We start from the raw sequence: 72,089 nt of genomic DNA on the forward strand, positions 1-72,089 counted from the left end.
TCGCGCCTCGTTGATGCAAATGCCCTGGCTTCTGGCTAAGGCAGATTTCACACAGCATAGCGACACAAGTTAGCTGAATTATGATTGGCTAAAAACTCCAATTTAAAACTACAACACTAGAAGGAGCATAACCAAATGGATATAATATGACATGAAAAGAACAGAACATGGAGAATAATTTTATAAATAAAAAAGATATATAATATATATATTTTGTAAAAAAAAAGGTATTTTAATAATTATAGTTTATTATGATAATGATGTCAGGGTATGTTGCCAGCCCTGACGGCCCACCACTGGGACAATGTGTCTGTGGGACAGAAAGGTATACAACACGTGTTTATTTGTTTTTCTTTTTTGGCTGCATGGCTACTTGTGCGGTGTTTGCATGGAGTGTAGCAGTCGTAAGAACATGTTCAACACTGATTGGCTATCACTGATGATTCTGATGGACTGAGCTGGTCTGAAACACTGACGGCAGCTGACTAGCAGATTGATGAGACCTACTTCTGCTAGTAGAGACACATAGAACAGAGCTGTATTTGGGAATTTTGACTTAACTTCCCCTTTGACCAAAGGTGGCTTAAAGGTCAGGAGATTTGACGTTCTGAAAAGGCCATTTGTCATGAGTTGTTTTGTTCTTGAATTGCACTGATAGTGGAGTGGTTCATGCAGATGGTGGCGATCTGATTCCTGGCAAATGCCCCCAAATCTAGCAAATGAAACATCCAATTTGATCTTAGTTTCATATTTATATGTGGTCACTCCTGACTATAATGACATTGATTATTTTTCTGTCGCTTATGTAGGTTATATCCATGAAGATAGATAAATTGTAAACAATAAAAAATGTTTACACACAAACAATAAGTTAAGGTGTGGTGATTTTGATAGCCTCCATAAATATTATGTTTATATTTCTTTTCAGACTCAACCATTAACATCAGCTCCTGTTTCAAAGTTTCTCTGTCAGAGATAGCCTCAGCTAAGCAGTCAGAGTCCTGCCCAAACCTTTTGTGATAGCATCACTGTGTTTTAAAGAAGTACTCCCATTAGATGTTCAGTTAGATAAATCGACTATAATAGGTTGTTGGGGTGAATTTGCTCATTTGGCCGGATGCTCCCATCAGACGTGATCTCAGAGTCGTCATCATGCATCAGGCAGTGCTGTGACATCATTGGTCATCCTGACAGCCGAACAAAGCCCAGCAACTGGAAAGGGACAGATACTGCTAATGGACCCAGATTAGAATGGGTGTGCTTTGAAAATGATGCCAGCACAACTATAGCAATTCTCTGGAATGTGTGGGGTCAAAGAACACTTGCGATGCTTGGGCTAAGTGAAGTAAAAGACTAACAGCATCATGACATTCCCAGTTATCTCCATTTTGCTGTATATTTTGATTCTTTGTAAGTCATTGTTTATGTGGGTCTTGTGTGTGTGTGCATGTATGTGTGTGTGTGTGTATGTGTGTGTGTTCACATACGTCTATGTGTATGTGAATATGTATGTGTGTTTCTGTGCACACATGCGCGTGTGCTGAGCCTGGTGTTGCAGTAGCGGTGGCCTGATAAGAGGCAGATAGAGCTTTAATGGCTAATGGGTTCCACTAATGAGAAAACTGCCTGTGATTATGACAAATGTGGAGAGCAGTAGGCTAAGAAGCAGTACACAGCAGACATAATTAGGCAGCTACAACTCAGAATTTCCTTCATGATCAAAACCTTTAAAAAAATGTGGATGTTCACACATTTAATATTAATTTGGCGAAGATTTAGATTTAGACAAACAATTGGATGGACACCGAGAAGTTACACATTTTGATGACGTAAGAATGTGATGGGCCAACTTGCAAAAATACCATGATAAAAACATCACAATAATCCAAGCTACAGCGGCTTTGTACAGCCCTCGCGAAGCCTTGGGTCATGATGGAATACTGGCACATTGGGGTACTTCTGCTGAGTTGGAATTTTTGTGAAAATGGCATAATTTGGCCCTTATTATCCAAAACATGTTTTGTTTTGTCAGAATTAATATGTGTACATAGTTTATTAAACTCTCATGCATGTTTAGACTTTTCTTTTTTTCCACTGCGTGTCCCTCGCTTTCACGGCAATGCTCGTCTGCCAAAAAACCCCAAAAAGTTTCAATGTGCAATCAAGTGGCCAATACCGTGCTAAATACTGTACTGTCAGTGTTTCACTATCGTTAGCTTAGCACAGTAACCACGTTTCAACAGCTGTTATAAAAAGGAAGCAAACGCTGCACGTACCAGTTGTCCCACAAACTCCCTTCCGCCTTTCTACGAGCCAGGTGAGTGCGCTTGCTTGGCTCCGTTTTGTCTTGAAAGCTCAGCTGGCCGTGTTGGATAACTCCCGGTGACTGCAAAGCAGACGCCATGATTCGTTCCTGGACCCTGCTTGAGACGTTGAACGTTCCCAAAGCTGATTGGCTGACACGACGCGACATGCGTCAAAAGTTCAATGTATGGCTCCCAAAGATGTTTTCCCTGTTATTTGGGCTGTTTTACATACTTGACTTTACATACTGGACGAGGACAGAAAAGCCGGAGTTGCTGGAATGCTACTATATATGCAATCCCAGAGAGAGGGGATACATGCAGCGAATTCTGGTTGATAGAACAGTTGCCCGAGATTATAAGAAGAGAAAGACCAACCTGTGCACTGCCTGAATTGACTACAAGATAGCCTATGACTCATTGCTGCACACATAGGTACTGGAATGTCTGGAACTGTATAAGATCAACAGGAACCGAAGGACCTTCATCTAGAACCCAATGAAAATGTGGAAGACAACTCTAGAAGCCAGTTCAAAGCTCATTGCCCAAATCAACATGAAGTGCGGCATATACCAAGGTGAGGCGCTATCACCACTGCTTTTCTGCATAGGCCTGAACTCCCTCAGGCAGATCATTACGAAAAGCAGGTATGGGGACCGATTCCGTAGTGTGGCAACGATCAACCACCTTCTGTACATGGATGACATGAAGCTGTATGCCAGGAATGAGGAGAAATAGACTCACTGATCCACACCACCAGGATCTACAGCAATGACATAGAGATGCCATTTGGATTGGATAAGTGTGGCAGAATGGTCTCAGTGAGGCAAGATGATCCAGACTGAAGGGATTGATCTACCAGAGGGCAACATAAGTGATATACAAGACAGCTACAAGTACTTTGGCATCCCACAGGCTAGTGGAAACCATGAAGACGCCACAAGGAAGTCAACCACAGCCAAATCCCTCCAGAGAGTAAAGCAGGTCCTGAAAAGCCCGTTGAATGGTAAGACGTCCAACCCATAAATATGTACGCACTACCAGTCATCAGATACCCAGCTGGCATCATTAGCTGGCCAAAGGGGGAGATAGAAACCACAGATATCAAGTCTAGAAAGCTCCTCCCCATGCATGAAGGTTTCCACCCCAAGTCCAGCATCCTGAGACTATACAGGGTGTTCCAACATGTTTGACCCCATTTCGTAGGTCAATAATATCAAGAATTTTCATTGGAATTACCTCAAATTTTCACAGCATGTATAGTAATGTTTACTGTCTTTCTCTGGAACGTTTGACTGTTCTATGTTTTCAGGTTAAGAAATGCCGTTCACTTTAAAAGAAAAGTTTTGGATGTTAGAGTATGCTCAGACTCAGTCACAGAAGACAGTGCAGCGTGCCCTCTTTACAAATTTTGCAAAGAAGGCACCAACTACAAAACAAATAAGGACATGACACCATACATTTCAAGAAAAGGACTGCTTTTGCATACCTAAATTGCCAGGACGGGCATCAACGTCAGCAGAGACAGTGGAGCATTGTGCAGAGTCACAGGTGGCATTGAACATTTATGAAAATCTGTCAAATATTTGTACTTTTCTTTGTAAATTTAACCAATGAAACTTATGACCTTCAACATTAAGTGTATTTAGTTTCATTAAGATCCATCAGGTAAATTCCGAGATATGGGCATTTAGAATGGGGTCAACCATTTTGGATACCCTGTGCACTAAGCGGAAAGAGGGAGGCCGAGGACTAGTGAGCGTCAATGCCATGATCCGGGATGAGACATCGCAAATACAAGACTACAAAAATGACATCAGAAAGATGACCCTGCAGGATGAACTGCTAAGCGAATGTCTCAGGCAGCAGAACACTGAGGAGAGTGAAGAGGAGGAACATACAATCAGGAGGGACAAACCCCTACATGGCATGAACCACCATCACATAGAGGAAGTGGCTATCAAGAAATCCTATCAGGGGCTTTATAATGCAGGACTGACAAACAGCACAGAGGCACAAATCATGGCAGCACAAGAACAGTCCATAAGCCGTTGAGGCTCTACCAGAATCTACCAGAGTAGACCAGATCCAAGATGCAGACTATGTAAAGAAGCCCGAGACAGTCCAGCACATAGTAGCAAGGTGTCACAATTTATCAGTCTTTTCAATGCCTCACAATTTTTCTTTACCTCTTTATGGTCTTCTTTCTCTTCACACTGACAAGTCTCCCCCAAAGTTTTTCAAAGCACTGTAGCGCGTGTGTACAGCTGTGCTTTGGTGACTCGTTGCTGCCTTGGTTAAACAATTGAAGTTTGCAAATCCAGTGTAGCTCCAAACACCAAATCGATCCTTTGCAAACAAAAGGCACTGCCAGCAGAACTAACCAGTTTTAGCTCACACCCCTGGTAACACAAAAATGGCAAAGTCAGGACAGGTTAGCTAATAGCTAGGCTACGCCTCTCACACAATCAGCCAAAGGACACACAGCGTAGCTTGGTTGTTCGGCATTGCACTGCTTTTCTGCAGTGACTATACCATCCACTCAGGTCACATTCAACGTGAGCCCTCTAGATGGTGATCTTATGACTTGATTGGCTATTGCATCAGTCTATTAAGCATACGAGCTGCTCACATACCCATCTGCGCTTGTGCAGAATCCCATAACTGTTGAAGCGAATGCCCTAGCGTCTCCAGGAGCAGGCAGATTCCATACAGCCTGGCGACACAATTTAGCTGAATTCTTATTGGCTAAAAACTCCAAATTAAAAGCTGATGCACCTCCGAGTCCATGCCATAGAGCTGGAAAGAACATCATGAGTATCCACCTCTTTAAGTATGATCCTCCCATTACTTCATCTGACCAGTTCAATGTGAGCAGAGATGTTGCCTTGCTACCCACATTCAGAGAATCAGAGGTTGATTCTTACTTCAGCGCATTTTAACACGTTGCGGCAGCTCTCCTCGCCTGAGGTGTGGAGTTTGTTGCTGCAATACAAGAGGCATGTGTGTATTCATCCCTCGAACAAAGTCTTACTGGTGCTCGAAGTATATCGTTAAAAATTTCACTCTCTTCAAAAGTTGTCGAACCAAACACACATGGAATTTGGTGAGCGAATTTGGTGGGCGAATTTTTCCCGGCGTGTCCTACAATTGATTGGCAAGCAGTTTGGGGTGTCCCCTGCCTACCGTCCACTTTCAGCTGGGATAGGGACCAGCAAGCCTGCGAGGATAAGCAGCTATAGAAAATGGATGGATGGATTATGTACCAAAAGAACTAATGGTTTCTGTACATGGTGACAGTATCAGTGAATATGGATAAATTGAGTACTCGTAATGATATTGGTGTGTAAAAAATGATATTGGTGATGATATTGGTGTTATTGAGCATCCCTATTAATTCTAAACCTTTACATTACAGCACGCTGATTAGGTAAAAGCGATAAAATTTGCTCGTACTCCATCACTGTACTCCAACAACACGGAACAATCCCTGTCCATAGGTTATGATAAGGTATATGGTTTATTTAACAGAACTTTTATAATCACCATTATTTAATTTTTAAATCTAAATGTAGTGTAGCTACAGCAGCGATATGTTGGTAAGAAAACCTGACGAGGGAATTTTTCTACTTCAGCCAGCATGAGCTTCCTGGGGTGGGGGAGGTTGGTGACAGTCTCACCCCCTAAAGGCCAGTCAGAAAAAATCCATACATTTTTCCAAAATACCCGATGGGCCCCATGCCCCTGGGCTACATTGAAAATGACATATCCAAATATTGATGTTTGTGCATTGCCATTTCAATTAAAAAATATTGCAAAATAACTTGATGACTAATGATCATTTTAGTCCAAATCCATATGACTCTATTTTCTTCATGTTGGAGGTCAAGCCTCTATGGTAAGATGATACATCTGAAGGTGATAATACTTAGATTTTTTTTTCTTTTATCAACACTGAACCTTTTTTGTAAGCTAAAGAAAAACACCATGCAGCCCCTCAAAGAAAACATACACAGACAAAAAAAATAAAAAATTACACAAATAAATAAGTACTGTGCTTAACCGTGGTGTTAGATGGGAAATTACTTAGAGGGCAGAGGTACTTAACACTGAAAGGCCAGAAATCACTTCCCTGGGGACCTTTTATGCAGTGTGTGCGCATGTGTGTATGTGCAGTGTGTTGAAAGGAGATAGTAGCCATTGTCAGTAGCCACGCTTTCTGATTTCTTAGTGTGACTAAAGCCTTGGGCAGTGTGTTAACAACTCTGGCCTCCCCTGTGTTGATTTAATGTGGGGAATTGGCTGCTGCTGCATTGAATCAATTCAGACTTGAGCCCATATTGTTCAGCTAGAGGGGATTACACGTTTAGCGGCAAGTGATCTGGCTTCAGTTATAGCAGCAGTCTTATCAGCCACTGGGAGCCCAGTCACTGCCTCATTCACAACCCTGCAATACACCTTAATTGGAATTCTTTTTAGAGACAGAGAGGCTCAGACGGCTCATGGCATTCAATTTACCACCTCTCGTGTCAACGTTTAGATTCCCCGACCATTTCTTCTCGCAGAGAAAAAAAGGCATCTTCACATTACAAAAGGAAACTTGCAAAACCCATATTCATCACTGTGCTCTAACACACATTTCGTCTGCTGCCACCCTCCTAACCATGTCAGTTATTATATCATTTCAATGAATGCTTGCTAGGAAATGGGCTTATCTCAATGGAAAAATATCTATTTCTTTCAGGCACTGATTTAGTGTGTTTAAAGCCCATGGCGAGGACAGGCAGACTGTCAGCTTTGTGCAGCAGTAAAGCAATGATCTTATCTGGTTCAAGCTAAAATACTGATTAATGGAGAGATGAGGGGGAAGAATGAGAGAAAGAGGGCAGGATGAAAATCGAAGGCAACGGCAGTGGGAAGAAAGAGAGACTGTAAGATGAAAATGAGAGGTAACGGGTAAAAACACAATGGACAGTGGACTGAAACCCAATTTGCCTAACCTGACCCAAAATTAAAACGCAACATTCAGCTCCAAAAGCTGAAGTATGATCAAGAGAGTCAATACTGAACAAACAAGGTACTTTATGCAACAGTCAATGATTAATTCGATAATCTCACCTTTTTTTTTTATCCCCCTTGACAAGAACAATGAAAATGATTTGCTGTATTTGTTTCCAACCCTTGTGCATTTTTCTAGAACAAAATGAGAGGCACTGTTAGTAATACCGTAGTTCTATGTCCTAATTTTATATTTAAAATCTGCAGCATTATTTTTGCCTACTTTGGGCCCTATTTTGATAGATTAGCGCTCACTATAAATAAGGATAGTTCTTCAATTAGGTGCCAGCGGAAGTCTAGTGTACTTTGTTTGGGGTCATGCTGAGCTTGGCGTAAAAACATATTTATTTTTATTTTATTATTTTGCCAGTGAAAGTCTAGTGTGTGAATTTAGTAGACGGGTTTATGAGGTGGGACCAACCTTGTGGCGCAACTGCTAATTTGTTTACAAAATGTGTCCAAAAAGAAGACAAGATTTTTGATCACAAAAAGGTGGCCCATTGTGTGGCACAGGTGGTGTAAACATTTTTTTGTTAGATTATATGGAGGCATAGGCAGATTAATTCTGCACAGTAAGTATTCCTACTTACGAACCTCTGTCAAACTGAAATTCTCAAACCCGGAAAAAAAAACATTTGCATTAAATTTTCTATGACCATATCATATTAACAATCGATCTATTGCAAAGAAACCTCCAGAAGCCATAGGGAAGCCAGCACTAGCGCGAACGCAGGAAGTTCTCACTCGATACTATGGAATAACTGTGTCCAATCATCCTTTTACAATCTTCTATCATTGAATCCAAAAGACTTTAATGTTATTCATTCACGTCCTGTAGATCATGGCGTCCAGAAAAAGAACAGATGATGTGCCGAGTTCAACTCCTGATAAAAAGCCACATCAGCAATGATCAACGGGACAGTTACTTGCAAAGAGCAAAGCAACTGTATGATACACAGGCAAACATTTTCATAAAGCAAAAAAATGAGGCCAACACAACAAACTCATATTTCCCAAAATGGACAGTGAATATTAAAGATACAGTATAACATACAATATTGTAGTTAAGTACAGTTCAGTACTATACTTTATTGGTGTTATTTTATGAGCAGTACAGTAGTTGGACCATGTTTTTGCATTTTCAAGTATTGTGTTCATATACCAAATATGTTTTAAATACTGCAGTTTTTGTGTAATAATCATATTTTGGACAGTATTATCTTTGCATTTTATTGCTTGTGTTGTTACACATGTACTGTATTTTGTTATCATACTTGCACATTCTCACAGGACATGTATTCGTCATTTACCACATGAGGAAATTCTGCTATAAGGAAAGATTGGGCAACACAATGTTTTTTTTTTTTACTAGAGAATATGTAATGTATTTTATTTATAAATTTTACAACATGGAACAATCTCTTTGAATTTTTGTAGAAATCCATTCATTTAACAAATGATAATGATAATGATTATCAACTTTAAAATATTCTAATAGGACCCTTATGACTGTGCATCATGGAAGGAAGGGTGGGACATTGACGCACCGTCAAAGGCAGTCTTCATTTGACAATAGCATGGGGACAGTCCCTGAATAATTGTATCAATTTATTGAACAAATTTATTGATCAAATCACCATACCACATTGTTTGAAAAAAATAATACTTTTTTCTTCGCTTTGTTATTCTAAAGAAATCATCGATCTATCAGTCAAAGGAATGTTTCTCTAAAGGCTGAGGATCATCAAGTTGCATTTTGGCAAATGTGAGATGAGCCTTTTTGTGACAGCAGTGGTTTTCGCCTTTCAAGGTCGCCATTTTTGGACAGTGTCTTTCCTTTTGTGTACTCCTGAACACTGACCTTAACTTTGATCTTGCATTCTGTGATTGTTTTTCTAAGTTTTGTAAGTCTAAGTTTCTGAACTCCTGAATGAGCTTTTGTCATACTCTTCGAGTTATCGCCATAGATCAACTTCTCCTGAGTAGCTTTGCCACCATTCCCAGTATTCTCCATTTGTGCATAACAGCTTATGATGGAATAATTGTAAATGTGTAAATATATCATCATATAAAAGCACCTTGTTTACACCTATTGCCACACGGTTCATATTCATATATGAACAATTCCGTATAAAGTATTATTGTGACTCTAGTAACCACCTTCTTTGTAAACTTGTATTAAAAAGGAGAGGTCAGAGCGAGAAGACCCAAAGACCTTGGTGCTCTTTCTCTCTTTTGCAAAAAATGGCTTTGACTCTAGCTCTTGGCCTTTTTTTTCTCTCACTTTGTCTTAGAAATTCTATTGAAGTGATTTCTTCATTCGACAAAGGTGGTGGCGATCAGGCTTTGGTCTGGCCTGTGATCTCAGCTTTCCCAAAACTATGCTAAGTCACAAGGGGGGGATACTGTCTTTCATTTCGGAGTACTTGCTCTCAATATGACAATTTTGACAATTTTCTGTATTTTTCGACTTCAACTGGGTACTTTCTGCATTTTGCAGTTATTTTTTCTACCAACATGCATGGGAATTGTGATGCTTTTCTTCATTTTGGGCACCTAGGGTAAACTTCATTTTGGAGTACTTTCTGTTCCAATGGGAATTTTTAAACTTTTCTTCATTTTGGGTGTGTGAGGTCTTTTCTTTATTTTTCAGCCCTTTCTGTCATCAGGTAATAATTGCGCCTTTCAAACCACCAGAAACATTACAAGAAATTCCTGATGTGTTCTAGGAGTTTGGTTACTTTACTCCCCTTCTTCACAGAAAAACAAAGCAAAAAAAAAACATCTGGGTCTGAAATGTTCCTCAAGGGTTTTCCGAAGTACCACCAAGATCAGGGACGTGCGGTCATGACAAGTAAAAAAAAACAATTATAACATTAAATTTGTATTAATATTTTTCCACTGATTTTTATAGATGACTAATTTTAAACATATGTATCGTTAAAATCGCTGAATTTGCCTATTTCCTGTTCAAATACAGGGATGAAATGAGAGTTGAGGCAGCAACCAGTCAAGCTTCCCCTTTGAATGCGCAATCATCAGTAACTGGGTTAATACACGCAACTGGCGCGTGCTGCTTGCCGTATATCTGCATGTCGCCAATATAATGTTTGCAGATACGTTTTTTTTACCTGATTTTCCACAGTCTGGCTAATGTCTTTTACCATTAAAGTTTAATGTTTGTTAGTGACATATTTAGTTTTGCTGATGGAAAATAAAACCGCAGTGAAAAGACACAGGGTGAGGCAGATAGTTCTCTGCCGCAATGAAGAGGGCGTACATGAGCAAACGGGTACTTGTTGCGCTGTTCTTCTACGCAGAGGCGCCAGGCGAGTCAAGTGCTATTGGTTTTGTATTTTACGACGTCGGACTGCCAAAATGGAAGAGGATTATATATCTAAATTTAAAAATTTCTCAAAACTGGACTTTCAGTCAAAAGTAGACATGATTAACACAGGTAGACAAACGCCAGAGTTAAAAGGTTCGCCTCAAACGAAGGGAGAGAAGATAACGCGATCTTTTCAAACGGAGTGGTACACCCGACAAGAAGGGCTATGTGGTTGTCCTTCGAAAAAACGTCTTTACTGCTTTCCCTGCCGTTTGTTTTCAATTTGTGACAATGTCTGGACTAACACATGGACTTCATCTCCAAATAAAGGTAAGACAAAAACAGTTTTAATTTCAATCTTATAAAAAAGAGATTAGACCAAGAAAAATACAATAGAATATTTAACCCTGGAGAACCCATAGGGTCACATCTAAGGCCTTAAATTATGTATTCTTTGTTTTTCTTTTCATGCTTTTCGTTAAGCAATCTGTATTAAATTGATTTAAGTGTCAGAATAAAAGTTTTAAAAACAACTGAATATTTCACTGAAGGTCAAAATTGAAATCTGTGGTTTTGTACACCACTCTATACTCTCATTTGTGTTGTATGGATTATAGAATTATGACGACCAACACATTAGTGATGCGCCGCTGCTTATTATGAACATTATTTCTTACACAACTGATTCAAATGATTAGCTCATTAGTAAGCTCTGGGGGAGCTTGAAAATGATCCTAATCAGGTGAGAGAAAACCGGAAAACCTGCAGGTTACCGGCCCTTGAGGACTGGAGTTCGACACCTGTGGTATAGAGCAAATGCAGTTTTTTTGAAACCTTTACATATATGTAATATGTACCGAGTGTGTGCGTGCGTGTTTGTGAAGAATGCTGATGAGATATGAAATAACCAGTAGCCAACTGAACAACATATCCTTGTTGGTTTATATATTTGTAAATCTGACACTAAATGAGTCAGTGCCTCACCATGAACCTCACCGCACATCACTGACCAAGATAGCATGTAAATCATAAATATACAATGAACCCATCAAGAAGGGCATCTTGTGCGTACAAAGGCCAATTGGTTGGTTGATCTTGGAGGTGTGATGTTTTGGGTAAGTGTGCTCTTTTCTAACTATCTTCAGCCCCTATAATGTGACTCAGCAATTTCTTTCACTTTTGTGGTCAGTATAATATTTTGAAATAATGGAAGGAGAAAGAAAATAGTGAAAGGTGGATGAATGACAATGTACAGTCTCTGCTGGGTGTTTACAGGGACAAGAACATCAAACTAAGCCTAAGCAAAGAATCGCTAACACTACGCCTATCTAATTTCCACATTTTCTGCATATGCTTTACCATGCAGGGTCGAAGCACAGACCGAGCATCGACTGAAGTGGATTTGCATCCATCGATCATGGTCAGTAAAGACGGTCCTTCTCAATTCAGTGTAATTTTACAAGGCTTCACGCCATAAAGCACTCACTGAAAGTGTGGAAGCGCTTTTGGACACTTTACATGGGGTACTTTCAAATGGTAAATGGATTTGGTAAACTTTTACAATTACTAAGGGTACTCTATTCTTCATTTGGTGACCTCCAGGGGTGTTTTTCTTCATTTAGGGTTCTTTCGATCATTATGGGATTTCTTTTTACTTTTATTCATTTTGTGATGGGGTACTTTTCTTCTTTCTGTTGTAATTTCATGGAAATTTTGTTTTCTTCTTTTTCCTTTTGGTATCGCCAGGGGCTACATTCTTTCATTTGTTCGTGACTTTCATCTTGATGGAATTCTGATTTTGGATTCTGCTTTTTACAACTTTATTTTGAAATACTTCCAAGAAGGCATTTTCCTTAATTTTAGGGTACTTCTCATCACCCTGCAATGTTTATGCTTTTTTTTCATTTTGAGACCTTTAGGGGGTGTTTTCCCTTATTTTTGGTGTACTTTCTAACCTTATGAGAATGTCGGTACTTTTCTTCATTTTGGGATACATTACATCAGTGAAATTTCTATAAATTGTAAATTTGGAAATCTCAGAGGCTACCTTTCTTTATTTGATCACAATGACAATGTTTATACTTTTTTTTAGTATTTGGTCCTTTCTGGGGGAGCATGGTGGAAGACTGTTTAGCTTGCCTTCCTTAATTTGTGGTGCATTTTCGAGGAGCTATTTTCCTTCATTTACGGTATTTTTCATCATTGTGGGTATTTTAGTACTTTTTATTCATTTTGGGACCTGCAGGAGTTCTTTAATCAATTATGGGGCGCTTTTCCTCATTTTTGGGTAAGTTCCATAACTTTGGAAGAATTATTATAGAGATATTGGTAATTTTGTATATTTTGGGACCTTCAGGGCTACTTTCCTTTGTGTTGGGGTAAACTCCTGTATTTTAGGGTAATTTCCATCATTACGGGAATTTTGATACTTCCTTTCATTTTGAAAACATGGTACTCCCAATTTCCTTCATTTTGGGGTACATAGTGTTAATAAACTATTTTGGTATTTTATATTCATTTTAACACCTCCAAGTGGTACTTTCCTTCATTTACGGGTACTTTGGGTTTTTTCTTTATTTTGGTACTTTCAGAGGTACTTTCCTTAGTCTTGAGATATTTGTCATCATTTTTAAAATTACAGGATTTTTTTTTTTTTTTGGGGGGGGGGTCTTGGAACCCTCAAGGGTTACATTCCTTAAATTTGGGGTATTTTCTTTCATTATGGCAAATCTGGTACATTTCTTCATTTAGGGACCTCAACAGGTAGGGAGCTTTGGTGCTTTTCTTGTTTTTGGAACCCCAAGGGTTACTTTCTTTTATTTCGGGGAATTCTTTGTCATTATGGGAAATTTGATAGATTTCCTCATTTAGGGACCTTCACAGGTACTTTCCCTCATCATGCATTATTGTTGGTATTGGGGAACTTTTCTTCACTATGTCACCTCCCTGCTATTGTTTTCTTAGTTAAAATTATTTGAATTTTTGGTATTTTTCTTCATTTTGGAAAAACCAGGAGGATATTTTCTCTCATTTTTGCATACTTTACTAAATTAATGTTCAAATTATTTATCCCTATTTTATTTTTTATTCCCATTGACTTATTCCACAAAGTTTTCAAGTCAAAAATTTTACTTTATTTTCCCTCTCAAGTGGAAACTTGAGAACTTTTGACCGATTCAACCCATTTCACAAGTTCTGCTCATTTGAATTGAGTGTTCAAAAATTTTACAGACTTTTAACCGCAATTCGCCATTTTGTAGTTGTGGGTTGAGGCCTTCACTCATGTTATTCCACATTTCATTCACACTATACAACATTATTATTATTATTACTTATTTCCCTTGTTTTTTCATCATGCTTCTACTTCCACATATCTGTTCGATTTACATCGTTTCAAGATGTTGCAAATACTCGGAGCTTCCCTTCTGTATGTTTTTTCAATTCAAAAATATCCAAGCAAAAGTTCACCATTCTTTGCCAAAAGCAGATTCAGCATTGCACAATTATATCATTCCCATTTGGAATTCTGAACATTGACCACATTCAATCAAGGTTTTGCAACATTCCAAAATTTCAAAAACAAAAATGCTACCAAAAAGCGTTAAAATACCCACATTTTTTTTTATGTTAACATTTTTCTTTTCCTTCTACAACTTCAATGTCAAATATTCCTGCTTCCCAACACTCCATAATTTTTTACAGTTAAAATATCCCACATTTTTGATCTTGTCTTACTTCTGAAATTTGATATTTTATCAATTTCATAAGTGTGTGTGTGTGTGTGTGTGTGTGTGTGTGTGTGTGTGTGTGTGTGTGTGTGTGTGTGCGTGTGTGTGTGTGCATTTGAGGGACAAAACTGATTTTCGGCTATTGTCCAGTTCATTGTCCCACAGATATTTAATATCTTACTTCATGCCTTGATAACATGATCATGTACATTTAAAGGCAGTCTGTCTAAGCTCTGATACAGACTATTTTATTTATCGCTTAATAAATGTGTGGGGCTGGGTACATGCTGGCTCACAAACGAAAACTCGGCTGGTGGTTGATGAACACCCCAGTCTAGCCTTGTGCCTAGCAATGGCCCTGGCTATTTAAATACATTTGACTTGACCTTTGATATACAAAGTTAGATGTTTTGTTTGTTTTTGTTTTTTTTAATGAAAAGCTACTCCATTGTGAAACCCTGTTTGACAAAGTTATCATTGAAGGTCTAAACATGCACAAAAAAAGCAAATAACGTTTGAGGTGTATGAGCCGTTTTCAAAAAATATAACAATTTTAGTGTGTCAGTACCTAAAAAGCACCAGAATAAGTGGCCCATACTGCCAGGACCCTTCATAGCTACTAGCAGCTTCGCTGTCAAAAATCTATATTGATTCACTACCTCAGTTTCACTTCTGTAGCAAATCACATTACTTCACTCAGCAGAGAATAATTCAAAAGTCTCTGTTATTACGAGGCCTGCTGTTCTTAAAACCTAAAATGAAATCCATTTTTTGCTCTGATGGTTCCTCTAAGCAATGTTCAACATGGTCATAGAAAAAAGAAAATAGCCTTCTGTTGGCCTTTGTTTCTGGCCTGCCTAAAAAAACCAGCACGCATGCACGCACACACACACACACACACTTTACACGCACATGCACGCACACACTTTACACGCACATGCACACGCAAGCAGACAAAGTGCACCCAAATGAAAAAAAAAATTCCATTCATCACTGTTTTCACAATGATATATAACAGCTATATTACAATTTGGAATAAATTCCTTATAATAATGTGTCAAGCCATATGTGTTCACATTTCTTCGCAATGCATGTCTTGTGCAAGTTTCTTCTGAATTTGTACATTTCTCGCTAAAGACATTGTCTTTGGTCAGTAAAAGATAGGTCCTTACAATGCTTCTCACCAATATTCCCCATGAACCTCATAATGGTGCCATAACAAATCTGAACAACAGTATGAAAAGAAAGACTTGATTTGGCTTGATCCTCTTGAAGTGTGTCACACCATGAGATATTTTTTTTTAACCTCATCCTGTTTATTTGTCAAGTCAAATGTATTTTTTATTTTATTTTCTTGATCATAAAAGATTCTCAAAGTGCTTTATAATTCCACAATGACATTCTCTGAATGCAGCTCCCAGGAGGGAAAGGTGAAACTTATAAAGAGGCCCAGGTTGGGATGATGCTGAGTGATAACTGTTAATGCAGAACTAGGGCTGAAAGTAACTCAAGTAACTTGAGTACCTTGTTGAGTACCTTATGCTAGAGGAATTTCTTTGCCCCATATACCTGCTTATCTTTTTCTTTAGTTTTGTTTGTTTGTTTTTTTTTGCTTAAATTAAACCACTGCTCATCATTCTAAATTAAGAGTCATGTCATTGTATAAGGGCATTTTGGCTAAAAAGAAGGAACAGTGGCAACGCCTCTTGCGGATATGACGACATAATATGGGTGAGAGCTGTGTTTGTGTGTATGTGTGTGCGGGTGTGTGCGTGTGTGTGAGTGCGGATGCGCATGGTGAGATTGCTTAATACGTGTGTTGCACATGTTGAATCAGAGGGTTACAAAAAAATTACTGCTTGCCGTGTGCTACAGCTCCAGTTTGGTCAACGTGCGATTGCCATTACTTCAAGGGCAACTTGAGTGCTGAAAAGAAGATCAGAAGCCTGTGTCTCTGGACTATGGTCAGGGGAAGGGAATTGTCAACACAGGCTAAGCCTGCCCCTTTAAGAAAACCTTCCATTACCACGAAATGTTGTGGTTAGGTAGGATGGCAGGGGGTAAAGCTCAGGGCTGTGGAGACTCTGAAAGAGTTAGGAGTCCACTCTTCACACGCACTGACGTACTGTATGATGTGTGTTATAAAAGTTTGTGCCCAAAAGCTGACATCTCCATGTTATGGTTAGGAGATTGGTCCCTCGTCGCTCATTGCAGTTAGCGATCAAAGAGAATATAGAAGCCGTGAAGATGAATACATTGTTTATTAACATTCAAAGACTTTTAAATATCCAATGCAACAATGCTATTGACAAAGAAAGAAAATCTGAACAGGCATCTCATCCCATCCACCCATCCATTCATCAGCTTTCACCTCTCAACATGGAGGAGAGACACTCTATGAAGGGAACCAATTCCGGCCACTCGTATCTGGGGTCTTGTTTTTTTGACCCACAGCTCATGACCATAGGTAAGGGTAGGAACATGATGGGGAAAGTCAGTGTGAATTGCAATGGTAGCTTGCAAGTTCTCCTCTCGGCGGTACAGATGGCAAGGTGCGCCACCTTTTGGCCGTACAGGTGTACCGCTAACCCGCACGTTGCAAAGCAGAGCGTGCCTGTGCCCAGGTCCGCTGGCATCGCCAGGCGAATGCGAGAGCTAACGTACAGGAGGCGTCACTGTCCAAAAAGGAGGTTGGTAGTTATAGATGCACTGGAATCAGCAGAGACTGGCATACTTGCCCCATGAGGAGTTGGAGGTACCAGGTAGAAGGATTTTGGGATCCCATGTATCTCACGGCCTTCGGTTTAATCCACTCAGTCTGTCCATTTGACTGGGGATGAAAACCAGAGAAGAGACTGGTGGTGGCACCCAATCAGCTTGCAGAACTTGATCTAGGAGATGGAAAATTGCGGGCCATGATCTGACATAGCGTCAAGAGGCACTCCATGCAGGCAGAAGGCAAGGGAGATAAGGAGGGGTAGGCTCCATGGCTGACAGCAGTTTCTTCAGGGGGACGAAATGGGCCATCTTACTGAATGTTTTGACAATGGAGAGGATGGCCATGTTGCTAATCAGACCAGGAATGAAGTCGATCTAGATGTGAGAGCAGGGATGGTACAAATGCCGGTTCGTTATCGACCCCAAAGGCTAAAAAGAAGTCCGCGGGATCAAGGGCCTTTTCCATTCGCACGTCAGTACTATGGAATGCCCTACCTATGGAAGTTCGCGCAGCCATCTCTGTAGAAATCTTTAAATCCCGACTAAAAACCCATTTATACTTGAAAGCATTTAGTTAATGGGCCTGTCTTTAGCTTTCTTCTTTTTTTCCTGCCCCCTTCTCCCGGGCTTAGAGAGGGGGCTAGCTAGATGGTGAAGGTTGACTTGATCTCCCCCATTTGACCCTGTGCTGATCGACCATCGCAGGTAAAGAGATTGACCATCTGCAGTCCACTTGGTTGGACTGTGGGAAGGTTCCTGCCCAATGGGTTTGCCTGCTGTCAAGTCATCATTGCACTATATAGCACAATATGTTTTCTGTAATCTATATTGTGTACCTGTATTTGTCTGTAATGTGTATCTATTTGTCTGTATTTGGTACATGCAGCATCCACTTCAACCTGTGGGCCTGGAAGAGGGCTCCTCCCACCTGTGATCCCTTCTGAAGGTTTCTGATTTTCCCCAAACTGGGGTTTTTAAGTTTTTCCTTCCCCTTCTAGGAGCTTTGACAGCATGAGGAGAATGGAGAAGGACTGCACGAGTACAATTCTACTGCGTTCTAAAGAAGCCTCTCCGAAACCTCTCTTTTTATTTGATTCAGAAGTTTATAATTTACATGAACATTTTTGCCCTAGATAAGGAAACAACATGGCTGGAACCCTGTGTACTTGTCTATCTATGTGTGTGTATGATTAGTAGTATGTGTGGCAATGTATTCTCTGTGTCAAGACATTCTGCAAGACATTTTGTAGATAACAAGTGAAGTGAGATATGTCTGCATTTAAACTTGAGCAGGCTGGTCAGAGCTGTAGTTCCCACAGCGAAGTTCGAGATAGCAACCTTCCCACGGCAACCTTCTCATGGCGAACATTGTTTCATTGGAAGCAGTACATCTATTCTCACAGCTAGGGTGCGGTTGACAGTTGACTATTCCCCTGCTCATACTGCCAGAAGAGGATGTCAGGCTCAATGTTGCTGGAACCCTGTCAGTCTGAGAACGTAAAGGTAAATCTGGTGAAAATAATGGCTAGCAGGCTTGGCCATCTTTTTGCAGATGGGATATACTCTAAATCAGTGGTCCCCAACCTTTTGATCACCACGGACCGGTCAACGCCTTACATTAATATTGTAGACCAGGGGTGGGGGGTTGCTGGCTGCTGTAAAGACCACATCATCCTTCTCACTATCTCACTATGTATGTAATATCAACAGCGGCCAGAGGCCAACGGTAACATTGTGGAGGGTCGTTGGTGCTGCCTGCTGTAAAAGCCACATAATCCTTCTCACTATGTATGTAATATATGTAATATCAACAGCGGCCAGAGGCGGCGCCAAAAGTTTTCAATCTCGCAATCACGCAGTGGCCGAGACCATGCTAAATATTGTACTGACAATGCTGCGCTATCGTTAGCTTAGCACTTCACGCGAAAGGCAAAATTTCGCTTCTCGTGACCGCGTGCAGCCATTCGCGTCGCTCCATTCGCGTCCATCGCGTCGCCCGACGTGCATTCGCGCCCAGTCACGTGAACTTCATTGACTACAATACAAAACTCCGCTTTTTCACCTCATTCGCGTTTGGTGTGCGCGTACCATTAAACTAAATCATCTCCAAAACATTATTTCAGGTGCTGCCCACGCGGCCCGGTACCATCTTGATTGTTTGGATTTGCGGTTTCTGATGTCTTAACCCCTCACTGTGGGGGTCAGAGGATGGGAAATGAAAACACGTGGGTGGAGGTTCCTGCCGTTCTGTACCCACTGGGACAGAACAGCTCTAACCTCAACATCCAAAGCATCCACTTCCGCTTCAAACTACTGATTGTGGTCAGTGATCTGGTGGATAGCAGCTGATGGCAGTCTTTGAGCATATGGAACAGCTCTTCAGTGCCAGGAGTCCAGCAGAAAGTGACCTTGGCACTAGTGAGGGACAAGAGTGGAGCTGCCACAACACTGTATTTCTGGAGATTGGAGTTTCCTGTCGTTCTGTACCCACCGGGACAGAACAGCTCTAACCTCAACATCCAAAGCATCCACTTCCGCTTCAAACTGCTGATTGTGGTCAGTGATCTGGTGGATGGCAGCTGATGGCAGTCTTTGAGCATATGGAACAGCTCTTCAAGCCCAGGAGTCCAGCAGAAAGTGACCTTGGCACTAGTGAGGGACAAGAGTGGAGCTGCCACAACACTGTATTTTTGGATGGATCGTCTGTAGAAATTGACGAAACAGCGAGACCGTTGTAACTGATTTCTGGTCTTTGGGTACAGGCCAGGGAGTGATGGCAGAAACCTTTGCTAGGTCTATTCGGATGCCATCCTTGACAATAATATAGCCCAGGAACAAGCCATGGAATTATTATTCTTCCACTTTGACATAAAGGGAAACTTATAGCAGACATTGCAGGACAAAATGGACATTCTGGACATGACACCCCAGTGTTTGGAAGAAAATGAGGATGTTGTCAAGATTCACAAAGACAAAGTGACCCAGCATGTTCCTCATCACAACAGTGACTGGTGCTTGAGTGATGACTGAGGCATTGGTAAGGCCGAACAGAATAACCAGACACTCATTAGTGTCTTATCTGAGTGTTACATGCTGTCTTTCAGTCATCCCTTTTCCTGATTCTCACCAGATGGTAGGTATTGTCGAGGTCCAGCTTTGTGATGAACACCCTGAAGGAGCTCGAACCTGGAAGTCATCAGTGGAAGGGGGTGCCGGTTCTTGATTCTAATGTCATTTAGGCCTCAATAATCAATATACGGTCGAAATGTCAGATCCTTCTTTTCCACGAAAAAAAGAATCCTGCCCCATCAGGAGTGGAGGAAGGACAAATGCAGGGTTTTTTCGTCCCCTTGTTATGGCATTTTTCCCGCCTAACGGCATCAGTAACAATTTTTCTTGCAAATTCAAACTTGGCGGTCCACAGATTCGCTGTGAGGTCTTGATCACATGCTGGAGAGCCTTTTGGTCTTGTGCTGTACAATTGCCGTGCCAGACTGTGATGGAGGTGGAGAGGAAACTTTGGATTGTACATCTGTAGAGGTTATTGAGAATCTTTGCTGGCATGGCAAATTTCTTAAGTCTCCTCAGAAAGAACAGTCTCTGTTAGGACTTCTTGATGATCTGCCGAGTGTTCTGGGACAACGTGAGATGCTTGGTGATGTAGGTGCTGAGGAATTTGAAGGCTTTCACCCTCTCCACCTCTGTCCCATTGATGAATATTGGTGATTTGTGCGGCTCCATCTGCTGCCCTGGGTCTATGATCAGTTCCTTGTTATTGTCTGTGTTGAGGTGGAGATTGTTGCTGCCACACCAGCACACAAGGTCTGCCACCTCTTTCCTATATGCTGTCTTGGCCGCACCAGTGATCAGCCCAATGACTGTTGTGTCATCTGCATACTTGATTATGCTGGTGTTGTTTTGGGAGGCGACACAGTCATAGATGAAGAGTGTGTAAAGCAAGGGGATCAGCACACAGCCCTGGAGTGTCCCTGTGCTTACAGTTCTGATGCTGGATGTTCGATCGCAGACTCTAACTAATTGGGGTCTTCCTGTGAGAAAGTTCAACATCCAGTTGCAGAGGCGGAGTGCCAGATCAAGTGTATGGACTTTATCTGTCAGTTTGTCAGGGATGACTGTGTTGAATGCTGAGCTGTAATCGACGAAGACGGCTGTGTCACTGCATATGTCACTAAGACGTGAGGCAGACGAGACACCATTTGTGTCCTGTGTTTTGTTTTGGATCTAAGAAATTGACGGTTAATGTCAATCCTGCCTCTCCATTGCCCATTTTGTTGGCTGCGGTCTCTAAATCAAGACCTTTGAGGGCCGTCTATGCCAGAGGGCAACTGTGGCTTTGGAAGGATTTTCTCTTTGCCCCTTGTCTACGGCCACGAGGACGGAAAGGGGATGAAGAAACCTTGCCAAATAAAGGATGACTGAAAATGATCAACTGTTTCAAATGTCTTGTTTGCTAGTTGAGGACATGAATGGTAAATCTTGCACTACATTTCAGTGTTCTACAAGCCACGGTAGATCAGATCTTGGAGCCACAAAAAAAAGTTTAGCTCAGGCAGCTCATGGGTGAAACTTAGGGAGGTTACACAAATGTGCACAGTGAACCACGGGACATCATGCATTGGTGATTTCTGTCGCACATACCTGCATACAACTTATTTGCATGCCTGGTCATTACAACATATACTGTATGAGAGCGGGGGGGGGGTGTTCCAATGATTTAGGCTAGCTCTACCCAGGGTTTTTCACACATTAGCTAATTGCCATAGGTTAAGACGATTTTGCCTTTAAATCCCAACTCTGGAACAGATTAATGTCGTATGGAATGGGTCCACTGTACAGGAAAAGTTGGGATACATTCCCATTCCTCCAGGCTAAAGGTGGCGCTTTTCAGCACATATGTTGAAAAGACAGTGGCATAGTCAGCTACGATTCTATGTTAAGACCTGGTTGCAGGAGCCTGCCCCAACTAAGTGCTGGTGCTTCTCAAACCAAATACTTTCCAGATCTCCTCTGAACCCATCCAGAATCAGGCACAGGTGGGAGACATTCTTCATTCTGCTGTTCTCCAAAGCCAGGTCTGCCCTATCAGGTGATGGTCCAAAGCTTGGGTATAGATGTTTCAGGCCCACATACCCAAGTGGTCTGGGTTGCATTTGAAAAATATCGGATAGTGTTGTTCAAATGGCCATTTAAAGTTCAGATTGGGGTCACTTCAAACTACCGTCTGAACGAAGCCCAACACACGGCAAACCCAAAAAGGTACACCAATAGTCGGTGTGCAATCCTTAGATGAAAGCAGTGCATTGCAGGGACATGATTAAATAATTGAATAATTTTGAATTGTTTTTTATCGTTAAACAAGTTTTGGGGAAGCGGACATCGAATAATTTCGCCCTGTCCCCACCAACTGTTTCTACCCTGCCCTGCGCCACTCAACTCTGCTCTATACCAAAAGACATTAGGTCTCCACCTCTACTGCTACTCTTTGGGAGCCACGCCTAACCTCGCCAGTGACGTAATGTTCAGTGTTGGGAGTAATGGATTACAGAAGTAATGCAATAACTAAAATACAATACTCTTTGCTGTAACACAGTAGTGTAATATATTACACACAAAAAATAGTAATATTGTGCTTGTTACAAATGAGAATAACGCAATGCATTACAATGTTTTTTTTTTTGGTCCAATTTTATCAATAAATCTCACCATCAGAGGAAAAACTTGTGTCGCTCTTTCAGAAAGATAAAATGTTTGCAACGTCAGCCTTTCTGATTTTGAATTAAGTTTTCAAAAGATGGGTCTGTGCAAGCTCTTCCACCCCCACATAATGACACCAATTTGCATGTCTGCTGCTCCCCCAACAAGATAAAGTGAGTGTGCAAATTCTCTTTTTTCAATTTAAATAACACAGTTAGCTGTTCACAGGTGATTTAGGGTGTTAGCTAAACTCCTTGGTGCCAACTGTCACCCGGTGGTCTTTACAGGTAGTAGACCCAAATGCTGGACCTTCTAGTGTTAAACATCATAACATTGATGTAGGCTAGCTGCTAACATTAGCCTCACCGAAACCATCTATTTTTGAAACATCTGTCCCTAACCTAGCCGACTGAACTTGAAATTGAATTAAAACATTGAAATTGTGAAATGCACTGTTTTTACCTACAACATAAACAATGCATCACAATGATGTGAAGCTAAGCAATAAATGGATAAAAATACAAAAATAGATTTTGTATCTTGTCTTTATATGTTTACCATACAATACTGATTAAAGGATTTGTACAGGTTTTAGGCTTAAGCCAACCTTTTACTGTATGTGTAATGAGCGTAATGAGCTACATTTCCAGTTATGTGGTGAGAGTAATAAAGAAGTAATTTAATAGTAGTGTAATGCATTACATTTCAAATACAGAATTATTATAATGCAACTAATTACCTTGACTTCACTCGACATAAAAAATGCGCACATGACTTAATGAATATGGTATTTTATGTTTAGCCTCAGTTTTTGGGACTCCAAAGATTTCTGTCGGGACCCATAGATTTTTAGTAATGTGAGTCCTGGGGACCCATCAGTTTTTAAAGGTAAAATGAGCACTTTATTTATATGATATTTATATAGATTTTGTAAAAATTGCCCAATATATTATAGTACGTAGCGCAACACGTCTTTGCTATATTGTAATACTGTACACTTTTAAGACATAATATCAAGTACTAATGGTCCCCAAAGTATATATCTCCCATTTTGTAACCGAGCTACGTTTTTAGGGAACAAAAACACAAGGGGTGCCAGAAAAAGTGAGTCGCATTGAGTCGAGCCAGATAGATTTTCCAGTGGAAACTGTGGATTTTGTTGAGTAGAGTGGAGCTTTGGGATGAATAAAGTGTATGAATTGAAATGAATAGAGTAGGGAAGATAACGTCGGTGGAGATGCAGCTTTTGGAACAAACACAGTCCAATAACAAAACACTGCTCAGGGTTGATGGATTCATTTTAATTGTTTATTTAAGTATTGCTTCATGTTGTAAAAAAAAAAAAATAAATAACGATCAGCATTGATTGATAATTGTGTTGTGTTTGACATTACTACACAATACTGTTTTGTTTTGTTGCACTCCCAAACACTTGATAAATTTAAGAAACTAAATCTCAAATAATAAAAGCTTTAAAATGAAGCATTAAAAAAAAACTAGTAAAAGTGCAAAACTATTATAACCCTGACACAAATCAACTCCTCTAAACTGACATTTGACCTTTGTGCAAAACCTTGCTTACCCCTTTGACAGAGGTTAATTTTAAAATATTAATGATCCATGGGGGTTTGGCAGACGCTTCCCCACAATGTGACAGTGCAAATATTTTTGGGTTGGAACCCTCACCGCCCCACCCCACCACCGTACGCGAACACACACACGCAGACATACACACACACACACACACACACATACAAACAGCTCTGAGGCGAGCAACAGTGATATCAGGTGGTAATATATTGAGGTTGCATTGAGGTTGTAATGGTTTTGAGGTTGTAATGGTGTTATTAAAAAAACAAGCCCTGGCTGAATCGAAAGAGAATCCTATTAAAATAATTATAGAAGCCAAGATAACTGCAAGTGTGTGTGCGTATGAGTGTGGGTGGATGTGTGCACATTTGTGTGTGTGCACGTGTTTGTCGAGCTTGATAAGCCGCTGTGAACTGTTGGAACAGGCACTTGGCCCTGCTGCACTTGTTCCCTTTGTGTACTGACTGACTGGAGAGAGCAACCATTGACAACATCGGAGTAAAATCTCAAAATGGGACACCTGTAATTTACTTATTTATTTGTTCTTTTAAGTTACCAATTCACTACCAGGTTCTACATTGTGGTCACCTTGCCTACTAATTTGATTTTGAAATTATATTAAATGGAACAAAGTGATTAAAGCATGTCTTTTCGCAGTGCAACATGTTTCTTTTGTCTATGCTCTATATTAAACCGTCTGTCACCAGTGGAGCTCCTTTGTCTGGAATAATGTCCGATTCAGTTAAGCATAAAATTCATTAGCATAGATCTCCATTTGAATAGTAGCTTTTCAATTCTGTGGCCTATTGCTCTGTGGTAAGGTTGAAGTTAAATAAAAATTTTAACTTCATCAGACCTGTTTTCTCGCATGTTGAAGGCAGCATCTTCTGTAATTGATTTACAAATCTCCAGCCCATGATTTCCTATTAATGATTTTCCTGTATTAGGGGGCTTAATACTGTGTTTTAATAAAATTCAAGGCCCGTACTTCATTAAATTATGAAATGTTCCTGGAGAAATATACCTGGGGATAATTCCATAATAAGCCGATGGAGTGGGTGACTACGATTTTGTTGGGTAAGATGATCTGGTCTTATAAATGTGGCTTGCAGCATCACAGGACCTAGCTGCATGTGACCTTGTTCATTCGGAAGTTAAGCTTATGAAACCCCACTTCCGGCAGGCCTTTACCACCACATGTAAACAAATAATAATGTTGCACGTTTCTGTTGTTTTACTTAATGTAGTCCTTTGAAGGCAATTCGTCAAATTACTGATCGTAGCATTGCACAATGTTCAACTTTCCGCTGCACAAGACTTATATACCAACAAATGAAATGACTTTGCGATTTACTTCTCAACCCAACAATTTTGTAATGCAGTTTTGTAATGACATTACATTTGTTTACAGTCTAACATTGTTACAAATATTGTCTTCACATCAGTGTATCTTAGCAATATTAAAGGTTCCGTATTATTGTACTCCATACAGTTCATTAAACCTTCTGTAGTTAATACAGCCAGCAGAAATAGCTCAGGAACTATTTCGTTAAATTTTGCTCTATTATCTCGTTAAGGAAAACTATTTCATTCAATATAAAGTATACAGGAGCCTTGGTGGAAGAACACCTCACAATGTTAAGTGCATCCCGTACAATGGTACCAATGCAAAGGAAAAAAAAACTTGCAATTGAGTCACAGCTCTCTAAGACCTCACAAATAACCACACACCCAAGTAAAATATCAGAATGGAGTAGTGGAAGGTTATAACCCATTCAATGACTTGACACCTGAAACCAGTCAATTGCATGAAGCAGGGGGATGATTGTCAAAGCCGAGCCCAACCAGCGAACGATGGTCATGCACAGCAGGCAAAAGCGTGTTTGAGCGATCTGGATGGGATTGGAGAATCAAATGTTTACTTAATAGGCATGTACTGTACGTACTATATGTTGCTACAGCTGATGTTTGCTTACAAACTTAGCTCTAGCAGATGTGTGCAAAACAGGCTGTAATCGTAATGTCATTAATCCACATTAAAGAAGACTGAGAATCTCTCCTCCATATGGGCTTGAAAACACGCCATTTTTCTCAATTTTATGTTATGTGTTGTTATTGAATGTTGTTGGTGAAGCACACGTTTGTTTTGTCTCTGGGAAATCTGGCCCACAACTGTAAGTTATACTTTCTTTGTAAGAATGTTGATGTATGATAAGGGGGATCCAGAGAGAGAACTGTGGGTGGACAAAAAATGCAGACGGAGGACAACAGTAATGTCAGCGGAGTTGAGTACTCTGCCTCACAAAAGAATGAACAAAAATCAATGGTGAGATCATCTGTCTAAAGCTGATAAGGCAGCATACAAATGTATACTATCAAAGACAACGATTTACTTTAATAACGAAGCTTTAATTTGAAATATCATATTAATAAATTGTGGTAACCATTAACACTAATATGATATCAGTGTTTTCTAAATAGGAGTGCAGGTGAAGGTTGAAAGTGTGTGTGCATGGATATGCAAGTGTGTGTGTGCGTATTCGCATGTGCGTTCGTTGGGCAAAATTTGACATTGTATTACCTGTATTAAAGAAGAAGAACTAATGAACTCTTTGTTTTGTGGTTTTTCTTTTGGAAGTGAGCCAACCCTCATTATGCCTCACAATAACACAATGCCAATGGCAAAGTCACAACAGAAGCAGAGCCTGAGATTTTTCACTTGAGAGATTTGGCAGGTCACTTAACAGTAAGTATTGTTTAATAGAAGCAAATTCTGTTAATGACTACTAATCAGGAGGGATGTCCCAATCTCAAGATCGGAAATCAGGCTTGATCACTTAATTGGCTACGTTTACATGTGCGTCAATTGTGATTTTCAAAACCTAACCATACATTATTTGCGTATTTAAATGCCATTTAAGCAAGCGCACAAATCCGAATAAATTCAAATTAGCTTTTCTTAAACTGCGGAATAAGACCCCTGAGTTACACATTTTCCAACCAGAAGATGTAAACACCTTTGAGTTACCCCCTTTGAACGTGTCATTAGTTTATGTTCTGTTCATACTCCATCCATAAAGGCCTTTGCCTTCAAAAATGCGTATAATATGTGCCACAGTGTTTATTAGCTGAAGAAAGAGGAAGAAAAAAAAAGTCACCACATTACATTCCCTATTGCTAAGGAGCCTAATTTTAATATGTGGAGTTCTCCTTTGAGGGGTAAACAAACAGAGCATATCTAAGACCCTACTTAGGGCCTCACTTTGGGAGTGAGGAGGAAAACAATTACTTTATTACTGTGGTGAGTGACATAAATATAAGATGTTTTATTGATAGTAATATATTTTATCTATTGACATGTTTTATTGTTTTGGTTATTTGACAATGCATTACAAAGCAAACATGCAGGCAATTATTCGGCATTGGCAATGAAAGGAAATGAACAGAAATGAAAAGAACTGTAAAATTCTCTGTTCAATGTGTTTCACATTTTCCCTTTGGGTTTCATGGCCCATCAAACACCTGCCATTGGTTTGTTTTTTTGCAACAGCCACCAAAAGAAACGTGAGTCGCAGGCTATGACGCAACTCTTCGTCAACAGAGATGACATTTAATAATTATATTCGTAATTTTTATAGCAGTGGAAAACCACAAACTCTTTACTGGGCAGAGCGACTGCTTTCAGTTGATATTCTAAACAGGAAAATACAGCCTTTATTAAGCAAAGGTTTTTCTATTTTAAAGTCCTAAACAGGCAAGAATTTTCAGGATTTTAGAGAAATTTAGGAGTACATTAGAATTTAAGCAATTCCTGTTACAGATGCTTTCTGCTGTTTTGCCTGTTTAAACTATTGGCCAAAAGCGGCTACTATGCCCGGTAAAAGAATTAAAAGAAAAAATATGTTCCTCTTCCATCTTTTGACATTTTCATATCTTTTTGAAAAAGCTCCAAGGAGCAACTAGGCGCTAAAGCGCTACATCTGGCTTTATATTTATATGAGCCATGAAGTCCAAAATCTACTTCGTGAATAGCAATACAAAACCACAAATGAAGGTATGCTGCATTTGTGTGTTGACTCATTGTTTTTCAATCGTTACTCTTGTTCGACATACTTAGCCGATCCTCATTTTGAGTCCGTATCTGCAGCAGTTACGCTAGTCGATGGCCTAGGCCAGGCATGTCTAAACCCGGTCCTCGAGGGCCACCTATCCTGCATGTTTTTGATGTTTCAATCGTCCAATGCAGCTGATTCAAACGATAAGGTTTGTTGTCAGGCTTCCGCTGAGCTTGCTGATGAGCTGATCATTTGAATCAGGTGTGGTAGGAGGACAGAAACCTCCAAAACATGCCGGATAGGCGGCCCTCGAGGACTGGGTTTGGACATGCCTGGCCTGGGCGAACCGCCGGGCTGGGCTGGGTAAGGGGAACGACCCTGAAGGCTGACTGCAGCAACAACAGGCCCGAGTGGGCAACGTTGCTGGGGAGATCCGCTCTCTGCCATGCACCCATGCCAAATGCACAGCAGAGCTAGACCCCGCTAGCTTCTTCTCTCTGTCAGACGCACAGTAGACATACTCCACACTGCACCGCATGGTCATCCTCAGTATGTGCTTCGCCTGGCTAACTAGAATCAAAATGGGGACGGGAACTATAGTCTCAGCTCTACTTGAATACTTATTTTCTGTGCCCAACCCTAATCCTTGTTGTGATTAAAACAAGTGCAGAGCTGTTCATTGACAGACGCATTTTCAAAGATTGGCTGATAATAAAGTTGTTGTTTGTTTTTTTTTGTTTAGTTTAAGATTTGATGGGTGAGCACTAAATATGTCATGAAAAATTATAAAAAATCACAACATCCCATTTAGCATTTAGCCACCATCAATTTGACACCCTGTCTTGAGTACAAATTAAAACACTTTTGCGGCTCATTCCACAATGTCAGATGCCATTTTTCAATGTTTTTTATTTCGTTCACCCGTGCCTGCATGTCTTTGTAAAACAATGCTTTGAACATTATACACACAGAAGAGAAAAAAAAATACAATTTTGAAAATTTCATTGTGGTTACTATTTAATATATAATACTGGAATGGGGTGACCTTGATAGCCGATACAATGTAGAATGAGCTTTGCAGGATGGAACATTTTCAGTTTGAATCTGCATTTTTCAATGGGCCCAGGCAGCTAATCATGGAAGAAATACGTTTTTTCCTAGTTCTTCTCAGTAAAGCATTGTTGCATATGAAGGGAGGTGTAATTAAAGGCTCTTTATCTCACTGCACTCACTCACTTGTATCCGATTAGGCAGCTCAAGCTGCAACTGTGATTGGAGTAATTAAGATTCTTTACAGTCTGCAGTTAATTTAATAAAGAGGGGTCTATACTGAGCTCATTAACCTTAATGGCAATTATTAGGCACTATACTCGGGGTCGGCAACCTTTAATATAAAAAAGTCATTTTGATCTGTCTCCAAAAAAAAAAAAAAAATACAAGACTACGAGTCACAAAACCTCTTTGACTTTTAAAGTGGGGATCACACTGTAGATAAATAATATTTTTTTTAACTACCGTATTTTTCGGACTATAAACCGTGACTTTTTCCTCTTGTTTTGAGCCCTGCGGCTTATAGCCCAGTGTAGCTTATTTGTGTGTGTGTGTTTTTTTTAATTTTTTGTTTTGTTTTGTTTCGTTTTTTGTTTTTTTTTGCTAGCCACCAGCAAGCAAATGTGTGTCTGTTCAAGGTGTCACTTTATGGAACAACTATCAAATAGAACTGAAAAGATGGGAATCAATGGCTGCGCTCAAAAAGAGTTAAAACAATATACTGTATTATTAAAAATATATATATATCTAAATTTAACAAGAGAATGTATAATAGGTTGGGTAAATTTTATACACAGTATATATTTTAATTTTATATACAGTATATGTATTTATGGTTGTAGATGAATTATGTAGAATCTGTTTTGTTCACTAAAATAAACTATCAGACAAAGGGAGACAAAAAAATGATGCTATTGTAATATTGATTTCGATTGTGAACTGCTATTTAACTAACAGATATCCATCCATCCATCCATCCATCCATCCATCCATCCATCCATTTTGTATAAATATGTTGGGACTAAACAATGCAGGCATGTTCAGTCTGTTAAAGAGAGGATGTTGCGGTTGGCAGACAATTATAAAAAAATTAAATAACTAAAAAAAAAAAAAGTATATATATAAACTTCTTTTACCATCTTTTTGCGTAAAGATCTGATGTTATTATCTGCGGCTTATAGTCCAGTGCGGCTTATCCGTGACGAAAATACATTTTTTGCCCATATCTTGCTGCTACGGCTTATATACCAGTGCACCTTATAGTCCGGAAAATACGGTAATCCTCTCATCTGTAAAATTATAACCAAATTTAAATGTTCCTTTCCGAAGCCACCCAAAATGCAAACCAATGGGTGTCTATGGTCATCATTTCACCACATGGATGGTGGTCGGATGTCTAACTGAATTGAGGACTATTTCACTTCATATAAAAAATCCATCCATCCATTCGGTGTATTCTGGAATCGGGTCGTGGGGGCGGCAGCTTGAGCAAGGAAGCCAAGACTTCCCTCTCCCCGACCACTTAGTCCAGCTCCTCCAAGCGTTCCCAGGTTGACCAAGAGACCAGAGATTACCAGTGTGTCCTGGGTAATCCGTGGTGCGTCCTCCCTGTGGGACATGCCCGGGACACCTCAGTAGGAATCAGTGGCGGGCCATGACTTTCGCACGTACACCTTCTGTGATGTCAGACTTGCGAATAAATAGCCCCCATGCGCATACTTGTGCATTACTGGGCTACACAGAGTATTTTCCGGAGCTTTTAAATGTCAATAAACCATATCAGTCATTAAAAGTTGTTGTACGTGATGATTTCAAAACTTTTAAAAAATTCATAATGATTTAAAATAGATATACACGAAATTTTATGGTCCGAATTATAAACTGTTTAATATAAGAACATCATTTTATTTTTTTACTATTAATTGAATATGAATGAAATTAAATAACACAAACATATTAACGATTAAATAAAAAAAAGAAAGAAAAGGCTTGCACTCACCAAAACAAACGGCGGTCACAATCGATCAGTGTTTTCAATATCTTCTGATTTTTCTTCACCTTTTCATTTTGGATGTCTTTCTCTTGGCACTGTGATGTACAGTGTATCCACTCGGGTGTTCCAAACGTTTTTTAAAAGCACCGTAGCGCATTGAGGAGCTCTCTTTACCTTTGAACTGAGATATACAGTACTGTACAGTATATCTACTCGGGTGCCCCCATAAGTTTTTAAAAGCACCGTGGCGCATGCGTCACACCGTGCTATGGTGTCTCCTTGCTGCCTTAGTTAAACAATTGAAGTTTGCAAAGCCCAGTCAGAAATATGGTCACGTCGGGACAGCTTAGCTAATAGCTACGCTATGCCTCTAAAGCAATCGGGCAAAGCCAGCACCGTGTAGCTTGGATGTTGAGCATTGCACCGCCTTCCTGTAGTGAGCATCCACTCACGTCACGTTCAACGTGAGGCCTTAGATGGCGATCTTATGACTCAGTTGGCTATTGCAGCTGTCTATTAAGTTATATGGGCCACTCACATAACTGCTGACATATCTATCTGTGCTTGCGCAGAAGCCCGCGCCGCGTTGATGCGAATACCCTGGCTTCTGGCTAAGGCAGATTGCACACAGCATAGCGACACAAGTTAGCTGAATTCTATAGGCTAAAAACTCCAACTTAAAAGTACAACAGTAGAAGGAGCGTAAACAATTTAATATAATATGACACGAGAAGAACAGAATGTGGAGAATGATATTATAAATAAAAACATATTTATAATGTATATATTTAGTAAAAATGGATTTGAAATGAAAATGGCTTTCATTATCGGTATTATAATTATTATATTATTCATTAAATTATTTATATATTATTTATTATGATAATGATGTCAGGTTATGTTAGGCCAGCAGAGAAGGCCATACTGGCCCTGACGGCCCACCACTGCTAGGAAGGCGTCCGGGAGGCAACCTAACCAGATGCCTGAACCACCTCAACTGGCTTGTCTCAACGTGGAGGAGCAGCGGCCCCTCCTGGATGACCGAGCTTCTCACTCGATTTCAAAAGGAAAGCCCGGACATTCTGCCGAGGAAACTCATTTCGGCTGCTTGTATCTGGGATCTTGTTCTTTCAGTCACGAGCCACAGATCGTGACCATAGGTGAGGGCAGGAACATAAATTGACCGGTAAATACAGAGCTTCGCCTTTAGGCTCAGCTGTTTCTTGACCACAACAGCCCGGTACAGCATTCGCAACACAGCAGACACCGCACCGGTCCGACAGTCCTGCAGTCCTGCAGTCCGACAGTCCGTCAGTCATCAGTGCCCCGCCCCCCTTACGTCAGTCCGCCATTTTTTTCACGCTGATGTAATCATCGGTCTGTCTGCAACTTCCGTCGACCCCCAACTTCCGGCACTCCCCCACGACTGTACACTTTATCACCTCCCCATGGCCGCCAACTTCCTTCGACCCCCCTCCTCCCCAGCCAACCATGTCACACTATTTGCAACTTTTTTTTTTTGTGCTGGCACTAAAGTTAACCCAATGTATTGTAACCCTACTCTTGTACTGCAGTTAAGTGTAACAGGAAAACAAAGTCAACTAAGGGCTTCAACCTTAAGCTATAATACACTATCATGTTGATCAACCTGCATCTGGAATGGGAATACAATCAGCAATCTTGCCACTAGATGGCATTATCTTGCTTTACATGATACTTTAATGTTGGATGCCAGTTCTCATTTATAAAAAAGTATAGAACAAGTATGAATGACGGTTTTCTATTTACATTCGAATTTTACACACATGATAATTTGCACTATCATCTTCATATGTATACAATTTCTTCCTCTCCATCTTCTCCATAATATGCTCAGATTGTAAGTCTAATCATTTATTAGTAGTGCAATATTACTCCCCTTTTTTCTCTATTATTTTCTCTATTATTTGTCTTAATTTCATCTGTCACATCCACTACAAATAAAACAAACTATTGCCGAGCTTGAGTTTACTTTAAAAAAAAAAAAAAGAAACTAACCCTTTAATTAGGAAATTAAAAAAACCCTTCTATCTTGCATTTCATGGCCAAAGCCAATCAGAAAAATAATGCAAATTTGTTGTGCACCCATTGGTTACTTGAAATAATATACGTAAACGGGAATGGTGGAACGAGAGTTATCTGATGTCGTGTCTATTTCGTCGATTACAACGACTGATGAAAATTGCTCTTCCAACGTTGTACAATTTGCCATGTTTTTTGTTGTTGTTTTTTTTTTTTAGCCTTATCGTCATGTATGTAAAATCTAGAAAATAGTTTTGTTTGAATGAAATATTTAACTTTACTGACTTCATTATTTATGTACTATGTAGAAAAAATGAAAACATTGAATTTGAATGTGTTTTCAAACCTAGACTGGTACTGACATCTAAAAATAAATATTTTTATCATGTCACAAGAGCATCATAATGTTCATATTTGTAATATCCTTTAGAAAAACAACAACATACTCTAATTTAAATATGTATTAAGTACTCATTATTTGTCCAAAGTCACGACCAGCCAGAGCACAAGGATGAAGGAACCGCATTTGGCTCTGGAGAGATTAATTACAGACCGTATACTGGCTGTTTCATTCTCTTACACATTCATGTTTGTGTATGTCTTTAGTGGTCAATTACTTGTAATTGTTACTCTGTTACAACCTTTGCACATAACACATTCACACAATTACTGTACAGAAAAACTTGAAAACACCCTAAACATGGTAGACATCATAATGTCTAAAAGTTTACTCTCGTCTTGTCACAGTTGTTTGGTTAATGATTGGAAATGATTATATTCCAAAACTCTATCTATCTATCTATCTATCTATCTATCTATCTATCTATCTATCTATCTATCTATCTATCTATCTATCTATCTATCTATCTATCTATCTATCTATCTATCTATCTATCTATCTATCTATCTATCTATCTATCTATCTATCTATCTATCTATCTATCTATCTGTTTAAAGTAGGCCAACTACTCATAGGTCATAGGAAATTCTATTATCAAAACGTCTCCGTGGTGGCCTGAGCTAGCCAACTGGATAATCAGATCTCAGTGTTCCATTAAATGTTTTTGCCCAACTTTTAATTTCTTTCTCCAGAGCAAGTCAATTACATTGACATGGACACATGTATGAAGGACCTTCTACGAGCGGAAAGCTGCCATATCAACTTTTTCCTTGTATACAGTAAATGTGTGGTCATGTCCTTCATCACCCCACCCTTTCCGTTCGGTGGTTAAAAGTCACTGGAATGTTAAGATCCCAGCATTAGAATAAACACGTCGTGTTAAATCAAAATCCAATTCTGTGGTCTATTACTTTCTGGCATAATAATGACTGCCAAGGATTAGGAATCAATATTTCACTGCAGCAGGGACATTACCAGCTTTATTCGTCCGTAATTGAGTTTTGGGGAGAGGTCTTGCTCTGGAATCAGCATTAAAGATAAGGGCCCTTTCCTCATGGGGATACACAAATAAACCTCTAGAGGCAACACATCAGCTACACATCATTTAAAATTGCTCATCAATAAACATTGCAAAGCACTTGATAATTCCAGAGGCAACAACTAACACCAATTCTACTTGACTGTGACTCTCGGAGCTGATCTCAATTGACAACCACTAAGATCCATTCGTCCTTATTTTGTCAATGTTCAGCGTATATATATCTCTGGATTGCAATTCCAAAACTCATTCTAGAATTCTTTATTCTGCTCAACGAATAAATAGGCTGTAATCTGATTTTTACCAGTATAAAATCAGACGTGATTTTTAGACTAACCTGTCTTTAATGAGCGCAAATACATTAAGTTTCGCAAGTATGTATCATGGGAGTTCTAGCTATATAAAGGGAAATAGATTGTTTATTTTAGTGGATTTCCACCTGGTTTATTTGTGCCAATTAGTAGTACGTACAACAACCTGCAAATACGCCCGACGAATACTTGATTTGGATTATGGTAGAAGGTGTATTGTGAAGAGGACCCGGGATTGGGCGTCGGTGGCTGCTTGCTCGTGCTGAGTTCAGCGGGGCTGGGGGGTAGGAAATCCCGATTTCACTTAAGCAAGAAGGTGGGGTAAGGGTTATGGGAGCGCACCCCCACCCCACCCCACCCCACCCCCATCCTTCTCCCCGGGCTCCTGAGGTAGGCAAAAGACAGCAACGGACCGATCGCACAGATCTCTGGGTCGAGACACAGAGCGCACAAATCAAAGTGAGATGTTTTGTGAGGAAAAACAGCTTATTAGATAAGTCAAGACGTTGCGCTGCTGCGCAACGAACGAGGAGCAGAGGCGCGGAACGCAAGAAGACAAAATGTAGACGGAATGCGCGCAATAAAGCCACTCACATAATTCTGTGGAAAATTTGAACAGTCTGAAAACTCTGGATCTTGACCGGACAACCACCTTTGGCGGGAGTAGATAGCCCATCGTCCACTTTGATATGAATAACATATTTTGTGCTGCTTGCTCTGACCTATTTTTGCTTTTCAACGCTCTTGCTTTTTAATCTGGATTTTGCATATACATGGAACGGGAAGACTAAAGTCATGAACAGGGACATAGCGGTAAAGGAATCTGGTGGGGAAGGTGTCCAGACCCTCGTAAATCGAGGGGGAGCCGCCGCGTGCCCCGCTGCGGGATTCCAGGCTGCAATGACAAGAGAAGAACCAGTACCAAACTTTCACGAGGAAGGGGTCCAACCCATGGTTAGCCCGGAGCATTTGGCCTCACAGAATGTAGCGGCTGCAGGGGAAAAACTTCTCTTCTCCAGCGTACTTCCCGTCATCAGAGATAGTCATGCGCAGAACCACTCGGAACCTCCACCGACGAACGCGGTCTTAGTCCCATTAGAGCAGGTACATACAGAAGAGCGCTCGTATACTCTAAGATGTGTGAATGATGTTGTCATAGCGTGATGGAATGTTGTGCACAAAAAAGGGTGTGTTTATTATACTCGATTGGATTTTATTTCGCGGTTCTGCGCAAGAAAATCGTCTGGATACAGACACATTTATAAAGCAGGTTTTACTTGAAAATGCATTTGAAACGCTTTTATAACTAGTACACTTGAGGAAATTCATTGGAACAGTTTTTTTCAGTGCAGACTTTGTGTATAGTAATTTAGAAAAACATATTGTCACTGGTTTGTGTTAAGCGTGGAAACAAACAAACCAATGCGGCAGTGAGCCATAATAGGCACATTTAAGAAATAGAATAAGGATTTGCATCAAAATAATTTGATTATAACATGATTCAGAATAGGCTAATTTACGTGAAGAAATGATCATTAATTGCACAGGGGAAATACGAGAAAATATGAATTAGAATGATTGTTCGTTCAACGTGTCAGTAGATTATTATATGTGTTTTTTATGCAAGTTAGTGATAAATAATGGCCAAAACAGTATTTGGTCTTTATTCTATATTTTTAGGAGCTTCCTTGAAGCGTTGACGTCAACGTGGATCAAATTATATACTGTACATTCGTAATAGTGGTTAAAGCCATATGCAGTATTCGTGTATAGTATCACAAATGTCTAATAATAATAACAACGCGATTTTTTTTATTCGGGTGGATGGCGCAACAAACTTGAAGAAAACTGAGTCTCAAAATTCGAGACGATATTCGTTGGTTTCGTTACCCATTCGCATTTAGATACGTTGAGCAACTTGTCCCTAATTAGGATGTTACGCAGGCAAGCCCTTTCTATTGATACTATTCTTTGACAGGCAATGCCTTTGCGTCTTCGCGCGCGAGCACGTGTGTATACGCTTATGTTTGTGTGTGTTGAATGGTTACAGTGCGTTTTACTCCTCTTATGATCTAAATGTATCAATTGAATTTAAGATGCACGATTTAAAATCATGCGCTTTTAATGCACACGTGTGTTTTGCAGATTTAGTGTGAATGTCGGAAGTTCATATTTAACACACATAAGACTCGGGACACAAATTGCATGTGACGAAGATCATTCATTTTAATATTTTGATGTTCACTGGTCACGGATTATTTTGGCGTGGTTATCGATTCATTTATCAACGAATCGAGGTCCCGCTATTTAAAAAAAGTGGTTAAATTGATTCAATTTTATTTTGACAAGTGCTTATACAAACTAACACAATTCGGATCTGAATCGGTTTTTAAGATGCATATTCTACTTAAAAATCTTTTGTTTTTCGTGTAACACCTGACAAAATCACTTTGAGTAAATTCAACGCAACGTTTTTTTCAGTGTTTGGCGTGAATTATTATTGAGTTAATGTTTGAAAAAAATATGCAGCAACATCAAGACTAAAACAACATGCTTTGATGGCTCAAAATGAAATCCATGTTGTTGCACTTTTCCAGCAAAAAAGTATACGCGCTGTTTACAATTTCCATTGATTGTCTTAGAAGTTATGAGTTTCTCAAGAATGTAAAAGATGTCGCAAAGTTATTTATTGATGGGTTGGATTATGTTTTTTTTATTTTATTTTATTCGAAATGTGCTTCGCAGGGTCCCACCGGTCATCGGACTACCTCATTCTCAGTCTTGGACATTCTGGACCCCAACAAGTTTACCAGCAGTCGAAGACTCCAGTTACATCAGAGCAATCACCCGGATGAGCACAAGGTTGGCCCACAAGGTGGAGATATCAGAGCTGGACCCGCCGATGAATGCGAAGCCGTCTTGGAGCCCAATAATGGGACTTTTGGCGCACAGGAATACCACAGCAGTAAGACCCTTTACGGTTATTCATTTACTAATCCAATGTTCATACTTCAAACATTTGACATGTACATAAAAGAATATTTTCAAACATTTCTGACAACAATATAAAGACCAGTTCATAACTACAATCAATCATTATCAGCGTTTAACATTTCATTAACGTATACAAATATTTTTTGAATATAGTAAATCTGGTCTTTCATAACCGACCCAAAATATCGCAATTTATTTTTTTAAAATGCGACATGGTATCGATCTCTTGGAATACCAGCATCAGCAAACACGGAATAAAGTGCTGCATTGAATTTACTTAACTTGATTTCTGCTAATGGTTGCACCAAACAAAAAACATACATATTTTTGAAGTACTGTACTTTTAATAATGACAGGACCCATATGATTTTATTGTGTACAACGATCACAACGAAATTGAGAAACTATACACTTAAAATTTTATATATATATATATATATATATATATATATATATATATATATATATATATATATATATATATATATATATATATATATACACACACACACACACACACACACACACACACACACACACACACACACACGGTCTTTGCGACGCCAAGTAAGCGTAATGAATAATTTATACCGTTTTCCGTATAGGCTTGAAATATTTCCACTATGTACAAGATAAAGGTTTTGTTTGTTTTATTAATATTAAAGACCTATCAATATTCCACATTTTCCTAAAATGTTTTTCATGTTACTCATTTTTTAAAGATCATAATTGAACTTCTAAATGCCTGATTCTTTCTTTAAATTATACCAAGTAATACCAAGGCCTTTGCGCACTGAAGTCATCACCCGAAGTTAAGTAGTCTGAGGAAAAACATTTGTTTTTCCGCACAGATTTGCACGCGTATGTGCGTGTGTGGAGATGTTAAATATCGATTTCATTTAAGCGGAAATGCTAAGTTTCAAACATGTTATCACACATTTGTTACATTCTATTAGACAGACACACACTAACACACATGTGCGTGTGTGTTAATGTGTGTGTGTGTGTGTGTGTGTGTGTGTACTTGGGAGAACAGACCGAAAACTAAAATTGTTATATTAGTTTTTGTTGTTGTTGTTGTTTTTTTTTTTTTTCAAAAAAATAAAAAACATCAATGTGCTGTCAGCATGGCCAGGGTTTATCGCCGTTCCTAATAAACTAAACTATACGTTATACATGGTCCATATGGGTTACCTTGAAGGCACATTTGATTGTTCCAGTGTCAAGTGCAGTAGTTTTTGTAAATCCATAATGCTCTGTTTACTAAACCATACTTGGACAAGGCAAATTTTGAACATCGGTGAAAAACACAACAAAACCACTTCCAAAGTGAATATACTGCCTAGGCCTTCCTATAGTCATCTGTATGGAGAAGAGCGTTCCATTGTGTTGGCTTGTTAGTATAGAGACACTAATAAAAAAAAAAAAAGTATATTTTTATTTATTTGGAGTAAAATAAATAAATGAATACGTACATAAATAACATTGGATAATTGCTCGCTGATAGCAGAATTACTAATATAATGTGTGCTCATTGAGAGACTGCATTGTTTTTCCATGACATGAAAGTGATGTTCTCATGTTTATGAGAATAGTATTTGTATGCCACGGGTTGTAGGTTCCGTTTTGGTTTAGATTTTGTTTTTGTTTGTTTCATTATTTTGTTGTGGTTATGTATTGTTCTGATCGTTTGGACATCGGTTTGCTCCTACATGTGCTCGTTAACTTGGTACTTTGTGTTTTCCAATCCGCTCCCTCGCTCACGTGACTTGGTGTTTCTCGTCTCGTCAGATTGTTTGTATTTTACCTTCGTACCAACTTGGTTGGATCACTCAGTCTTGGACAGGGACTGTCACCTGCCCCTGTCTAGTTGCTGTCATAGTGGACCCTTCTGCATGGTTTCGCCATGCATTTCTGCTTTTGGGTGCTAAAACATGCTAACTCGTGACATAGACTAAAAGACTGTGTTTTTATTTAATATTTGTGATTTTTTATATTTTCTAACAGGCAGAAGGAAGCTACATGAAGCTTTCTTCGATGAATGTTAAGTTCTTCAGAGGGTTTAAAAAGGGGTGTCCAGAGTTTCGCAAGGGGGCGTTTGCACGTTGGCACCCTGCCGCCATTTTCTTTTCGCCCTCCCTCGCATGTACTCATATACATTGAACAGTTAGAAAAAGGCAGCTAGAAAAGTATATGGTTGTTGAAAAAGCTTGACACCATCTTTCGACTCTTTTCAATACAATCTCACTCTGACACATTTACATTAATCTATTGCTTTACTATATTGTTATATTCTCATATTAAAGCACAGTGTTTATTGTTTTAACCGTTCGTAATATTGTAATGGCTTACAATAATCAAGACTGGATTTTTTTTATTTAGCGGGGAAAAAACTGCCTCAATCTTAATGACAAGTTGATTGATATGTGTATGTTAGAATTAATACTGTACAAACTCTGCGAGTCAGCAACAATTTCTGTGTACAGATATTCAAAAAATCAAATATTTGACCTTTTGCATTTATTATACACAATTTATAATGGTATGTTATGATTACAGAATGATTACCTACGTGCAATTTGACTACCAAAAAGATGTCAATTGTGTCAATTGAGTACTGTGGTTTATTATGTTATTTTGTAACATAATAATAATAATAATAATAATAATAATAATAATAATAATAATAATAATAATAATAACGGGCGGGGCTTCCGGGTTTGGCCTCTTGCACAGCGCTTTCCCGTGGGGCTGTGCGGATTTACACGCCGCGATTTCTCTCGGACATGGCCCCAAAAGCCATCAGTTGGACGTGAATCCCGGCTCTGAGTGCTCTCAGCCGACCGCCTCGCCGCCGTCGGCGGGGACCTGTCCGCCAGACGGCGTCAGGGGTCTCCGCCATGTCAGCAGCAAACCCGATCTCGAATCTCCTTGAAACACGGACCCAGGACCATCACGCACGCCCTAACACCAAATTATAGTGGTGCTTCTGGGGTTTTCCTCCCACTTTCCAAAAACTGTCAAGATAGGTAAATTGGACATTCTAAATCAAGACTGTCCAAATTCGGGAGTCGCAACACTGCATGTTTTATTAAAGTTTCCTGTCCTCTAACACACGGGTTCTCAAACTTTTTGGAGTCAGTTTTAGAAAGCACATTTTCCAAGGACCCCCATTGCTTGGGGATATAAAACAAACAATCAACAAAAATAGCAATTCTAGAAAAATATAAGTGACCTTTTTCTTCAGCAACAGATTAAATTTGACAAGTATACTTGTTACTTTTCAGCTATAATAAGGTTTAGAAAATAAAAATTGCAAAATGCAAACCAGGTCAATTTCTCCGATTGGATGAATTGATTCATTAAAGAGTCACGAATGCTTTCACAATTTAACATAAAATAAAATGGCATTAACACACACACACACACACACATATACACACAAATATATATATATATATATATATATATATATATACACAAATATATATATATATATATATATATATATATATATATATATATATATATATATATATATATATATATATATATATATATATATTTTTTTTTTTTTTTTAATAATCCACATTCTTTTGCGGACCCCCTGTGGCCAATTTACGGATCCCTGGGTGTCCGCGACTCCACTTTGAGAACCACTGCTCGAACACATCTGATTCAAGTGATACGATCATCAATAAGATCAGCAGTGCCTCTTACGTCTTTGTGTTACTCCGACCACATTATTTGTCTCGCATCGCCATCCACATATTTCATTCATATGTTTTCAGAAAATTAATGCCATATGGGCCACACCATACACCTATTTCTTTTTTCACCACTTCACAATTTCAAATTTTTGACGCCCGAAAAAAACCCTAATAATTTCTAAAGAGATTCATCAAAACAGTTATTTCGAACCCCTCGGAAATTCAAAATATTCTGCTCATTCAATTTACCTTGAAACTGATAACATGACAAAAATTCACACATTCGACAAATTTTATAGTTTTCAGTTTATTTTTTTACCAATTTACAGCTCAAAAGATTTAAAAAACATCACTGAATCGTGTATGTCATATCTCTGTATTTCTACATTTATACACTTATTTATAGTAGGGGTTCTCAAACTTTTTGGAGTCAGGGACCCCTTTTTGTACAGCAAAATCTTCAAGGACCCCCAATACAAATGTGTGTGAAAAAAAAAAGACAAAAACAAGTACCCTTTTTTGTCACCAACAGATTCAATTTGAGATCAAGTATTTTTGTTACTTTTCAGCCATACTGAAGTTTTCAAAACAAATTTTACAACTTGCATGCTTCCTCATCACAAATTAGGTAAATTTTCCCCAAACGCTTTGCTGCCAAATATTTAGTGACTAAATAGTCAAGCTTAATGATTACATAGGTATTTTTGACAAACTTCAAAATTATATTTTCAAAAATAATTTATTGCTTTATTGGAGGGTCGTGAACACATTCACAATATATTATCAAATAGAATGAAATTAATACAAATATGTTTTTATTAGTAACCCAAATTATTTCATGGAACTCCGTTTCCATCCAATCAGGCCACAGACTCCATTTTGAGAACCACTAATTTTTACAATTTCAGTTTCACCACTCAAAAATGAATGCTTTTCAAGTCTACTATTTTTTGCATTGAAAAAAATTCAAGCATCACTTTTTCACAATTTTCCAACAAGAGTTTACTTGCATTTCCCAAATGTACATTAAATATTTCACATTCAATTCACCTTGGGACTGATTTTCAACATGCTCAACTTACCAAAAAGTCACATTTTTCAAATCAAAGAGCCCACAACACTTAAAAGAAAAGTCTAATTTGGGCATTTTTCTTCAATATTTATTTCATGTATTTAATCCATTTAAACCATTCCAACATTTATTTTGTAAAGTGTTTCATTACGAATGCCGAAAGATCTCAATAATGAACATGCAAGATTTTCACCTTACCCACAAAAAATAAAAAAAATAAAATAAAATTTTCAATTTGTCCCATTGAACCGTTCAACTTCTCATTATCAATGCCCCATTCATTCCCAATGGCACATTCAACAAGCACACAATTTGAAATTTCCAACATTTATTTCATTCCATTCACTTTGAAGATGAATGCCTTACCCCATTAGGCTGGCATTTTACACAAAAGATTCAATCCACCGCAGAAGAGCAGCCATCTTGGACAATTCATTAGGTACAATCCGGATTTTGGGGTGGCCATTTTCTCCTCTCACCGGGCGGCCATCTTGTATAAAACATTAATTACACCCCAGTTTCTTGCACTTTGCTTCATCGTTTCATTGCTTTGTTTCACAATTCTTTGCTTTTCTTCCCCCTTTCTGGTATCTGTGCTTCCCTCTTTTCTTGCGTCCTTATTTCCTTGCTTACTTGTTTGTTTTAAGCTTCCTTGTATCAGCATGTGTAATTCCTGCTACCTTGCATCTCCTTTAAATACTTAGACTTTTTTTGATGGATTCAAGTCATTCCAACGTCAAGATTCTAAGTTTTAGGTGTTTCATACTATTCCATTTCATTACAAACAATTTCCCCATTTCTTTAATTCAGTGTCTTGGTCTTCTCACAAAGTTTTGGAGGGTTTCCAGGAGGGTTCCCTTTTTTGATGGTCATACAGTATTACCCTCTTCACCAAAATGGCGAGTACAAGAAATATTTACCACACCACTTTGCGTTTTAATTTGGTGACATGGTAAACGGGGAGCATGCAGCCTACATTGGGCGCACTTATGGAAAGTACACTACATATGACTGCTTTTTCTCTTCCTCTGCATAATCCAATTCCTGTCAACTTTTTATCCTGTACCATAACAATCTCATGATTAAAGCTAAAGATGACTTCCATCCTGCAGGAATCCTGCATTCCCATGACCCACAGGATTTTCCCCAAAAATGTCAGCTTCAAATAGGGCATGCATGGTATTCTGAGTTTGTTTAGTAGTGTGTGTTAATGACAAGTGTCTGTAAACTAGGACTTGAGTCTAGACTTGACTCCTTGGCACTTGGACTTAATTGTCTCAGAATCAGCCAATGGACAAGCAAAGTATTCTTACTAACTTGACCCAGTCTAACTGTTTTCCAAATGACAAAATGTTATTTTTTGACTATTGCATGTACCGTCATCACATCTTGTCACAATATATCTGTCCTAAATGTTTTAAAGTGTTGGAAAGGGAAGTTTTAGGTGAACCTTAATGACTTAAGCTGATGTTTGCTGGCAGCTCATCTGGAAGGTTCTGTATTGTTTGACATCAATAATTAGGGATGAATTTGACACACTTGTTCTGAAATCAATGTATGTGATCTATGTGAATCATGGTAAGAAGATCATTCGTACGTCGTCATCGTACTTTAATAATTACGGTGTGAGGTGTGTGTGTTTGCGACCGTGCATGTGTGAAGATACCATTTGTATGATAGAAGACACCTTTTATGTTGTCAGTTACTGTTTAACATCTCAAACTGTTTTCTGCTTTTCTACTTTGTGTTTGAACATCTCTACTCATTTAGACAGGGTATATACTTGTCATGTGAATTATTATTTATAAGAATCATTAGGTGCCACACTTCATTGTAAAATACCAGTTAATTGAGTGCAATCCTTTTAAACATAACTTTGTTTTAGGTGAATGAATATATATAGATATACACTTACACATACACACATATATAAAGTGGGCCCGCGGTTAACGAGATTAACCCGTTCCACAGTTGGAATCGTAATGCGAATTTGCAGAACGGCGGGCAATCCAAGCTGATGGTAATTAGCTACTGCTAGTAAAACTCAAGGTAAAAACATCCAAATTGTATATACATTATAAAAATTGGTATCAAAATAGTATAGTGAGAGCTACTTATATATAATATACATCCATACAATTAAATATCATAAATAAAAAAATTATATAGAGAATTTATTTACCTTTGAGCGACGTAAAAGCTTGTTCTGACCATATTCCCTAGAGAGGGTACCCTAGCCTAGGTTAGCTTAGTATTCTTCGTATTTCTTGATCACCTCTAGCTTCCTTTCCATATAAATCATCTTCTGATTTCTCTCTAACATCACTAACAATCTTGGGTCCCGTGGCTAACCAATTAAAGCTTGAATTAAGCAAATTAAGTACTAAAAAACACTATAATTTCGTTTTTGTAAGCACTCAGAGGAGAACAAAGCTTTAATGTTCCGCCATTTTGGAAAGAGTGATTCCAACCAATAACAGAGCATCTTACTGTTTACGGGACGCCGACCAATAGTAGAGCAGCGTCTTAAGGGAGTTGCGACGCGGACCAATAGCAGACCAGCATTGTAGTGACGTAATCAGTGACGCGTGTATAGACATATGAGCGCAGAGTGACTCGCAGAGTCACACATGCACAGTGACCGCCATATTTGAGGTATCGTAAGGCAAAAAAAAAAAAAAATGGCGTAAAGAAGGACCAAAAAAACAGGGTGGTCTTGTTCGCAAGATGAAAAAAAAAAAAAGGCAGGGCCGTCATAAACCTGGGGTGCACTGTGTATATAGGCAGCTCTGTGGTGTGTCAATCAGCCTCACAGTTCAGGGACCTGAGTTAAAATCCACCTTGCTCTGGCCTTCCTGTGAGGAGCTCAGGGTGGGTTTTCTCCGGCTTCTTCTCACACTCCAAAAACATGCAGGGCAGGTGTATTGGACATATGAAATTGTCCTTAGGTCTGATTGGATGCGTGAATAGTTGTTCGTCTTGTGTGGCCCTGCAGTTGGCTGGCAACCAATTCAGGGTGTCCCCCGCCTACTGCCTATTTCCTTCTGTAGGTTGTTATGAAGCTTTCAATTCAAATTATGTGAAAAAAGAGGTGTTGTTTCAGCTGAGGTGTTTACTGTCCTTCCACACATTTGGATGTGTGGGGAGGGGTGGTGTTTGTGTATCTATGTTTTAAAGCAGTCAGACAACCTAATTACATTAGTCTACTGACTGAGTCATCACTTTTGAAAAAGCTTGTAGAGACACAAACAGGTCCTCAAGAGTCTTCATTTTGCATTTGATTTTGAAAGAGAGAGAAAGAAGCTAATAAGGAGGACATTGAGGAGGTTGATGTTTCAGATTGAGAAGATCATATTTTTTAAATAAAATTTCTGAGATCTTCATGGTTAAAGCAATAAAAGGTGTGGAGAGATCGTAACTGCCTACACCTGCAAAAGGAAGACCCAATTCTGGGCATATCATAGTTAATTATTTGAAGCGATGGTAGACATATCAGTGTGCACTGCCTTTGTCATCTGGATGACCTAAACACAAAGTAGGACAGGGGGGAGGCTCCAGAGAGCAGTAACGTCTTTGTGTGAGGTTCGTCTTGTAGCAGGTTAAGATATGTTTGAGAGTCGCTGCAATAGGGTAGAGCGCACATGCTGGGTCCTCACCATACCACTGATGTTCTGTGTTTTTTTTATGATGGGAGCACATCATAGGTTGTTCTCATGATGAAACGGATGCTGCTATCCTCCATTTACCCCAAGGTCCTTTCAGCTGAGTTTTTTTGTTTCAAGGTTTTCCCAACTCCTCCATTGTCTCTGGAGCCTATAGCAGCGGAGAGTGAAACAGCCTAAAACATCATTTTGTTGACATCAAAATTAACTGGAGAGCCAACGAAGCAAAACACGTATCAAAAGACTGCACACAGTAACACCCGTTCTTCCTTTTAACCCTTTACTGAGCACAGTGGCTGCTTTCCTCAGCCGATAGTCTAAACAGGCAAAAACTGCCTTAATTAGTTTTTCTATATTTAAGTCGGAAACAGGCAAGAATTTTCAGGATTTTAGAGTTATTATGGGGTACGTTAGAATTTAAGTAATGGCTGTTATGGACGCTTTTGGACGTTATGCCTGTTTAGACTATCGGCCGAAAAAGGGTTTAATCTGTCCTCGTGGGAAACAACTGCAACAGTTTTGCTCCAGGGTGAATTATGTACTACAAACATTGACTGTCTAACTGTGTGCTCCCAAGCATTTGGGAGCACACAATGCTTAGGTGCCGTTCAGCTACATCTGTCGTTCAGTAATACTTTGTAACTCATAAATAAAACACTGCTGTTTACTTACTTGTTTACTTACCTGAGTAAGTAAACAAGTAAGTAAACAGCAGTGTTAAAGTAAAGTAAGTAAAGGAGAGGTTAAAGCATGGTTCAAAAATATATATTTCAATGACAACGGGTCTTTTAACATTAAAATAGAATACATTTACATTTAGTCAGGTATAGTTTTTTTTCCAAACAATAATTCAGATATAATTTGTATTACATTATAAGGTTTCATGCAACTGAAGTATTTGGGTGTACCTCTACAGCTTATGAATTTGTTATATTCAGGTAATCTTTTTTGGATGGGCATGTACTAAGATGAACCTTCACATGAACATAATTATTCAGACCATAGTTTGACTACATCTAGGACAAGGAGTGTTGAGATTGCCTTTAGTGAGTGTGCAGCAATTTTTATGGAGTGTTCTTTTGACTTAGGGAAGTTTAGGGAGTATGTCATTACATTAAATAGTATTTAGATTACTTTCAACAAATAGTTGCGGAGATTCAGAAGTGGTACGTTCACAGTGTAAAAACGTGTCATTTTTCATGTAGGAGTACAGTGGGCCCCCGGGTTACGAACTTAATCCGTTCAGCGGCTACGCTCGTATCTCGATTTGCTCGTATAGCGGGCAATCCAAACCCATGTTAATTCGTGAATGCGTGCAACGCGCGCCGAAGCCTTAGGTAAAAACGACACACTGTATACATATATCAAAATTGAGTGACATAATCTGCTGTACACTTGCAGTATATAATAAATACAATGGATGAATAGCTTTTACCTTTGAAACGACGAGACTTGAGCTGGGTGTAAGCAGAGGGGGGCAGAGACCAACTCTCAAAGTTAACACGGCGATAGATATGCTATTGGTCTTACAGTGTTACAGTAACTCTTTCAGTCAGGGTGCAAATCACGCAGATACTAAAACATCATCCTCTTATTTCTTTCTTTACCGCTGCTAGTAATTTTAGAAGCTATGTCTAACAGATAAAGTTTGCAAAGTCTTCACAACATTCCGTTTTTCACTAATTTTCTCTCCTTCCTTCCATCCTGTCCCATCAAGCTAGATAAAGGCGTTCGGCCAATAGCATATCAGCATTTCTGTGATTGACGTGTGACGCCGGCCAATAGCATCTCCGTGAGTGAGACCGGGTGACCTTAATCGACCAATAGCATATTCGCATCTCCGTGACTGACTGATAATTATTCGCACTTTTTTTTTTAAACGGTTGGAATGTATTGACAATTAATTTAAAAAAAAACACACATTTAAACCAATGACAATTCTTTGTCCTGCAATCGGCACATTTAATTTCATGTCAGCTGTTTTTCCCTTTAGCTGTACAAACACTACACTTAAATGGTAATATATTTAGACACCGTGAGTGAGACAGTCAGTGTGACGTTATAAGACCAATAGCGTTCACGTTACTACCACAAGTTTCTATTGATGATTGATGATGTCGCTACTGTTGATTTTATTGACGCAATTAAACGAGAACATTTCTACATACTCAATGGCCGGCATGTCGAATTGCTCGTAAGGCGAGAGGTTTGTTCGTAAGCGGAGGACAAAAATCTCACTGATCCACGCTCGTAAGGCGAATTGTTCGTAAATCAGGGTGCTCGTAAGCCGGGGGCCGACTGTACTTTTAAACGTTTTTGAACATTACTTTCTTAAGATGTGGATATTTGGGTAGCTTTTGGTGCATATTTAAAACGATTTAAAAAGATTAAAGGATTGTTTGCGTTTACTTGCTATTGCATAGATTGAAAGGGTGTATGTGTAATTTTTCGCAGGCACCTGTGGGAGCTTTACAGGCAATATGGTAAATGCAGCAAAACACACTCCTCCTACTGCTGTCTGTAGCAATAACAGACATGGCGACCTCCAGAGGAGTGCCACCCCCATGTAATATGATTTAATGATAACTAGACCTACGATATTATGATTAAGAAACCATTTATTAGCAAGTTTTTAAAATGTATAATAATTTATTCATTTTGAATAAAAAACAATCTAAATCTTACAGTATAATTTAAGTGTCTCCGTGAATTTTACAAAGTATTTAGAGAGCTTTCATTACTATTTTACATTTTCTACGAAGCCTTGTGAAATAGGTCAGTGGTGAAAGAATAGAAGAAGAAAGACTCTCATAGTGTGTTATGAGTACCATGGATGGTATGTCAAAAACAAAATACTGCCAGTAGAATAAATACAAGAAAACCTTTTCATCATTTAAGCATCCAATACAGCATATTAGATTGTAGGCTGAATATCATGTATTTGAATATTTTTTAAAATCCTGTACAGTACATGGGTAAAGTACATTTTTAACTTTAAAAAGCAATACTAAGTAGAATTAGTCAGATTTGTTCCCAAACACTTATTCACGTACAATGGATATTTCATTTTCAGGTTTCATGCATTTTAATCATTTATGGAGGTGTTCATTTTTCTTATATTCTCAATAATTTCAGGAATTTTGAGTATTTGGGGTACATCTAATTATTAAGGTCACACTTAAATGAATTTTCTTTATGAATACTTAAATTATTCTCAGGGAATACTGAATGGATTTAAGGGTATCTACGTAACAATTAAAGAATATTCAAGTTCATCAAATACTGCGACAGTCAGGTCAAATTGTACAAGACATTGTATTTTGAACACGTCTAAGAGTACATATATAAATTACCTTTAGACACAAATTTGTTGAATTAAAGATGATATATTTTATGGAGTGTGGCAATATAAAAGTATTACAGTGACTTAAAAAAATATTTATAAAATTAAAAATTTAAAATATTCATCAAGTAGTGTTACTGTAAGGTCAAACTGTCCATCCAGACAATATCTTCTTTTCATCCAGGGTCGGGTTGCAGTTACAGCAACTTTAGCTGGAAAGCCCAGACAGACCCTCTCCACAGGCACTTTGTCCAGCGTTAGAATTTATGTAAACACTAGATCAGGGGTGAGAACTCTGGTTCCTCGAGAGCCATATCTTGCCAATTTTTGATGTTTCCCTTGCCTTTCACTCCTGGTTCAAATAATCAGCTTATCAACAAGCCCGTGGAAGTCTGATAACGATCCTGATCATTTCAATCAGGTGTGTTGAAATTGAGACACATCAAAAACAGGCAGGATATGGCTCTCAAGGAACCGAAGTTCAGGTTCCCTGCACTAGACACTATGGTATTTTAGGAAAATGACGGTCAACATATATATTTTTGAAAAACCTGAAGGAGTGAAGCCGCAAAACTTGGGCTGTGATTTTGTAAACGATCATTGTATATAAATATGAGACACAAAAATATCCTTGCATATTTTTAATACCAGTGTTACCCCTTTGACTTCAGTCAAGGGTCAACTTCGTTCCTTGGTTTTCAACAAGCATTTAATGTTGTCTATATGTCCTTTACATGTTAAACATCCCAAATATGCCATTAGAACTGCGAAAAAGAGTGATTCAAAACAGAATTAGCATACAAAATAGGGATTCATACGAAACAATAAGGGCGGCCTCGTGGAAGAGCGGTGAACATGTCTGCCTCACAGAGTACAGAGTTCAAATCCAGCTCGCTTCAGTCTCCCTGTGTGGAGTTTGCATGTTCTCCCCGAGCCTGCGTGGGTTCTCTCTGGGCACTCCGGCTTCCTCCCACATTCCAAAAACATGCATGGCAGGTGTATTGGACACTAAATTGTCCATAGGTGGGAATGGCTTAAGACTTGTGGCTTCATTGGTTATTCTGGACTTGCTCTCGAATTCTTTTATAACCTTGATGAGCCTGGTGACAAGTCTTGACCAGCTGCAGAATTTCAGAAAGCGCTCCCATCCTCTACATCCTGTTCACCCACAACTGTGTGGCCTTCCACAAGGAAAACGTCATTCTGAACTTCACAGATGACACTGCTGTGATAAGATGCATCACCAGTGGTGATGAAGAAGCTTACGGAATGGAGGTGGTGTGATTACAACAATCTCACCCTCAACACAGACAAGACCTACGGTATGATAGTGGACATGAGGAAGAAGAGGATGACTCATCAGCCACTGCTCATTCAAGGATAGAAAGTGGAGAGGGTGAGCAGCTTTAAATACCTGGGTGTCCACATCAGAGGAGACCTCACCTGGACACTAAACATCACACAGCTTGTGAAAAAGGTCCAGCAACGCCTGTACTTTCTGAGGAGGCTGAGGAGGTTTGGTATGTCACCAAGTGTCCTCACCACATTCTACAGCTGCATTGTTGAGTCCATCCTAACCAGCTGTATCACTGTGTGGTACAACAATTCCACTGCTATGGACTGAAGACGCCTGCAGAAAGTGGTCAAGACAGCATTCCAAATGACCAGAAGTCCACTATCCTCCCTGGAGAGCATCTATCGATGGGCACATGTGCAAGCTGCGACCGGATGGGGTTTCTTGGGGTCCTATGTGTTGTGCGAAAGTGACTTTTATGCATTATGGTATGTTTTTTGAAGTTGCCGATCGTTACAGAGTAGTCGCCCCACAAGTTTTACTACTGAGCCGCTGGGATGGATCTGTTTTTTATTCTCTTACTGCTGACTTTATGGTCTTGCAGCAGCCTCGCAGTAGGGCATGATGGTGTCTCACTTCCTTATCCGAGGATACAATACTGCACGATACTTTCTATTGCAGTGGAACGCACAGACCCGAATCGCTGGTGAAACATCAGACTTTCATCTAACAGGAGTACCAGAAGAGGTTCGACAAGAAGTCAGTGTAAACTTTGATGGCGATCGCCACAGAAGTGGATCAATACGGGGCTAGCGGGGCAAAAGGAGAGGGGTCAGGATGCGCCTGAAGAAGCAGCAGCTGACATGCCTGAAGAAGCAGAAGCTGAAGCGCCTCCTTCTGCCCTCTCTGATCCTGAGGAATGCTCAGTCATTACTGAATAAACTGGACGAGCTTCAAGGAATCTTCACTTCCTAAAAGACTGCAAAGACTGTTGTGTCCTGGCCTTCATGGAGTCCTAGTTGACCAATCAGGACTCGGACAGTAATTTGTCCATCGATGGAATTGGAGCCCCGCTTCGGCAGGACCGGGATGCAGAGATGAGTGGGAAATCCTGGGGAGGGGGTGTGTGCATATGCGTCAACCAGTGCTACTATAGCGCTGTGACAGTGAGTCAAAGCCTCTGTTCCCCCAACGTAGAACTCCTGTCAGCATCACTCCATCTAAAAGGCTCCTCAATGGCAAGACCCCTGGGGTGGATGAGATCCATGCGGGGTTCATAAAAGCATTAGATATAGAGGGGTTGTCCTGGTTAAAACACCTCTACAACATCACATGAATATCAGAAACAGCGCCTCTAGATTGGTAGACTGAGTGTGTGTTCCGACTGTAGAGGGATTATACTCTTCACCCTCCCTGGTGAGGTCTCTTAGAGTGTGCTGGAGAGGAGGGCCCGTCGCGAATCCAAATATAAGATTCAGGAGGAGTAGTATGGTTTTCAGCCCAACCATGGAACAGTTGACCTGCTCTACAGCCTTGGCAGGATCCTTGAGGCTCCATGGGTGTTCACCCGACCAGTCTACATGTGTTTTATGGACTTTTTGTTCAATACTGACCTCAGGGAGCTCTATGAGTGGCGCTTCATTACTGAACAGGATACTGAACACCGATACAGGCTTTGCCAATGATGTGGTGCTTGCTTCTTCAAGTGACTCGCCGCTGAGTCTGAAGCGGATAGGGCGAAGAGCCGAGCCTCCAAATCTGATCCCATTGTCTGCAGTTGGAAAAGGGTGGACTGTCCTATTAGGATCAAGTATGAAACCCTGTGGAGGAGTTTAAGTCCCTCAGGGTATTGTTCACGAGTGGGCGCAGGATGGAACTGAAGATTTATAGGTGGATCAGTGCTGCTGTATTGCAAACACAAAATAGTTCTGTTTTGATGAACGAGCTGAGCCCAAACTTAGCTTAAACATGTCAACTTTTGATCTTCTTCCTGATTTTCTGAAGCGTTTCATTTTCGCGTGTTACTTTCTGGCTCATTGTTACCTAATTGTGTATTACTTGACTTGTCACTGATACTAACAAAATTGCAGAGTTGACGTTGTTTTGGGCCAAAAAATAGCACTTTTAGGGAGGGTTTTTTTTATTTTCTATAACGAAATTCTGCAGACAAAATCTCATGATGATATCTCACATAAACACGAGAAAACCTGACCTGCAAGATCAAAACAAATATGGCGAACTAAGAAATATTTGTAATTGGTCACATTTTGCTGAATAAAAGAGTAAATGAACGATGATTGATATTTTCATGTCAAAATACTACACCTTGATTTAAAAAAAAAACTAGGGGTGGGAATCTTTGATGCTAGCAAAAAATTACATAGGTTTTATATTATAAAATAAGATTAAAAAAACATCTTAAAAAGGTAGAACAAGATATACAGTATTGTCATTTCCAAAGAAATTGCAGAACCAAATTATTATGCAAAAAATTGTTGCCCAAATGAAAAAGTAGCTTCTCATCCATATTAAAAAAAAACCCCCACACACGTCTAATACTGTATCACTTATTTTTCCATTAATAAAGCATGATCTATCGTATCTAGGGCTGGGGGATAGTATCGATATATTGCAATGCGAAGTGATGCAAGACGTATATTGCATTAGGACAATATCAGTAGCAATTTATTCCACAAGTTCCATTACAGCCATCGGGATGGATATTTTTCTCTGAAACCAGAGGAAGATAATGTTTCTCTTTAAATGTGTCTAGTCTTTGGGATTTTTTTTTTTTTTTGAAAACTGTGGCAGTAAAATGATATTGGTCCGTAATTCTTAAATGGATGTTGCTCTCCACATTTATAGATCATGATGACTTTTTCCATTTTCATTTTTGTTGGAGACTCCATTCTGTCTTTGTCATGTCATTACCTTCTAAATGCGTCCAGACAAGACTCCTTTCCTGCTGTCCCTTATTTTCTTCATTCATATCAGCTCCTCTCCCTGTATGTGGTTTAACTGGTGCTCAACTGAAGTAAACGAGTAAGGCTCCCGCCATTCACTCAAGAGTCTCCTCTAAGAGCACAATTTGACAGTGTCGATCGTATGACAAAATCTTTTTTCTCAGTGGGACTTTTCTCAGCTTGATAATTCTAAAATAGTGCCGAAGGGAAAGGGAGAGGAATGCATCTGAATCGTGCTCAATGCATGAGTGCTGACAGTTATGAATTCATTTAAAAATTACAAGTACTACCAAGATGTTTATAGCTCTGAGTCTTCTTGTGACCTCTCTCTCTTTCCACATTTTTTCAGGGAATTGCCAATTCCAATTTTTGTTTCCAGACTAGGTTTTCACACTGGATATGCCAATAGAGCAACAGGAGAATAATGGGTGCAATTAAATGAGTGCAACCCCACAAATCTCCCGGTTTGTACTATCTCCCGGTTTGTACTGGCTAAGCAAGTGAGTTTTGTACAACATTTTTTTATTACAACAACAGTTATTGCCATACAACAGTTCTTGCCACAATAAACAGACTCTTTACTCGGGTGTGGGTTTTTTTCCATACTCTTAACCAGGCATGTATAACTCTGCTCCCATACTAGGATATGAACCTCTGAGAAGTGTTCATTTTACATACACATCTCACTTCTGGATTGTGCTTATAGAGTTGTGGCTGAGATATTGACATGTTGATTAGAAGTGGTTATGCTATTTATTTGCTCTATGGACCAGTTGGATGGGTTTGGTAAAAAGCAGAGGTTCCTTTTTGGTATCTCTTTCAGTGCCAAGCATTATGGAAAAGGCAACCCGCTGATGACATTTTGGGAGCAACACTCCCATTAAATGGTCACTCTTAATTACTACAGTGCTCAATAAGCTTTAAATTAAGAGGCACGTAAGAGGAGCGCTGGCCACAAGTGTCATCACACATAGACTTAAATAAAACAAAAAACGTAGTCACTGGCAGACAATAAGTTTTTTACATGATGATAATTCTTGTCGTTGGCAAGGAAAGCGTTATTTGTCCCTTTGAGTTTTTTTCTGAATGATCTTTCCATAGATGAAGAGAAGGCTTTCAATAAAGTGGAATGGAGCAATTTGTTAGACAGGAGAATGGCCTCTGCAAGGAGTGAATATGCATATTTAGAACTGAGAATCTGATTCTGCACTTTGAAGTGAACCAGAATTATATGGGACTGAAGATTGGCCGATTGTTTTTGTATCCATGTAGGTTACTCATGAACAAATACGACAGTTGCCTTTTTACTTTAAATTTCTGTTTGTAGAAGATGTGTTTGACATCATGCATCCTTGTGATCATGACACCTTTGATCTTCTATTGAAAGATTTTAAAGCTGTCCTTTTTCATCTATAATCGTTTTTTTTTTTATAATATTGTATTTTGTTATATGTCACTGTTTCATTTTGGGCAGTTATAAATTATTGTTTTTTTTCCTTTTCCGTTTTTTCCTAGAAACTCTGTAAAGAGTTTTGTTAAAGCTGCAGCAGTTGTGTCATTAGCGTTATATGAATTAAGATGTATTGCATCCTATCGTACTGCATTGTATTGTCCTGAAACTCTGGACAGATTGGAAACGCACTCATTTGGCAGATCCAATTATTTATTTTATTGGTTAGGGTGCTATATGCATGCCCTTCACCAGTGGTGTTAACTAATAATAATAATAATAACTAATGTCATTATAAATGATGTAGATTGTATCAAGGGAAGTGTCAGGGCTGTGTGCTTAGCCTTCTACTTTTTGTATTACCATTACCGCACAAAGAGCATACAATTTCTCTTATGATCATGATCTTGTGCGATAGGTGTACAGAGCGGAAACAACTATTACTTATACCCTGGAGCTGCTTTTTAGAGTTAGAGAAATTCAAGGTTTGAAATGAAATTTGCAGAGAGTGAAATACTCCCAGTGAACTTTATTCAAATGGTATTAAAAACAAACCGTTTTTAAAAAAATATTTCTGAGCATATCTTTACTCAGAAAAAAAATGTAAAACGCCCATCTCTAATTTTACGGACCAGCAGTAAGACTCTGTGCAACAAGAAATGTCTAGCTAGCCACTCCTTTTATTGTCACTGGTTGGAAAGGAGAATGTTGTGAAAAAGTCGGTAACCCCAAATTTTAGGCCCTGTTCTCATTACTGGCAGTTTAAAAAAAACAAACAAACGAAACATTTAAAAAAAAAAAGCTAAACTCCAAAATTCTTTTTTTTTGTTCTCGGAATGGTATAAGACTATGTCTATGCAACGAACACTCGATAAAATTAAAACTATGGACATCAGGTGAACACTTCCCAATTTCTGTTTTTACTCCTGAGCTGCAAATCTTTGCTGTTAGTCATTTTGAGTGCATTACGATGCCAGGAGCAAGTTTGGTACAGATGGAGAGATGGAAAGGCTAGTCGTTCCTAATACTAGTTACCAGCTGTAATTGGTTTATCAGTTCCTTTGTGTCAGAATGTGGCACACCATAACCATCTCTTTCATAACTTACTTGGAAATAGAAAATACAGTATTTTTCTTTTAAAGACATGAATTTGTCAACAGTTGTATGATAATTATGATTTACCTGTCTAACTGTTTTCAGTGCTTTTATTAAAGGAAAGCATTTTGTTTCAGGCTCCATTAAAGGATTCTCAGACAAGCCTCCCACTAATACTATTGATAATTTATATTTTGATAAATCAAATGAGTCCTTTCTCTGATGTTAAATTTAAATGCCGACTTCTCTTTCTTTACCAGATCTAATCTTAGACGTTTCTTCAAATCAGTCAGTAAGGTGGACTGCCCTGAGGCATTGATGAAATATTCCCTCATTGTAATTTGAGTAGGAGACACTTTTATCAATCTGCAGTTAAAAGTCGTATCATGAAGTCCATCCTGCTGAGTTTAAACTGGTACTTATCCTTGTATTGAACCTACTAATGACCAATTCAAATTAAAATAGGCCACATTAAGACATATATTCTGGCTCCCTATTCTCTCTTTATTTATTTATTTTTTTAAATAATTTTGAATATCCCAAACATACAATTCTCAGGCAACCAATAGACATTGTATGCATTTAAAACTACAATAAATTACCTACTGTATTTGTAATTGAGCAGTGTTATCTCAAAATATAAAATGTCTAATCATTGTCATTTCTTTCAGAAAACTTTAGGTATACAAGTCCAAATGAGGATGACTTCAATTGTACCCCAGATTCAGAGGCACCAGATGGTTCCTATAGCAGTGAGGAGAGCAGTTCAGCTCTGCACTTTAGTGGGGACAGACATGTCGACCAGCAAAGTCTCCAGGACCTGACCAAACAGACAAAGAGCCCGAGAAGAGGCCCTGCAGGCCAGATCACCAATGCGCAGCCCAATGGAGGCCAGGGCCCGCAAGGAAAGCCTAAGAGAAAACGTTCAGGCTCAGACTCAAAGTCGGGGAAACCCCGCAGAGCTCGCACTGCTTTCACCTATGAGCAGTTGGTTGCTCTGGAGAACAAGTTTAAGTCTACAAGGTACCTGTCTGTGTGTGAGCGGCTCAACCTGGCACTGTCACTCTCCCTCACTGAGACACAGGTCAAGATCTGGTTCCAGAACCGCCGGACAAAGTGGAAGAAACAAAACCCAGGTGCAGACACTTCAGCTCCCACTGGTGCAGGAGGTACAGCTGGCACTGGTGGAGGAATAGGTGGTGCTCTAGGGAACCTCAGTCCACTCAGCACATCACCGCCAATCAGTGGGCATCTAGCCATGCACACCGGCTATGCATCAGGCCACCATCACCCTTCTGCAGGCAGCTTAGTCCAGCTACCGTTCCTCACTACCAGCCATGTTCTATCCCCATTCATGTTGGGGACACAAGGCTATGCTGCGCCTGCTTTCTACAGCTCCCACCTGTAGACAAACAGATACAGTATACTGTACAAATGCACACCCTGAGCCAGGAGTTTGACAAGTTTCAACAAATGAATAATTGTGTCTTTTATTCAATGCAGCTTATGTTTCCAATTACTATAATGTCAAAGTTTGATTTTGACGGATCATTTTGACTGACTTGTCTCCCAATCTATATAAAAGTGTACATAGTTCTAAGGCTCGAGCTTCATGTTCTGAATGCTGTCAAACTAAGGGAAGCAAATAGCTGATGTGTCCATAAAATTGTTTGGTAAATGAATGTTAGGAATGACTCAAGGAATGGCCCGATCTATTATAAGTACTGTGTAGCTTCAGCTGTGAGTGTTTTTGTTTGGCCATTCGGCCATGAAGCCGTGAGCTAACTGAAGAACCCCGCTCATATCGTAATAAGTATTTGATAATAAACAGTTACTAACACCCAAAGCTGGGCAATGTGTGTGTCCTTGTACTTCTTACATTGTGGGGATTGGTGTGAGTTTTTAACCAAAAAAGTATACGGTTTTTCCATTTGGATTATTGGATGGATTATTGTTGAATTTTTGCTACAGTATAATTTCCATGTGACCAGGTTAAATTAATAGAATTAAATTATGTCATGCAATTCATAATAACAATAAGCAAATTAGGTAAGTACGCAACACTGCCCAAAATCCACTGTCGTATTTGTGAACCTTTTATTGTATTAAATAGACTGCAAAAAATGGATATCATGCATTTTTTTCTCATCTACATTACATTTTACATAGTCCAGATCCAAAAGTACTATACTAGACAAGAAACATTTTTACTAGGTCAATAATGGGAAATTAGGCTCTTCATAGCCAATTCTCAGATATAAAACCTTTATCTATTTATAAAAATTCAATAGCTATAGCTGATAAAAATAAGAGGACAATTAATAGTCCAAATTTAAGTTTATGTTAAACCTGATGTGACATTAAAACAAAATTATAATACATTTTAATGCACAGGCCTAACCCCTTAAAAATGTTGATAATTGACAATCTCAAAATCAAGGTCAGACAGCCACTGCTTTGTGAACGTGTTTGTCTGAAAAGCTCGGCCCCGTCACTGCCTACAGACTCAGTTTTTGTCAGAATGACTACACTAAATATGAGAAAATATTCAAGGACACTGGCTCACTACTAAAGCTGTCAAACTTAACATTCGAGTTGCATATGTTGAGCAAAGGTTTATGCCTCCTAATGTACCTTGCTTTATGTGAGCCAAGATCTCAAACACAAATGTGTAGCCATGACACCCACTCATCACCCATTCATCACAGCTGGGACTTCGTGAAGAGCTGGCTGACCGACGAAGCACGAGAACCTTATAAAAACGATGAAATAAGACTGTTTGAAAGAGTGTTTTTTGTCCAACCAAGACATTCCTTCAGATGCCTGTCGGACTGCCGCTTCCCTGATGCCGACAGAATTACAAGCCAACAGTTTTGCATGTATATTTTTCTGTGATTGCTTATTCCCATTGTATATAATTTTTTTTATACTTTACTCTCCCAGCAAAAGAAGCAGCTCAATTAAATGAATCAACTGCCTTCCATCAGTTAACGACTTGTCTTTCACAGACACAATTTTTGCCAGCCCACAGGGGATGTCATTGTGCTGCAGTTCTGAGTCATGGTTTCATGAACTGAAATGTAAACTGTACACAATCTTGCTCAGCTGTATTATTGTACCGACCAAAAGTAAAAGGTAATTTCTAGAATTATTAAGGGATTTTATGTCTTATTTGCTTTTCAAACATGATTTACATAAAGAAATTGCTTGCAGATAGATGAGCAAAGCATCCTGAAATGGCTTTCTTTGGCAAGGATGACACATTCAAGTATAAAATGGGCATCTCGCAAAGAGACGAGCTCATGTGGCTTGGCTTTTAACCATGAAATGCGAAATCTCAAATTTCAAATCTCAAATCTCAAATTTTAAATAAAATTAATAATAAAAAATAAATTAATAATAAAATGAATAAATAAAATTAAATAAAAGCTATGTTTTTAGTAAATTCAAGCTCAGCATTATCTTGCTTTTTATCGTAGGGTATGTGCCATGTGACATTTAATGAAATGTCCATCCATTCATCCATTTTCTGTTGGCGCTTATCCTCATTAGGGTTGTAGGCTTACTGGTGCCTATCCGAGGTGATTTGGGGCTTTAGGAGGGTCACACCCTGAAATGGTTGCTAGCCAATAGCAGGCCACACAGAGACAAACAACCAATCACAGACCCAATCACACCTCAGGGCAATTTAGAAGGTCCAATCCACAAGCCATGCATGTTTTTGGAATGTGGGAGGAAGCCGGAGTGCCCTGAGGGAATGCATGTGGGCTTGGGAAGAACAGGCAAACTCCACACAGGAAGGCCGGAGCGAGGTGGGTTTGAATTTGGGTCCCTGAACCATGAGGCGGATGTGATAACATATTGAAATATGACCATTTTTAATAGTATTATGCAGTTAAAAACGGAACCCAACCTTTCACTGGATGTGTAATGAACGTAATGAGCTACATTTAGAATGGCAAATCCATATTTCCAGTTAAGTTGGTGAGAGTAATATAAAAGTAATGTCGTGTAGAGTAGTGTAATGTCCTACATTTCAAATAATGTACAGTAATATTGTAATGTAACTAATTACTTTGAAATGACAGTCATAAGTAATAAATACTGCATTACAGTTTTGAAGTAACTTGCCCAACACTGATTTTTACATATTGAGATAGAGCTGTTGTGAATATAAACAAGACAAACAATTGTTAATATTGTCATAATGTCATGTTATTATTGTTTAAAAAAAACTTTACTTCATCGTCTAGCACAACATGGTGGAAATACATGAGGCCATACTTAAATTAACACAGCTGAGCAAAGAAAAATAACAACGAAAAGAGAGCCCCCAGTGGCTCTAAACTAAAAACACAGGACGCAAATTCTATGAATGGCAAAAAAATAAAAAAGATAATAAAAAATGGAAGAATCAATTCGAGGGATTCAACTGTGAATATTGCATTATCAAAGTGATTTTTAACATTTAAGATTTGTTGATAATTTGTAAAAATAACACCCTCACATGTGGACTGACCAGTGAAATTCACAAATTGTGATTCAAGTGGTTTTGGCCCAATCAATCAGCGTTATGCTGTATGCACTATGGGAAAATACCAGTGGCGGACCCTCAGGGCCAGCAAGGCCTTTTCTGCTGGCCTAATATAACCTGACATTATCATAACTATAATAAACTATAACAATTATTATAACTATAATAAAACTCAATTTTATTTTAAATGTATTTTTACTAAATATATTTTATACATAAAATTATTCTCCATAATCTGTACTTTTCGTATCATATCCATATGGTTACACTCCTCCTAAGAGCTTTAGTGCAGAGTATTTAGCCAATTACAATTCAGCTAACGTGTGTCGCCAGAGCCCAGAAGTGCTGGGCATTCGCTTGACCAGCATGAAGGCTTTTGTGCAGTGTGCAATGACATATTGTGTACGGGCCCATATTTTTGTTAGACAGCTGCAATAGCAGATCGAGTCATAAAAACGCCTTCAAGAACCCTTGCGTAGAATGTGTCGAAACTGGACGCTCACTGCAGGAGGGTGGAGCTATATTGATTCACCATGTTTAACGGTGGAAGTAGTTAAATAAAGTTATTTAAAAAAAAAAAAGGAAAAAACGTGTTGCTCAACCAGCTAACAATAGCATTAGCAAAGATCGAAGCCAGACCCGCAGATGCTTTTTTTTTTTAACCCACAATGGCTTAAGAAGAGCACAATGGAAATTGGACCGACATGACTTTCAGCATTGGCAAAAAAAAAAAAAAAAAAAAAAAACAACTTTCAGCATTGGCGTCCATGTCAATACAAAAGGATTTATTATTGGAAATGAAACACAAAGACAAACTCTACAAGCAAGTCATGAAAGTCTTTCTTAAGCAAAAAAAAGATTTAGATTTTGACTTCATAAAACTTTGTGGACAAATAATATGAAATTATTATTTATTCTAAGATTTGGCACGTTTAATGACAAGTTTTAATTGCTGATGCGGGCTTATTGATGTTTAAATGCTCTGAAAAATAGTGTGCGTATCCCAGTAATGCGTATGAGGAGCCCAGTCACTGACTTCTCGTACTTACAATGTAAATACCATTTACATTTTACGTAAATGTTTTGTTCATGTATATTTGTTGTTGTTTATATTTCAGTTTAAATGCAAATGCTAAAAAACATTTCGGTGACAAAGTGGCATTGCAGACACGTAGCAGTTTCACCATGTGTGACTGATCAGGTCAGCATTCTTTTTGAAGTTTTAATCTTTGTTTATAAATTATGAACACACCTTATATTTTCATTATATTTTCATTCAAACAAGGACTGAAATGTACACAGATGAAGCAAGAATTTTGGAACACTAAAATGTACGAAGAAAAAATGACCTTACCCGATATGTGCTGTTGTCAAACATGTACCACATGCTATTACTACCAAGCAGATTTACACAACAAACCACAATGCTCACATGAAACGGCGCAATGGGTCAAAAACCTAACAATTTGGATCAGATCGAGGATTTGAATCACTTGGATTCTTATATGGATCAGGAAAAAAATTTCAAAAAATGAGCCCTTTGTCGTCATACTTTTGTCCATTAAATGAAAAAAAAAAAAAATCTACTGAAAAGGCCATATGTGGCCATTGAGATGTTACGAACACGATTTATTGAAACATTTTATAAATGGACCCTGATTGAAAATGACCACGTAGTGGTATTTAAAGCCATGGTTTTCAAGAGTTGGGGTCTGGGTTACTAATAAAAAATATATATTTATTTTTTTGTTAGTTTTATTTTATTTTATATTGAATTGTGAATGGATTAATGACTCTTCAATAAAGCAATCAATAAAGCAAACAATCAATTCAACCAGTTTAATATATTTTCAAAAATTGAATAATTTTGAAATTTATTAAATAGACCCACGTAATCCATGTCATCATCAAAGAGCTTGATTATTTAGTCACTAAATGTTTGGCAGCAACCCGTTTGGAGAAAATTGGCCCAGTTTGTGATGAGGAAGTGTACTTCAACATGGCTGAATAGTAACACATATAAAAGGTACTTGTCAAATTAAATCTGTTGATGAATAAAAAGGGCAATTAATGTTTGGCTTAAATAATTTTGTTTTTTTCCACAAACATTTGCAATGGGGGTCCTTGGGAAATTTGCTTTCCAAAAAGGGGTCCCTGACTCCAAAAGGTTAAAAGAACCCCTGATTTAAAGTACATACGCTTCCTTTAAACATGGAGGGGGAATTTGAAAGTAGCCTATGACCATACCACTGAAAAGAATAAAAATAAAATCCAAAGCATACCCAAGCTTTTAATTATACATTATATACTGTATTGGTTAGATTGTTGGGGATCTTTGTTTGTTCCTAGTAGTATTTGTGCAAGATTTGATAGATGGACACCTCTATGAATGAGATAAGACCTTTGGCTGTGAGACACTGTGACGTGAGATCCACATTAGCGCTAGATGCTAGCTGCTAGCTGCTAATGTTGGAGACTTGTGACAGACAGATCACACAATGACAGTGGAGTAACGGAGCAGGTTTCTTAGCATCTTTAGTGGTTTAGACAAACTGTCCACAAAACACATTGCTCACCAATGCCTAAGCTCGGCGAGTGCTTCTGTGTTTTTTGGCATGTTATTTACGATGTAAATCTTTGAAAAAAATAAACACACATAGCACCAATTATAGCGGGTTTATGTCCTTCGATTGGGGTCAGGTCAGACTAGAGGTGTCAAGCTTGTCGTGACTGTCTTGCAATTCGATTTGATTCTCCGATTCAAATTGATTTGATTCAAAATGATTCAATTCAATTCAATTCAAAATGATTTCTGCTATAAATCTATAGATGTGCAAAGAATCATCATACAACTTTAGTCTGATTTGCAATATAGAAAAATCAAGAGACAAAGTGTGCCTTTTTTTACATTTATTGTTTGACTTGTAAAAAACATGCCTTTTCCACAAAAATAGCACGTGAACAACTGCTACTTTTTGAAGCTAGCTATATATTGTATAATTTTTAAACTATAACATTTAAAAAAGATAGCACAAGACACTGTCATTTCACATGAAATTGCAGTACCAAATTATTTTGTGAAAAATTGCTATCCAAATGAAAAATATTAATATTTCTCAGTACAATCATGACAAACACAGTATGAAAATGAACATTTTCAAGAGAACAGCTAAAGTGAAAGTATGGGTAAAGCACAGGTTTCAAACTCAAGGCCCGGGGGCCAAATCTGGCCCGCCACGTCATTTAATTCTGCCCGCGAAAGCAAATCATGTAAGTTTCCATGACCCTTGCTAATCTCTGTTCCAAAACTTTAGCTTGTAGTGTATAATGAAAAATAAAGTTGAGATTTTTTGGTTTGTTCTGTTACAGTAATGTGAACAATAAATCAACAAACTAGGCTGCTTTACTTCTGATTTCAAAACAACTAAGGCATCAATTTGTTGTGTACAGTAATAATACTATGAGACAATTTAAAATCGACTTGGTTTCCTCAACATATCGGCCCAATGAAGAAAGTTCTCGCTACAAAATGGCCCGCGACAAAAATGAGTTTGACACCTCTGGGGTAAAGCATGAAATGTGTGCCAGTTTGTTCATCTCAGGGCATATCGAGTGCATATTATTTCACAATTGTAGCATTATTTTCATTTACATGTATGATAGTAATATGAGTTTGTGAATTAATTTGGAGTTTGTATCTTTGGAGTATTTTATCTTGTCTTAGGCATGACTATCCATGGTGACGTCATGGCACAGCGCGCCTTCGATATAGTACGGAAAACGACAGGATGCATATCAATTATCTTTTATCAAAAGAGTTAATGACATTTTAAATCAATTTATATTGTAGTAAAAGAGAATTACGATTCTTATGTAAATCAATTTTTTGTCATATACCTAGTTCAAAAGGTTCTTCTCGAGCTTTGTTTTATCTAGTTTCTCATCATAAAGCACTCGCTGAAAGTACTAAAGTGTTTGGTCCATCAACAACTGTAGCCCTGTCGATGGATTGCAAAGCTCTAACAAAGAACAGTGTTCCTTTGCTACTTCGCACTTTATCTTTCTTGGTGCTTTGCACATTTTTTTCTGCGCATTCAACTCGCGTGTGAAGTGGCGACTGCTGCTGGTGGTACAACAGCTTGGACAAGACTGGCCAGACAATCAGTCATTCAGCTTACGGGCACACTTACAAGACGTGATTGGTTCCGGCACGACATCGACCAATGAGGGCAGGAGTGGATTACAACCATGCCCGCCTAACCAATGCTTCCAGGAACTCAGAGATCCCGGGCTCCTTGGTCTGGAATGGGCTAATGAATGGCCTGGTGTGTGACAATACACTGCACCACTCATGTCAGTACCAAAGTTTGAGCTTACCACAGATTGAGCCTTCAAGGTAGGTGGGCAGAGAAACCCCCAGAGATCCTCCATCTCTACGCTTAGAATATTTGTCAACAGATTTACATTTATTCTAACATCATTTGGTCTGAAAATGATGGAAAATTTTCATCCCTGAGAATGATTTGAAGATAGATATTGATGATCAATACAAACAAAGAGCAATAACAAAGTCACTTGAGTGCATAGTTGAACTGGTTGGAAAACTTTTCATGTCTCTTGGCGTCGAATGTATTCATCGCCTGAGCAACTCTGCGCATGGCACTCCTGCAGGGAAAACAAAAGTGAGTGAACATAAAAAAGCAGATACAAGAAGGGACAGGCTTTGCTACAGAGACCAGCATTAAATCCGAAGACCAGGCAAATAACCTACTTGTTAAATATCCGCTTTTCAAGCCGAGCCCGTGATGTGTTGGCGTTTTCTTTCAGATTGCTGAGGTTGGGGTATTTATTCTTCTTTCTTCTGCCCTTTTTATCCACTCTGCCAGAACTTTGGTTTTGTTCAGTTTCAGTCTCCCTGTCTTGAACTACCCCTGCTTCATGCCAGTCTACAACATACAACACAGATAACTCTCATTCAATTCAATTCTCGGAGTGCACAAACAAAACTCGTCATCAAGCCTTTAATCTTTACATGGGTGAAAAAAGTGAGTTATGCAAAATTAAAGTGTGCCGCATACTGTAGTAAGTCTTGACCTAATTGAGGTTTCTTTCAATGAGTTTCCTCAACAAAGGCAGCTGGCCATAGTAATTGCTTGATTTGATTTGTTCTTTAACTCCAAAACTCATTAAGTACAATGAATGTAACTAGAGACTCATAGTGTGTCTGATTCAAGAATGATCCAAAGTTTATTTTTTCATGGGCTCTCCTTTCATTCCAAACCTTTACCAATAACCACTCAAAAACAACACAACAAAAAAATGTAAATATTAAAAAAAAAAAAAAGAACAAGCCTGCGTGTGTGTGTGTGCGTGTGTGTGTGTGTGTGTGTGTGTACAGTGAGCATGACACAGCTACGGGCTCAGTGTTCAAACATCAGCTGATAACACTGCAAAAAACAACATCAGTATAACTCTCACCCACCCCCAAATAAATATTTGAGCTCTGATGCATTGAAAAAAAAATTCCCCCAGCCAGTTTTTATAAACAATACGTTTGTTCTTTATTGTGTTCCAAATTTAACGTCTGCTAGCAAACTTTCTGGTCATTGTAGGACCTTGACTAGTCAAAAAGTTAATTTGAGCAGAGAATTCATTCATGGAATTCATTCATAAATTAAAGAAAAGTAGTAGATGAAATGAATTCTTATTGTTAGCATAATTTAGAAGCATTTAACATTTGTTTGGGTTGTCTTTGTAGGGTATTATATCATCGCATGATTATGATCAGCAAAAAAAGAAGTTTGATCAATCAATCAAAAAAATTAATATTTAGAAAAAAACAGTCAAGAAGAAAATCAGAACTCAGGAAGAGGGGAAAAGCTTTCATGGCACTGTAGATTAGAATCTCTCCACACATCAATTTGCCACACACTTTACAGGGCAGTTTCAGTCTGAGCTGCTCTCAGTCCCACAGAATCAAATGCTGAAAAACAAACATATTTTATGTTTTGGAAGTCTGTTTAGTTACTGTGGGGCTTTCTGGAAGAAAAATGAAGATAAACAGCTAATTCATGACCTTAAGCCAAGAGAAAGTGGAGAGAAAAAGTCAAAAGGATAAAGGTGAGGAATGCATATCTGGCTGTGGTGTGCCATGAGGGCTTTTAAGGCTTCTTTGAAGGCTTAAATATAATCAAAACTACTGTCCTGCTTTTAAAACTTTAGATCAGTGGTCCCCAACCCCCGATCCGCAGACCGGTACCGGTCCATGGATCAACTGGTACCGGGCCGCGTGGGCTGCACCCAAAATATTGTTTTGGAAATGATTTAGCAGTTCAACAGTCCATACATTTGTGCTTGAGCTTTGTTTTTTGGCGCTGTTTCTGGCCGCTGTTGATATTACATACATAGTGAGTTGGATGATGTGGTTTTTAGAGCAGCCAGTAGCATAACTGTGACTATTGGATGGCAGTGTTGCACATACATACTACTGAAGGAATCTAGAAAAAGCTACTTGCCTTAAACTAGTTCCTAGCGTGTTCGTTTTTGTTGAAAGATCGCCCATACCACAACATAGTGAAACAATTGATTTAATCCAGACAGAGTGGGAAAGTACACGAGGCCTCGGGCCAGTCCTGCCGCGGGTCGGAGCAGAAAATGGCAACGTTTCACATTCAACATTCAGTTCTTATACCCTTCCGGGTCATCTAGTCCCACTGTGGATTGCAAGTGTGTGTGTATGTGCGTGCCCGTGCGTGCGTGCCTGTCGGTGTGTGTGTGTGTGCGTGCACGTGCGTGCCTGTCGGTGTGTGTGTGTGCGTGCACGTGCGTGCGTGTCTATCGGTGTGTGCGTGCGTGCGTGCGTGGGGGTCTGTTTGCGTGGGGATGGTGTCTTCAAAAGTCTTTGTTCTGCCGGCCATTCTTTGAAGCGGGAGGAAGTCTGAGCACCATAAAACCCTGACTGATATCTTCTCTTGAAGGCCACACCTAGCCTTTTGTTCCTGGTGTGGTCGGGGGATGCCATCTGTTCCTTTTGGAGGTGCCGACTTGTCCCCACTTCCCCTGGGACCATATCTGCTTTATACTGACATTACATCGTCTCAATCTTTATTAGAATAATACAGTTCCATGTACATACTATTTTATTGATAAATTGAATTTGAAAAATATGAATTTCCTTCAATACACATACATTACATACAGTGGCCCCCTGGTTTACGAGATTAAGCCGTTCCGTTAAAAACACCAAAATTGTACATATTAAAAAATGGGATCAAAATAGTATAGTAAGTGCTACACACATATAATATACATGTATAAAATTAAAAAACATAAATAAAAAATATAGAAAGGATGTTTTTAACTTTATGTGACGAGCTTATTATGGCCATATTCCCTATTGAAGGTAGCCTAGTTTAGCCTTCGTTGTATTTCTTGATTATCTCCAGCTTCGTTTCCATATAAATCATCATCTTACTTTTCTCTTTATCGTCACTAGCAATCATGGGACCGGTGGCTCACCCATTCAAGTTTGAATTAAGCAGTAAAATGCAAAACAAATAGTTATTTTAAGTGCTCAGATGCAATCCAGTCCGTAGCATGCAGCCATTTCGACAGTGACACTGACCAATAGCAGACCAGTATCTTAGGGAGTCGTGACGCAGACCAATAGCAGACCAGCATCTGAGTGACACGTTGCAGCGCAGGCAGTTTGACTGGACCAAAAAATAAGCGCAATTACGTAAAAACGCCTAAAGATTAAACAACACAAATACAGCAAACCCCTAGGTTCATGACAGTTGTTTTTGTTGTAGAGCGGGAAAAATACCGTAAAGAGGGAACGTTAGGTGCTATAAATGCTGTACTGAGGGATATCCAGGGGTAAACCGGGGGTCGACAGTACTTGTAATTGTAAGTAAGGAACAGGAAGCAATCTTTCACATACCACCCATGTTTACGTAGAGATTGCACATAATATTCTGTCGGCCTTGAAAGATGAGTGAAAATGCTAACTATACAGGCACTCTAGAAATTTCCTTTTCCGATAACGCTTGGCACTGAAAGAGTTATTAGTTTTCTTTGTCCGATTAGTTTTTGTGTGCTGCTATACCAGTATAACACCCCCAAAGCCTAAAGACTCAGGTTTGCATGTCTTGTACAATTGGGAGTGAAAAACAGTACCGTTTTTTTATATTTTTCTTCAAAGATTTGAAGCAGTAAGATTTCAATTTCTGACTCCCGAAGTCCGCTGGCTGGCCTGGGACGTCAGCACTTTTGCATCCTCTGGCCAGAAAGGCACATGTACAGCAAATGTATTTTCTAGGCAGATTTTTTTAAAAAAAAAACAAAAAACAAAAAAACCACAAAATTGAAAAGAAAAGAAAATCTGAACAGTGTGAGGATAATGTTTGGAGCTAGCTGGTTGCATGTTTAGCGGGTAAAGGAATTATTCACCACTTTCATAAGGCAACAACTAACTACAATAATAGCAAACGCAGATGTTATTTGTCTATATTTCAAAGCATCTCTGGTGTGTACAGTGTAATGTACTTTTTTTTTAAGTTTTAATGTTATTAGACAAAACAATCGTGAACTGTTATACTGCTGTGAAAAAATGTATTGAATTCATAGGCGCTGTATTGGAAAATTCGCCTGTATATAGTGTGTGTTCAATTCTCACATGAGTCAGTGAAGTGAAAGTTAGTGTAAATCATTGCTCGTTTCAAAGCGGTCAGCACTGTTTTCATATAAATCATCTTCATATTTCTTGATGACCAACTCAGGGTGTAATATGTCTATCTTTTTTTAAATTATATTATTGCTTGCTGCCCTCAGTGAAGACCCATATCCAAAACTCACAGCCCTCCACTGATATCTGGTATCATTTTTGCAGTGGTGCCCGTTTCTCTTTCAACACTCTTTAGCCATCCCAGATGGAGGGGTCTATGTTTGTTTTGATAAGTGCGTGTCTGAGTAGGGGATAGAGTGCAGACCACACACGAACACTAACACATGGTATTTTTGGTTTAGTTTGTATTTTACCGCATTACCATTGCTCTAATTACATGGCCAGAGTGCCCCAAAAAAATGAATATTTAACCAATTGTAATTCCTCAAACGGAAATACAATTTGCACACTGCTGTCTATATATTTTGTTGCCCACCACCCAACCAGATCAGGTCAGGCATGCAGTGAGTGATATCAAAGTGAAAGGGGTGTGAACATTGCATTACTTCTTGATCTGGGCGATAAACTGATGTATTTGTGTGTGTGTGTGTGTGTGTGGGCGGGGGGGGGGGCAAAGCATTGTACAAGAGTAACGCAAGAATAGTCAGAAAGAAAACAAGCATCTCACTAACCTATATGCCAGTTTTCTATTTGTGAAGGTGAGGTTTAGGGTTAGGGTTTGCATTTGGGAAGACGTGTGTAAATGTTTAAAGTTATTGTAAAAAACAAAGTTTCCAATTTGAGTTCAATCGGAGCAAAGTTTAGGTTGATATGGTCTGCCGAATTATGCCATGTAAGCAAAAATGGGTGTGGCCGCCTTCCTTTGAATCCTTGTATCTCAAGAACTACTAAATCGCAAATCGTCACAAATAGGCATCATTGGAAAGATAAATAAACAATAATTGTAAACCTGCAATTATATAGAAGGTTGTGGATCACACAGCCCTGACAAATCTTGCAAGCAAAATCATCCCACATTTTCTAAATCACAAAACCTTCAGAGATGTAAAATGCTTTGTAGAGCAGTATAAAGTTATATCATCAGCAAATAATACTTAAAAAAAAAAAAATAAAAAAAAAAATATAATATATATATATATATATATATATATATATATATATATATATTTGTCAAGACACACAAAATGTCATTGTGATGTAATATAAATGATTTAGGGCCAAATATAGAGCCCCGACAAACCCTGTGGGTTCAATTGAATTTGGTGGTGTTACGTTAATTTCAAGAGCACATTGAGATGAAAGAACCAACTGTTATGCTTGCTCCTACAGTATATGCCACAGCATTCTCTCATCACCTTTTGGTATATTATGCACTTGGTTTTCTCCCATTTTAATTTCTTTTTTTGGAGTCTGTCTTTTGGAAAAAATTCCAAAGGTCGTTTATGAAGGTTTCTCTTAACCTGAAACTAGATTGGGGAACTGGATAGTTTGTTTTCCCTTGGTTTTCTGGCTTCTTATTGTTGTGAATCAATATATGATCCAATAGGGATCATGTTTTGGAAAATAATTATTGACCAAGCATCTGCTTAAATTTTTACTTCTTTATTGTGGCTCCCTGCTTTGAATAAATACATTTTCACCTCTTGTACATAAGTATTATCCATAAAGCTAGAATGGGACGGCCTCGACAGATACATCTTTGTTGAGCTCTGGGGTTGCTTTGGGTTTGCTCTCTTCCTGTAAATAGTCACCTCTCTGTAGGCATAAGAATCTTACCAAAATTATCTTTCTCTGCAGTCTTTTTAAAGCTTCAAATATAAATAAACCCAAAACATATTTTTTTCCAGACTGTTTTACTGATCTCAACTGAGTACTAAAAAATCTACAACACTAGCACTGCATAAGTCTTATGCAGAGTCAACAGCAAAGTAATAGAG

The 72,089-nt window shown here is 38.9% G+C and overlaps 2 protein-coding genes across 4 annotated transcripts in view; one reads left to right on the forward strand and one right to left on the reverse strand.

Annotated features, from left to right (window-relative positions):
- Positions 1 to 35,867: 35,867 nt before the first annotated feature.
- nkx1-2b (NK1 homeobox 2b) lies at positions 35,868 to 58,340 on the forward strand. Its single transcript, XM_088431807.1, has 3 exons — positions 35,868 to 36,453; positions 38,095 to 38,314; positions 57,604 to 58,340. Exons 1-3 carry the CDS (start codon positions 36,145 to 36,147, stop codon positions 58,338 to 58,340), a joined length of 1,266 nt encoding a protein of 421 aa, XP_088287933.1. The 5' UTR covers positions 35,868 to 36,144.
- A 5,931-nt stretch (positions 58,341 to 64,271) lies between these two features.
- The window catches only part of uvssa (UV-stimulated scaffold protein A), a 46,699-nt gene continuing 38,881 nt past the window's right edge, over positions 64,272 to 72,089 (reverse strand). For 2 of the 3 annotated variants that reach the window (XM_088432231.1, XM_088432229.1), the window contains exons 10-11: positions 66,238 to 66,412; positions 64,272 to 66,131 (exon numbers count right to left, since the gene is read on the reverse strand). In XM_088432231.1, the coding sequence (XP_088288357.1) occupies positions 66,038 to 66,131; positions 66,238 to 66,412 (269 nt within the window). In that variant the 3' untranslated portion in view covers positions 64,272 to 66,037. The remainder of the gene's footprint in view (positions 66,132 to 66,237; positions 66,413 to 72,089) is intronic. The other variant, XM_088432230.1, reaches the window with a different exon arrangement.

The sequence above is a fragment of the Hippichthys cyanospilos genome, chromosome 13 (genome assembly GCF_059441005.1).
Source record: "Hippichthys cyanospilos isolate Australia breed blue-spotted pipefish chromosome 13, RoL_Hcya_1.0, whole genome shotgun sequence".
Classification (NCBI taxonomy): domain Eukaryota; kingdom Metazoa; phylum Chordata; class Actinopteri; order Syngnathiformes; family Syngnathidae; genus Hippichthys; species Hippichthys cyanospilos.

What these genes read in the sequence shown, in the direction of transcription:
- nkx1-2b (XM_088431807.1), top strand. Translation starts at nt 36,145, where the DNA reads ATGAACAGGGACATAGCGGTAAAGGAATCTGGTGGGGAAGGTGTCCAG. An exon ending in TCTTAGTCCCATTAGAGCAG is followed by an intron (nt 36,454 to 38,094) that starts GTACATACAGAA and finishes TGTGCTTCGCAG; the next exon opens with GGTCCCACCGGTCATCGGAC. An exon ending in CGCACAGGAATACCACAGCA is followed by an intron (nt 38,315 to 57,603) that starts GTAAGACCCTTT and finishes CATTTCTTTCAG; the next exon opens with AAAACTTTAGGTATACAAGT.